This window comes from Lethenteron reissneri, chromosome 26 (assembly GCF_015708825.2).
Source record: "Lethenteron reissneri isolate LAM-NWPU_2019-01 chromosome 26, ASM1570882v1, whole genome shotgun sequence".
Lineage (NCBI taxonomy): Eukaryota > Metazoa > Chordata > Hyperoartia > Petromyzontiformes > Petromyzontidae > Lethenteron > Lethenteron reissneri.
The window spans coordinates 13653119-13724065 of NC_083804.1; the positions used below are offsets into that span (position 1 = coordinate 13653119).

Here is a 70947-nt window from a genome sequence, read left to right on the forward strand (position 1 = left end):
TCTGAAAGAACTTCCACACTACATTAAGGTTTCAGACGGGTTACCTTTATTGTAGTGCGTCAGTGTTATCCCCTTATATGCACGTGTATTCCAACAAAATTGGACACTCCAATTTCCTCCCGCATAAAAGTTCAAATCCTTCAACCTAAATTTGCGAAAATTGCAAAGGGAACCAGTAATTTTTTTCTATAAATATTGAAAATTATAAATAACATCAAATCACACTTTACTCAATTGCATAGTGCTGTTGCATTGTAACATTTACTTTCATATTTCAACGTTCAATATCAAAGTGCGCTGAGCCACACACCTGTAGAAGTCAAAGAATCAGTAATCATGGATTGGCATCACAAAGGATTACAGTCATAGTAATAAAAGTATTAAATCGTGGGTTTGAGTCAAGGGTCATGGGGGGGTTGGTGGAAATGAGGGTGGGCGATCGACGTGTTCCATCGCTCAGTCACAGGAACCATCGCTCCACCCATCCTTCCAGCGCTCGTCCACGCGGCTGCAGTCGAACTGGGGCTTTCCGAGTCTGCGGTTCACATCGTTGTGCAAGCCGCACATCCACTGTGAGAGACCGCGGCGGCTGCTCGTGTCCGGTGGCCGAATCTCAAGCCTGCGCAGCAGCAACACACAGATACACACATGATGAAAATGGAACACTTTTCATTCAAATATTAGGAAGCCACGCACTTTCAAATCTAGATTGAAAACGAATTTCTTAAGAACTGCTTTTTGTGTTTAGTTCGTTGTCCTTCCCCTGCACCTCCGATCAGCACAGGTTGGCTACTATGCTGCCAAATAAGTGCAGCATTGGCAAATGGTGGCTATTGGTAGTTGGTGGTGGTAGCGATGGCCATGATGAGCCATGCCTATAAATAAGATGCTTTGAGAGGAGGTAAGGTTTGTACGGACATCCCTGATGTGGGCAACAAGGAGGAATGGAAAAACACGCAACCAAAGGGAAGCACAGCTGAGCACAGGCAGATTTGTGGTGGTACGTGTAAATGGAGGTGGAGTGGTTCGTGTAGAGTGGGATTCATAGCACTTCAAACCCGGCATGGTCCAGCATGGTAAGGTCCAACAATCCTCATGACTGACACAACGTGGGAAAGGCTGTCACAGCCAGCAGTGTTTCTGCAGTACAGCCATTCATATTTCTTCCAGTTTTCTATTCCCAGCTTGATTAGCCCCATTTTTTAACCAAGTTAAACTTTAGCAGCCTTATAGTTTACTGCAGTATACTCAAGGCAACCAGTTTGTCAGCCTAAATACTCCCTCTTGTTTAGTCGTACGCCGTTTTTAACCACTTACCATCGCCTACACACAGCGCCTTCCCCCAATCCCCTGCAGTATAACAAAAAGAGGCTTAGCTTAACCCTCCCCCACGGCCCATCCTGGCTCCTCCCCCCCCCCCTTAACCTATAGTCTCGTGTCTCTTAGAGTTCTCCCCACTTGATACAGTAATTTTGCTGACGGTGCCACCTGAAGACGGAAGCTTGTGTTGCCTCCGAAACGTCGTGATTTAATTTACTTTTATTTAATTTTTTACCTACGTGACTTTACCGAAAAAACCAAAGAGTATGGACCCTTGCAGTCAAGACAACTTCAAATCTAGAATTAGAGCCAGCAGTGTATTACGGGCTGTTTATATAAACAAAGGTATACTGCTGTGGAGACACTACACATCAGCGACACAGGCAGGAATCAAAGATACACCGAGACATGAGGAAGCACAACAAGGTATTAGAGACACAGGCCCGATTGTGGCACAATCGCAATGAAGTAAAGGGCGACACAGACGGCACGTGTGGACACATGGAGGAGGCAACAGCCATCACACGCGGGTGCAAGGATGCACAATGACAACACACTGCGGCGCATGGAGACACGTGACATACAATCACACAGAAACACAGCAAGGCCCAGACAGACGCATTGATACACGTGGTGGCACAGGGAGAAGAGAGCACTTGAAGACACACGGAGCCACACGGCCTTGCAGGGAACCACAACAAAGACCCCACGGGGGATTCACCTTTCTCGCATGTCCGTGGCGCAATCCTCGCAAGGGTAGAAGCGTGAGAACAGCCGCACCATCTCCCCCATGTCGCGACGCTGCTGCGCACTCGGCTGCTCGGGGTAGTAGGCGGCCATGGTGTGCAGGAAGGTCCACGTGCTGCGGCCCAGCTCCTCCCGGTCCGCGGGGCACTCGACCGCCGTCGCGGCCGCTCTGCGCTGCTCTGCCTCCTCGGTCGCCACGCTGCCCGCTGCCGCCCCCTTCTGCTCGTATCGAGGAAAACGCGAGAAGAGCGAAGGTGACGAAACAAGCATGCAACGATGATCAGTCAGGATCAAGGTGTCATCATGGCCAAAGTCGTTGATACCTTCTGCCAGAAAAATACCGCAGCTGCTGCACAGTTTGACATGCGACCTTCCAGGATTTGCTGGAACAGTATCTCCACCATCTGCTCTTACATCTTCATCTTGGTCGCCAGACTCGTGGAGATCACTCCAATGCCCGTCTCGGTAACTGGCTTCCCAATCATCACGCACACATGTCCTACCCCAGTGTTAAATTTCGATTTAAAGCTTTCGTGACTGCAGGGATTCATCTTCTTGGTTCTTTCGGTAAAGTCACGTAGAAGAGAAATAATAAAATAATACAACTAAAACAATCAAATACAATTCTCACGACGTATCGGCCCCAACGCAAGCAGCCGTCCTCAGGTGAAGAACAGGGCTGTCGAAAAAACAGCGTCTGAATGGCCATTCAGACGCTGTCTTATTTATCTGTATTATTTATTATTTCTCTTCTACGTGACTTTACCGAAAGAACCAAGAAGATCCTACCCCAGTGTTCTTCATTGCAAGTTCCGCGGGCGACCGGTGGCCTCTGGTGGCCTTTAGTGCGGCCCCCGACATTAGACAAACGTGAAGGCGGTGTGGCGGCCCTCACACCGATGTCTTACCGGCGAATGTGCCCTCCCCCCTTCCCTCTGAAAATTAGTTAAGAATAGTGACCAACCCCTGTGTAACATTTTCAGCGCCTTGTCGGGCAGCGAAGGATAGCGACGGCGTGGGAAGGCCTTAACACAGCAGCGAATAGACCATGGTCGATGGTGTTCACAATCACCAACGAAATCCTAATGGGGCACAATCTGCTTAAAGTATAGTATACGACAATGACTCCTAACAGGGCTCCGTTTATTTATAAACAGTGAATTGGAATGATATATGATTAAATGTACGGAATTGTCAGATTAATCTCAATGAACGGTACTGTCAAATTGCCTACTTTGCAGCTTTAACCTTTGTTAAAGGATGTGATTATAATACTGCCATGGTTTAATGGATATGGAGGATGACAACAGATAAATAGAGCTTTATTTATCACGCAATGTTTTGTTTCCCTGATAGACTAGAGGCGGTGGGTCGTGCCTGGAAACCTCTGCAGCGAGAGATATACTGGATGTGCTTTGCCGGGTGCAGTAACGTGCTCCGCTTTGGTTACCTCGAAACAACGTGACCGAAATAAAACCCTCCTTATGATTGTTAAATGACGACCAGCGCAGTGGTTAACCAAGAGACAAGCTTATAATAGCCAATTTAAGAACACTATAAAATGGTTAAAGTATGTGTTTATACCGTAATGGTTAAACGAAGACCGCTGTAACACTGGTTAATGAAGTACATGATTATACCAGTTAAAGACCACTGCAAAATATCTAAAGGACATGCTTATAGTAGTTATATAAGGACCACGGTCACAATGTGTAAACGCCATGCTTATAATAACGGATCAATATAAACCACGGTAGCAATGGTTATATTACATTCTTATAATGGTCAAATAGAGACCACATTCACAACGGTTACTCAATTCACCCACGCACCTCCTTCCTCTGCGCCTTCATCCATGACGTGAAGTCTGTGCACGCCCGGCACGGCTTGGGAGCTCCTGGGGCCTTGGCCGCTGAGCTTGACCCCGGCAGTGACCCGGGCAGTGACCCGGACACTGACCCAGACCCCGGAATTGACCCCAATCCCGAACCCGGTGCCAGCGTGGTCTCCTTCTCACTGGGCGCAGCCATGACTGATGGCGTGGGGCAGCTTGGGAAATAAGAGGAGCCGCCCCGCCCCCACCCCCGCCGCCCCGCCCCCACCCCCGCCGCCCCGCCCCCACCCCCGCCCGCCCCGCCGCCCCGCCCCTACCCCCGCCGCCCCGCCGCCCCGCCCCCGCCCGCCCCGCCCCCCCCCCACCCCCAGCCCGCCGCCCCGCCCCCCCCACCCCCGCCGCCCCGCCCCCACCCCCGCCGCCCCGCCCCCAGCCCCGCCGCCCCGCCCCCCACCCCCACCCCCACCCCCGCCCCCGCCGATCCGCCCCTCACATAGTCTGTGACGTCATCACAATAATCGAAGTCACCTATCGGCCATCATGGGTGGGGGAATAAATAAAAAAATTGTATTAGGGGCCGTCCATAAATGACGTCACGCGATTTTGGACGATTTTTGACCGCCCCCCTCGTCACACGGCGTCACAAAAATTCAGACCCCCCCTCAAATCTGACGTCACAAAGCTTTGCCCCACCCCCCCCAAAAGCATATTTCCATTTTGAAAATAAAACATGCTTCAAATCGCTTTAAACTATTGTCATTGTAGTGTGTATTTAATGTGGCGCTGCACTCTGATGTTGTAGGAGAAAACATTTATTAAAAAGTCTATTTAATTAAGTAGAACGTGTTGTCTATATTTAAAGTTGCGCATTCTGATGTGACGTCACATTTCTCACCCCCCCCCCCCTCGTCACACATCGTCACAAATGTCTGACACCGCCCCCCCCCCCTCCAGGTGCGTGACGTCATTTATGGTCGGCCCCTTCCACAAAAACAAAAAGTGCCACGAACAAGGGCGGTTGCCCGAAACGTCGCCTATCAAATACATCCGTCCCCGCATTCCCGTCGATTTCAAGCCACAGCGATATTGACGAATGCGTCGAGCAGCGTCCCGCGAGAGAAGAATGAGGGCGTGGTGGTGGGGGGGGGGGCAACATTCGTTGGACGAGAGTCGTGCCAATGTGATGACGTCCAGCGAACGTTGATGGTGCGTGACATTCGTCGACGACGGGGGAAAGGGGGTCAGTGACCTTTCAACGAAGAAGATAGAGCCGTCTTCTTGGTTCTTTCGGTAAAGTCACGTAGAAGGAGAATAAAAAAAACATAATAAATAATAAAATAATTCTATTGGTGAAAATTATTTTATTATGATTTATTATTTTATTATTCTCCTTCTACGTGACTTTACCGAAAGAACCAAGAAGACGAATCCCTGCAGTCACGAAAGCTTTAAATCGAAATTTAAGATAGAGCCGTGTTTTGCAGTGACGTGCGGTGAGGTCAATGGCTGGGGAGGCACTGGCTCGTGTCAGAGCCAGATTCACACACTGAGGGGGGCGTGGCCTCGCTGAGGGGGCGTGGTCTCACGGAGGGGGCGTGGCCTCACTGAGGGGGGCGTGTTAGACACGTCCCCCTCAGTGAGGCAGATGTGATAGCTGCCTCCCCTAGTGCTTTTTAATTGCAGTTTCATGACGAGACCAGCGAGCCTAAATATCTTTATACACATACGTGAAATAAGTTACCTGGAGTATGGAAGGCGAGGACATGAAATGGAGGGGTCTACAAACATTACATTGGTGACACACAGAGAGATAGTAACAGGCACGCGCTTATTGCCCGCGCTCCATCCAGTTACTGAGGGGTTGCGCAATCAGAGGGGAGGCTGAGCTCGTCGCTGCCTCACCTCTCGTCTCTTCCTGTATTTGCAGCAGACCTCCGCAAATTTGCCGATTTTTACTATTAAAATGATTGGAATCGTACAGAAATTACATTTATAACACACATCAGTGGAAAAATCTTAATATTTTTTTTTTACTTTTCGTAACAGCTATTTTCATTGGAGGATGACAGGTGAGGCTCTGCCTCCCCTGCCTCCCCTGACTGCACGTCCCTGGTGTTTTTTTTTGTCTTTGACCAAAATAGTTCGAGAGCCGCATCACGCGCGCAGGGCTACTTGTACACAGAAGCAGCGGTTTTGCAGCAAAATGACAAACACGTCTGCCTTAATTAAACACACTTGGTGATGGAATAAACTGTGTACTTAATTGTGTTTTTCCCTCTGAGTAAAACATAGCCGTCAACCCCTTATTATTGCGCTACCTTATTACAGAACAATTCAGACCTTATTGGTCACCCCGTGCCCCTCATAAATCTCAACGCTCATCCTGCGAAGTCCCATCACAAGGGAGAAACGCAAACAAATAAGACAACATTTTTGTTGCCCGAATTTAAACGTCTGTATGCCGTGTGTACCTGAAAACTAAATTTCCCTTGTACAAGAATACGGGGTAAACCGTGAGGGTTGACGGGTATGGTAAACCCATACGGTTGTCACCAACATGGTAACATTGCATCTATAGGAAAGTAGAGTTCCATTTACGACGATCCCATTTACAACGGGGTTTCCAGGAATACATCGCTCGATTCTTTGTTTCTCAGTCTGCTTGTCCCGGTGAGGGTCTCGGCAATAGCGTGTTGAGTAGTGGCGGTCCACACCACCCTTTCCCTGGCGACAGCACTACATTACTATACACTACGCTACAATATACACTGTACACTACACTATACACAACAACAGCATGTTGAGTAGTGGTGGTCCAGACCTCCCTTTCCCTGGCGACAGACTCGAGCTCTACATTACTTTCCACTATACACAACACTATTATACACGACTACACTACACTATACACTACTACACTATAAATTACGAAACACTACTACACTATACACTACTACACTATGAACTACTATACACTACACTATTATACACAACTACACTATAATGTACACTACTACACTATAAATTACGAAACCATACTACACTATAAACTACTGCACACTACTACGCTATAAACTAATACACTATGAACTACTATACACTACACTATTATACACAACTTCACTATAAACCACTGTACACTACTACACTTGTGAACTACTATACACTACTACACTATAAACTACTATACACTATTACACTATGAACTACTGTACACTACTACACTATGAACTATTATACACTGATACACTACTATACACTATTGTACACTACTATGTGGTGCCACGACCGCGGAGCAACACCGCAAGCGCTGTGACTCCCTCCTGCCCCCCTCACTAAACACACCACATGCACACATGCACACACGTAGGGCCCCGGAGGGGGGGTTTCCTGGCACCATGGGTTTTCATCCGAAGGGCCCCTAGCGGGGATATCCCACAGTTTCCCAGTGCCAGGAGATTGGCCGTACCCCCAGGCCAAATTACATTGCGGCCCCCCTTAAATTGGCTAAGCATTATATGGGCGCACAGAAGCTCACCGGGCTAACCGCAATGAGACACTCACAGCACGGGGGAGGGGCCAGGGGGGGAAATGTTACGCGGGCAGCGCAGATGAGGAGGTGGGAGGGAAATTCCTAGACACACTGCAAATGTGTATTCCGCGGGACGGCCACCCCAATCAAACCGGTTGAGTCCAGGGTGGGGAGGATGGGTGCGTAGACAATGGATCGAGGCATAACGGAAAGTAACGCTCCAGGTAGGGGCGGGGCATCGGTTTAAAATCAAAAGGTAGGCGCCCGATTGCCCACGCAGGGTAACACCACGTGACCCTGGATCGTCGGATTCCGAGGGCATAAAAGGAGGGAGCGGAAAAACGTTAAGGAGTTCTCCTCCAGCCGTTCAGCCGTCCAGTCCGACTCCCAGCCGCTCGCAACATCCGAGAGACGCGAGTGCCGCTATGACTCGACCCCAGGCAGAGACCTCTCGGATCATCATCCCTCCGACTCCACCTCGCAGACACACCGTGAGTGTGTCTGCGAGGTGAGAAGTAGAGTGGGGGTACACCCAGAGATTGAATAGAGATAGGTTAGGCGTTGCTCGTAGAATATTTACTCCGGGCCGCACAGGGTTTTTCTTTAGACGAGCCATTCATAAACTTCAGTTCAAAGGATCGGTGTAGTGTGATTTCTGTGTGTGTGGGTGAACTTCGGCGTGGTGTCTGTGATTTTTGAGTGGCGGTACTGCGTGCGGGGGCAGGGTGTGAGGTGCGCGTAGATTACCATCTTTTTGACCGTCATTGTTTATGCGGGTTTTCGTTCGAGTGTGTACAAAACTCGCACTTGCTGTGCCGCGTGAGTGATAAAGGTGGGGGTCGGGGTGCGCTAAATCCACTCCCTGTCGTTTGCGCATAGATTACTATCTTTACCGACCTACGGGCAGTTTCGCATGTCTGCAGCGCCGCGTGAGTAATTGGGACGGAGGGTGAGGGCGATCCACCCACTCGCTGGCGTTCACGCGCATTTACACAGCGCGTTTACAGAGTAAATAAGTTATATTTAAAAATACTCTTTTTTAAACACGCTTTAATGAAATGTACTGTACGAGTACTGGCAGAACTCCACAACTCCAGGAAGTGGCCCCGAAGCTTGCCATAACGTAAGGGACTTTGGTGATTTACATGAGTTGAGGGTGGACAATTAGACCCAAGCCGAAACATAAGATATACAAAAGATTACTTAAAAATATTTTTTTAATGTTTAATGATAGAATATAGTATTGTCATCGGTATGACATATGTATACCAAGTTTGCAGTCGATACGACATTGGGAAGTGGGTTATAATTGAGTTACAAGATTTGAGGATACGACAACAGACAGAGTGAGTTAAATAAAAGCATGTAAAATAGCCTTACCCAGGGTCGTGCCGCAGGTCATCCCCTTTTTCGTGTAGCATTAGTAGTGGTACACCGCGGATTAAGGCTTATCCACGGGGGGGGTAGGTGTGCATGTTCAGTTGACAGCATTAGCATTGCGGGCACGCGGATTAGGGCTTAACCACCAGGAGGGGCGCTGGCATATTCATACGGCTATTTTTAGCAAAGAGCGCCTGCAGGGGCGCGCGCGTGCACGCAGCCACCTCCGCATGAGGGGTGGTGTACGTGGGGAGTGTGTGGGATAACTCCGGGCGGTGGTGAGCCAGCCACTAAGCCATGCCCCTCAGAGAGGGAGCTGGCGTGGGGGGGGGGGGGCTGATCACCCAATCGGCGGGCCCGGCGAGAGGCGGCCGAGGAGGGGGGAGTGGAGGAAGTGGACGTCGGCCCCCACAACTACACTATGAACTACTATACATGACTGTACACTACTGTACACTACTACACTATGAACTACTATACTATAAACTACTATACACTACTACACTATGAACTACTATACACTACTGTACACTACTACACTATGAACTACTATACACTACTGTACACTACTACACTATAAACTACTATACACTACTGTACACTACTACACTATGAACTACTATACACTACTTACACTACTACACTATAAACTACTATACACTACTGTACACTACTACACTATGAACTACTATACACTACTGTACACTACTAACTACTATACACTACTAGTACACTACTACACTATAAACTACTATACACTACTGTACACTACTACACTATGAACTACTATACACTACTACACTATAAACTACTATACACTACTGTACACAACTACACTATGAACTACTATACACTACTGTACACTACTACACTATGAACTACTATACACTACTACACTATAAACTACTATACACTACTGTACACTACTACACTATGAACTACTATACACTACTACACTATAAACTACTATACACTACTGTACACTACTACACTATGAACTACTATACACTACTACACTATGAACTACTATACACTACTGTACACTACTACAATATAAACTACTATACACTACTGTACACTACTACACTATAAACTACTATACACTACTGTACACTACTACACTATAAACTACTATACACTACTGTACACAACTACACTATGAACTACTATACACTACTGTACACTACTACACTATGAACTACTATACACTACTGTACACTACTACACTATGAACTACTATACACTACTACACTATAAACTACTATACACTACTGTACACTACTACAATATAAACTACTATACACTACTACAATATAAAACTACTGTACATTATACACTACTGTACACTACTACACTATAAACTACTATACACTACTATATACTACTATACACTACTATACACTACTTCACTATACACTACTATACTACACTATACACTACGACACTATGAACTACTATACACTACACTACTATGCACAGACTCGAGCTCTTCCTAGGTAATCCCCAGGTGTTCCCAGGCCAGCCGAGCGGCACGGCCCGCCAGCAGCATCAGCAGCAGCATCAGCAGCAGCATCAGCAGCAGCATCAGCAGCAGCATCAGCAGCAGCATCAGCAGCAGCATCAGCAGCAGCATCAGCAGCAGCATCAGCAGCAGCATCAGCAGCAGCATCAGCAGCAGCATCAGCAGCAGCATCAGCAGCAGCATCAGCAGCAGCATCAGCAGCAGCATCAGCGTGGTCCTGGGCCGGCCCCGCGGTCTTAGCCCAGTGGGACGTTGCTGCTGCTGCTGCTGCCCGGTAGGGGTCCAGGTGGAGTCTACCTGGGGGGGGGGGCATCCTTACCGGGTGCCAGAACCACCTCGAATGACCCCTCTCGATCCGGAGACCGCCTGTGCGACAACTTCAGAGCCGGGGGGGATCGGCAACCTTTCAAAGAAGAATAAGATAGAGCCGTAAAAAACTTTCTTTGGAGCTTTCGTGACTGCAGGAATGACTCTTTGGTTCTTTCGGTAAAGTCACGTAGAAAGAAAATAAATTAAATAATAGCATATGACGTTTCGATTGCAACACAAGCAATCGTCATCAGGTACAAACGAAAGAGAAAACAAACCCAGTCATTTAGAAATATAATGCAATACATCACAGAGAGTCGGCCAACACAACAGTCAACACCCCACCTGGTTGATTACGTTCTTCCAAAGATTTATACATTTGAGAGAGAGACAAAACACAGACACGGAGACACACAGACAGACACACAAGCAGAGAGAGAGAGAGAGAGATAACCGGCATAGCTTTAGAGTCGCATCGCACGCAGAGCTATTTGTATACGTGCGCAGCAGCAGGTGTACGACAAGGTGACGAACACATTCCGACTTGAATCGCACACAATAGGTGATGAAATAAACTGCGTCTACTTAGCAGGGGGGGGGGGGGTGGCGGGTGGAGAGAGATTTCTCGCTGAGTTATGTTTTAAACAATGCAGTTTGAGCAGTAGGTTTTTACCCTTTAAACTCGTACAAAAACTGACACCTTTATACAAGGCATCATGTTTGCAATAACCACAACACAAGCAGTCAAAATGCAAACAAAAAGAAATAACTCTGATAATGATATGCACTGTCCTTGAAGTTGAAGCTTTCTCGGGTGTGGACCAATGCACTTCAAGGACGGTGCATATCATTATCAGAGTTGTTTCATTTTGTTTGCATTTTGACTGCTTGTGTTGTGGTTATTGCAAACATGATGCCTCGTATAAAGGTGTCAGTTTTTGTATCAGTTTAAAGGTTAAAAACCTACTACTATATTTTGCCACTGGTAAAGGAGGTCTCATAACGTAAATGTAGTTTGACTGTAACATGTTGTTGTCGTCAAGACATTTCACAGTGACCCATTCCCTGCCATAAATAATACATCGTCTTTACGTCAAATTACATTTCAGATTCGTTTAAATGAAACGGCTGCTCGCAAGGAGCCGCAATGGGGCAGCCGAAGAGCCAACACGTGGCTCTGGAGCCGTGAGTTTGGGGTGGGGAACGTCCGCGAAATCATATGGGTCTGGCCCTGCCAAGGCAACAGCAGGCGGGACTCGAAATTCAATAAATCTGGGAGCAAACCTGGAAAAGCAGTTGCGAGTAGCAGCAACATCATCAATACCAACTAACATCATCACACGCCTCGCCAAAGAGAAGCCGTTCCAGCCATCGCATTAGGGGTGAGTTAATTAATTGTTTGACCAAATATAACGGGCTAACTTTTAAGTTGATCATTTTGTATGGCCCGCGAATGATGTTATAAATATCCAAATGGCCCTTGGCAGATAAAAGGTTACCCACCCCTGCTAGTTTAGAGGGTTTAAAGAACCAAATACAATTGTTTTTTTTTTTTTATAAACGGCTGCCCGCAAGGGGGCCGCCAAAGTTTGACAGGATGCCGACCACTGGCTGCGCCAACAACAATGTGGCCGTCAAATGAAATATATAATCGGTGACATTTCCCGTAAGGCCCCTCAAAGTCACTGTCCCAAAACGACAGGACATAGTTAACATTTTTTGCTCTCTCTTTTAAGGAAATATCAGTCGTCCAGTTGCGTCAAAAGCACCACCCCCTCTCCTCTCTCTCTCATCGTCGACGGGTGCGAGGGCGTGAAAGGCGTCTTCCCAGTTGGCCCGTCTGCCGTGACTTTGAAGATCTCAAGAAAGCGACGCGGTTCGTCTCCTCCGTGCCGCGGACACCGCAGAGCGAGATCCCAAACGCGCGTCCCATCGCCTCCCGTGTCAGCCGCAAGCCACCGGCCCAGCCGCTCGGAGCCATGGCGCTTCCCACCGAGAAAAGCGTCAAGATGCTGCTGACCAGGTGCGGGTACACCTACAAGGACGTGACGGCCAAAGACGCCGTGGACCTGATTGCCGCTTATAGGGATTTGAGAGCAGGTGTTGACACGTGCGTGTTTGATGATGGCAGCTCAAAGGAACTCGTGAACCTCAGTGGGACCATACCCGTGCATTACAAGGGGACTATCTACAACATCCCAGTGCAAGTCTGGCTGTTTCACACGCATCCGTACCAGCCTCCCTATTGCTTTGTGAAGCCCACGAGCAGCATGCTGATCAAGGAGGGCAAGCACGTGGGTAAAGATGGCCGCGTCTACCTGCCCTACCTGCACGAGTGGAAAGCTCACGCGTCGGATTTGCTGGGACTCGTTCATGTCATGCTCGCGGTGTTTGGAGAGCAGCCGCCTCTGTATTCTCGCCCTCGCTCGATCTCCTTGGTCATGGCACCCGTGGCTGGAATCTATCAAAACTACCCTTGGTACCCTGCCCCCAATCCACCCGTTGAAGAGCAGAAGAAGCCCGCGACTGCTGCTTATGGAATGACAACAAATTCATCCGCAGCTGGAAGCGACCCTTTTCACCCTGCCCCCAAACCACCCGTGGAAGAACGGACAGCTGACGCCCTGACCAACAAGAGGACCGAAGAGGAGCTCAGGCGCTTGCAGGATCGGCACACGTGCAAGGTGTGCATGGACAATGAAGTGTCCGTCGTCTTCGTGCCGTGCGGCCACTTGGTGGCATGCCAAGAATGCGCCTCCTCCCTGGCCAATTGCCCCATCTGCCGCGCGGCCGTGAGAGAGGCGGTTCGCACGTTTATGCCGTAGTGTGAAATGGCCCAATGAAGGACGCGAAACAACTTCCTCAACACGAAACGTGAATATACTGGTTTACTGTCTTGATGCAAATGATGTGATTTATGACAGCGCGTGCTGCAGTAATTGCACCATTAGCAATTTAAAACGTTACGTTGACAATCAGGGGATAAGGCTTACATATTGGCAACAATGAGGAAGTCATATAACCTCAGGATTTATGTAATAGATGATTATTGTCAACAAAACAACATGGGCAAAGAGTACCTTTAAAATGTTTCAGCTAGTCAACATATCTCAAACTGAAATGTGCCGATTTAGAGGAGCAATGTGCCTGTTATTATTGGCAGTATAAAGCGTAACGAAGTTAGTCATGGTTATGGGAATACAATGTTGAGTTTTGTGTGAAGCATTTTATTTGCAGGTGATTGCCATATATTCAGTTGTTTTATTAATATGGGAAGTATATACAAATGTGTATTGTATGCAATTGACAACCGTGGTTGATATAGGATAGGGGTATCTTGTCCATTTTAGATTTAAAAAACAAAATACTTGTTTAAAAGTCAAAGTGGTGACGAATACGTTTTTGTTCTGAATTCCTTGAATTGTTTGACTCCAACTAATGGCACAGAAACTTAGACGTTACAGTTGCTAAACTCTCGCTATGATGTCTGCTCGCAGCAGACATCGCAGCTATCGCGATTTTCACCTGAAGACGAACGCTTGTGTTGCGTTCGAAACGTCGTGATTTATTTGATTTTTACTCTTAGTTCTTTCGGTAAAGTCAAGTAGGTAAAAAATGAAATAAAAATTAATAAAAATAAAACAATAAAAATCACGACGTTCCGGAGGCAACACAAGTCTCCGTCATCAGGTGGGACCGTGTGTTGCCTCCGAAACGTCGTGATTTTTATTGTTTTATTTTTATTAATTTTAATTTCATTTTTTACCTACGTGACTTTACCGAAATAATTAAGAGTATGACTCCTTGCAGTCACGAAAGCTTCAAATCTAGAATTATTTGATTTTATTTCTACCTACGTGACTTTACCGAAAGAACCAAAGAGTATGGATTCCTGCAGTCACGAAAGCTTCAAATTAAGATTGAATTAAGATATTGTTTCTAAAAACCATATTTACCCGTAGCATATTTGTAATGCAAGGAGTGAGTTTATTCACGTTTGAATATAAGTTGTGCAATGCTTAATACGGAGGTCATGTGACACATGTGGCTAGCAGACTATAATGTGCATTACTTAGCCTTGTTTTTATCATGCAATCGATGGTGATTGCATTGGGTATGTGGCTGCTAAAGTAAGCTGATCATGTTAACGGTATGAAAATCTGATGAATCAACATTTAAAATTTCTTAACACGTGGGCTTTTACGACAAACATCCATAATAAAGGTTTTTTTATGTTAGATCGCGTAAATGTGTTGTTAAACCCGCCACCACCCGACACAGCCACAACTCTGGCTGTCGCCTGATGAGGCTGGTTGTAATTACAGGCGAAACGTCGTACTCGAAATATAAATGTTGTAAGTTTACTCTCCAACACACCAGTTTGGTGAACTAGTAACGAATTGGCATGTTTTGTTTCAGTGACAAACCTTAAAAATTGGCTGTGTCGGGTGGTGGCAGGGTTAACGACACCCCTTGTTTTACGTGATCTAACCCAAAAAAACTATTATGGATTCAAATACATTACTACACAAGTGCATATTTTAAAGGCGTTTCCTATATTTGTTTAATGTTCATGTAACTTCTAATTGAACGACTGTCAGTTTTAACATAATCTGCCCTAGCCAATTTTTTGCTATGGGTAATGTATTACTTAACATTAATTTGTGTTTGTGTAATCCAGTATTTTAAATGTATCATGGGACACGGTTGTTTTTGTACAGATTTCGATTTCCTTCATTGCTGTGCTGTTGTAATTTTGGTTACCCACGTGACTCAAATGAGACTATCCTGGTTTATTGAGTTAAACAGTGGTTAAACAAATAAACGTGTAACCTCACCTTCAAACCGTGGTTCAAATCGTTATACATCACATCAACTTCATGCCATTTGGTCAACAGTACACATGGAGTGACATAGAATCGGTCACGTAGCACCATAGCGCTGGCTGATGGCAGGGAAGGGGGTCTGCAGCTTTACAACAGCCCTGACTGACAGCAGGTCACGTGACAGACCAAAGAGGGATCGAGGGGAAAGGTTACGGAAGGGGCACATCGAGAACCCGCTAGTAGGTTCCAGAAGGGGGCGTGGCATTCGGGGCGGAGTCAGGACACGCCCCCCAGTATAAGAGGGGCCCCGGGAGGGGACCTCGGGGCTGTCGTGTGGAGTGGGATCTCCGTCATGCTGCTGAAGTCTTCACCATCGTCTCCGTCTTCACCGTCTCGGCGTCGTCAGTCAGGCAGTCTACCAGCTGTCCTGACTGGGAACTGTAGTTACTAAGTGTTACTGTCAGGCCGTGTTAATAAACAGAGTGCATCCTACTCTTAGTCTCTCTGAGTCAGTCACTACACATATATACACGTGGTCTGATACGTGACGAGCCATCTGATAGCGCCGGCATGGAGCGCCTTCAACCTAATCTGCGGATTAAATAACCGAACGCACAACGTGGGAAAACAGAACATGTATGTGCGTGACTGCAGCTACAAACAACCAAACTATGGGACCGTAGAACTCGTCACTGCCCCAACATATTAATATTCAATCCACCAACTCTCAGACACAGAATTTAAGCTGTCAAATCACTTAGAACCGACTAACAATGATCCACATTTGGGTTTGGCAGAATTAATCTATCATACAGTAAAACCTTGGATTACGAGTAACTTGGTCTGCGAGTGTTTTGCAAGACGAGCAAAACATTTTAAAATGAATTTGATAAACGAGCGAGGTCTTGCAATACGAGTAGTACGTGTATATGCTTCGTCTGCCGAGCGTCACGTGATCACAACTGATATACGAGTGCTTTGATATACGAGTGCATTGGATTACAAACACGTTTCCGGAACGAATTATGTTCGCAATCCAAGGTTTTTGTGGAGTTCCTCTTGGTCCCATAGATATAACTGCTCGACTCGAGCTATACGTCTTCTGCTACTTGCATTGTCATTGTGCTGTTCGCCTGTTGGCGTTCTCTGGTCTAACACCGGTGAGGCAAGGCCATAAAGAAGGCCGTCTCTGGTGCAGGTCAATCAGTTTCAAAGACAATGCGTGCATTACACTGGTCAACAACAACAAAATTCTGGCCTGGACATTTGCAGCTGTTTTAAACTAATTTCAGGGTGCTGATTCCAAATCTGATCTCAAATTTGCTCTATCACATCTCATTTTTATGCTATCGGCATACCCCATTTTCATTGATTTTACCCGAAATAAACTTTGTCACTTATGATTGCAAGTTGATGCGAGTCAGTGACTGCTTTAGTGTTAAAATACGGTGCTGTATTTTTAGGATAGTGTGTTTATAATATAATTTTATGTAGATATCCACATTTATTTAATGTTTTTCTTCTGCAGTTTTTATTGAAAATGCAATCTTTGATATCTCAAAAACCTGATGTGATAGACAAAAACTGATGCCAGATTTGGAATCAGCACCCCAAAATTACATTCACACCGTTGGAATACCTTATGCCAGAAAAAGTGTGTTGACCAGTGTTATCAGAGCATGTTTGTTTACATGTTTTCCACAAATATGTGTGGATAATGCAGATATTATGCGTTGAAAAACGCTTTATATTTGTGGTCTGAACATCTTAACGCGTCCTGTTTTATTGTCAGACTAGGGGGTAAGTCCTCTTCTTATTTTTCATAATTTGCTCTCGATTGGCCATCAACCTAACGGCCGCTCCCCGCTGCCCCCCTTCTCACCTTGCCCACATTTAGCCCCGCACCTATCGATATGACCAATACCAACATCCGCCGTTCGCCACTAAGTGACGGTGCCGTCACCACAGCGTCTGTGCCAGGCTAGGTGCACTCCTGCTGACAGGAGGTGTCGGGACAAACACCCAACAGGTGCCATGTAGTCCCCCCCCCCCCCCCACATGCTCTGCCAACTCACTATATCGACAAGACCAATACCCACCTCGACCACGCCTTCTTTCTCTCCCATTGACCCCGCCCTCTTATACATAACACCGCCCCCTCTATCGTCCCACCCCTCCCTACCAGTATAACCACGCCCCCTCTATAGCCCCACCCCTCCCTATTTGCATAACCACGCCCCCTCTATCGCCCCACCCCTCCCTATCTGCATAACCACGCCCCCCTCTACCGTCCCACCCCTCCCTATCTGCATAACCACGCTCCCTCTATCGCCCCGCCCCTCCCTATCTGCATAACCACGCCCCCTCTATCGCCCCGCCCCTCCCTATCTGCATAACCACGCCCCCTCTATCGCCCCACCCCTCCCTATTTGCATAACCACGCCCCCTCTATCGCCCCACCCCTCCCTATCTGCATAACCACGCCCCCCTCTACCGTCCCACCCCTCCCTATCTGCATAACCACGCCCCCTCTATCGCCCCGCCCCTCCCTATCTGCATAACCACGCCCCCTCTATCGCCCCGCCCCTCCCTATCTGCATAACCACGCCCCCTCTATCGCCCCACCCCTCCCTATCTGCATAACCACGCCCCCTCTATCGCCCCGCCCCTCCCTATCTGCATAACCACGCCCCCTCTATCACCCCGCCCCTCCCTATCTGCATAACCACGCCCCCTCTATCGCCCCGCCCCTCCCTATCTGCATAACCACGCCCCCTCTACCGTCCCACCCCTCCCTATCTGCATAACCACGCCCCCTCTATCGTCCCACCCCTCCCTATCTGCATAACCACGCCCCCTCTACCGTCCCACCCCTCCCTATCTGCATAACCACGCCCCCTCTATAGCCCCGCCCCCTCTATCGCCCCGCCCCCTCTATAGCCCCGCCCCCCCCGCTCTGCCCCGCCCACACCCCCCAAGGTCACGCGGTACCCGGTGGTGGCGATGGCGTTCGGCGGTGAGTTCCCTCACTCCGCCGTGTGTGTGGTGACGGTCGCGGGATCGTCGCGATTACAGCCCACGGTGTCACTCTCAAGCGGGCCGGCGTCGTGAATTCGTCAAGCGGCGAAGATAAAAACTTTAAAAGCAAATCGAAATTGCCCCGCGTTTTAAAGAGGCTTTGCGGCCCGGGTTTGAAACCGAAGAAACGCGCGTGTGGGTGGTGCGCTGCTGTGGTTTGCTGTGGCCGTTGTTGCGAATGATCGTAACGCTTCGTGTTGTTTATTGTTTACGCCTCAGATGTTTGTTGACGAGTCGTGTTTATTGAGCGGCTGTGGCTGCGTTGCTGCGGGCATAGTCGGGGGTGGAGGCGGCTACGACTGCGTAACCTTGCAACAATTCAAGTGACGCGCTCACCCCTGGCGCGATGACGACTGTGACAGTGCTGGTTGTTGCTGGCCGCAGCACCGGTTCCCAGTAGCGTTCGCCGCCGCTGATGTTAGCCGGGATCGAACCTTGGGGTTGCCTGGTTCGCGGCGAGCGCGTTTGCGCTATCCACACTGGTGGCATCGCTCTTTCTAAATCCTGACCGTCGGGTTTTTGTCCCCAATTCGTCATTATAACGATGACGCCAATGCGAAATGGAAATACGTTTACAACGAGAAGTGCATTTGTAGGCATAGACCAGGGGTCGGCAACCTACGGCTCTGGAGCCGCATGCGGCTCTTTACGGGCTGCTTCTTGACGATGAGTACGTATGTACAGTATGTACTCAGATGCATTGCGGCTCTTGAAATACTGAATTTTGTACCGAATTGGAAAGAAATGGCTCTTCTTGTTATTTTGGTTGCCGACCCCTGGCATAGACGGAGCAAAGGCAGAGCGTGTGCACGGACTTAACCGATCGTCTCGATGTGTTAACTACCTCGCCTGGTATACAGGAGGGCGGCGTGGGTTCGATCCCGACCCTGACCGCTTGCTGCTGCTGCTGTATATATGGAGTTTGCGTGTCTCTCTCTCTCTCTCCACATATCGAATCAACCGCACGCGTTTCTTGTATTTTGTTGAGATAAATTCCCGCAATAAGCCACTTGGTTGAGATATCATGTGTGGGCCAAGGTCGCTTCTGAAAATGAAAAGCTCTATAGCTCAGTGGGCCTTACCTGGTTAAGTAAAAAAAATTGTGTAGTTTGTAAAGTTATTTTTTAAAGGGGGGAGTCGGCAATACGATTGTGCCAACCCTTGAAGAGGGCACATCATTGGAAATTCACTGTTATAGCAGTGAATTATTTATTGGTCGATGCCACGAGTTTTTCCCAGCTCAGATGCCACTTGATTCTGCTCTGATTGTTAACAGTATCACACAGGGCTGTCAACACGGCAAGTGACTGGTGAATCAAAAGTGATGAATCCACACAGGGTTGGTGGGTGGACACGAATGAAGCAGACAGCAGCTCTACTGCTAACCCTAACTAGGCAAGCTCACCCTAGTCCTCGCCATAGCTACGGTAACCAGACCCTTGTCCAACCCAAACTTAGCTCTCATCCTGCCCCCTGCCCTTACCGCAAGTCAAATCCCGGCAGAGCCTTGTAAAAATCTTAACACGAGGGTCTTTGTTTTGCTGTCATTCCTCTGCATGGAGCGCAGCCTACCTCAAGCACCTGTGGAACAAGGAGCCAGTGATCATGGCGTCCTTGGGAATCGGCACGATCGGTAATTGTGGCGACGGCGGTTTTGTGTTGAAGCCTCGTGGCGGGATGGCATTGTGGGCCACGCTTTCACGACTTTGTCGGATTTGCACGGATGGTTTGATATCGGTGACAGCCTTGACGTTTTTTTGTTCTAAATGTAGCATTTTTTTTGTCCCTCCTAATTATAACGCCACTCGCATTGTCAGCACATTGAGCAACTTAACACCACGCGACCAGAACGGTCCCGGAGGATGACGTCAAGGAACCAATTCTGAAGTGACTCCAGAAGCCATTTCCCACACTGGGGGGGGGCGGGAGTCACCTTTTATTTGCCCCCTGCAAAGTGTTGATGACGTGTCAACAAAAGCAATCTCTTTCAAGCTGGCGAACTGGAAAAAGACCACATTGTCAAAAAACTCAATGTAATTGTTTACTTAACACAGCCATCGCGGTGATATGGCCGACACCATCAAGTGGCCTACACTTGAGAATCTGGTTAAATCAGGTGGTTGAAACGTGGGAGTTGAGCCTCAGGATCTCAGTGGTGCAAGCTTGGTGACGTGAGCCACTTGGCCAACTCAGCCTTTGTGGATAATTACCGTGTGCTATGCAGTTGCAATTTAATGACCCCAAGACCCTGTGACTGTACCATACGTGACGGGCACTGCAAGATCCGACCATGTCCGCCCGGTGCTCGCTGAACTGCATTGGCTTCCAGTTGCTGAACGAACACATTCAAAGGTCGCACTCATTACACACAAAGTGCTTGTCATAAATGGACCACAATACCTCGCTGAGCTCGTCAAGGAACATAAATCATCACGCAAACTCCGGTCATCCTCGCAGCGGCTTTTGGCTAACCATCGAACAAAGACAGTCACGGCATCGCACACTTTCAGATGCTAGATGTGAAGTTTTCGTGACTGCAAGGATTCATACTCTTAGGTTTTTTCGGTAAAGTCACGTAGAAAAAAAAAGAATAGAAACAAAATAATAAATCAGACTTTCGGAAGCTTGTGTTGCCTCCGAAACTTGATTTATTATTTTATTTCTTTTTTATATTCTTTATTTTTATTATTAATTTTTTTCCTACGTGACTTTACTGAAAAAACCTAAGAGTACTTTCAGATGCGCTTCTGCGGAACACTTGCAATAATCGGAAGTCACTGGAGCTATGTACTTTTAAATCCTGCACTTACGATTCACACGTGGTTGGCTACATTCGGTGCGAAAGAAGTTCAACATACAATGCTTACAAGAGTGTGCTGTTGTTACCCTATGTGACACATTAAGTATAACCTAGATAGATGGTTAGTATGCTAAAGTGGGATTCGACTCATAAAACCCTCAGTCTTCTGTCTCTGGCAACTGCTGTCACCAGTGGCTACCTGTGTGGGTTGGTGGTTTCGGGAAGGTGGCAAGAGGGGAGGATGGTTTAAGGGTATTTTTCATTTTACACGCTTTTATTTAACTCACTGTTGTCGCATCCTCAAATCTTGTAACTCAATTTTAACCCACTTCCCAATGTGATATCGACTGCAAACTTGGTATACTTATGTCATACTGATGACAATACTACATTCTATAAAAAATTGTATTTAAACATTCATTTTTATATGTTATGTTTCGGCTTGGGTCTAATTGTCCACGTTCAACTGACGTTGGCTGTAAATCATCACGGCCCCTTACGTTATGGCAAGCTTTGCGACCACTTCCTGAAGTCGTGGAGTTCTGCCGTTACAAGTAGGGTACATTTTATTAAAGCGTGTTTAAAAAAAAGTATTTTTAAATATTACTTATTTTTATTATTGCTCTCCCTGTCCCATCTGGTCTATCCGCCACCATCTGCCCCACAGCGCTGATTCTGCCATTCGTGAGCCCCCTCACCAAGTACTCGAGAAAGTTGAGCCTGGCGAGCCCGTACTACTATCCGGGTGAGTTACTCGATAAGTTCGGTTACGTTTTGGAAATTACTGTATTAAGTCTTCTGACTTTCACTTCACAACGTAAGCTGTGAGTCTGTGTGTTACACAAGCATGAACGGGTGTGAGCAAACAAGTTTAGTATTTTTTTTCCAAACGGGACACCCATATTCATTGACGTTACCGTCACTATCGCTGATTTCTCAAATATTTAAAACAAATATTTCACCAATGTCGCACGGCACCATTCAAAGCAGACACGTGCAAATGCCTTTAGATGTAATTCGACCCATGTCTGCTTGGGATTTATGAACCCGAATTAAAAAATTCAGGATTCAATTCAATAACCAATTATTTTGTCTCCAAACGACCTCGTTAAAAGTTACGAGCAGTTGCTCTCTCGTACTCATTCATAGAGTTGCTCTCTCCATGCATCTAAATGTAATAGCACTTCATCCTTTCGAATGTTATTTATAATCTAGTCGCACGATTCAACGTGCACGTTATGCGTGGTACGATATCGATTTGAATCGAAGTGTCGTCCTTGTGCTCGTTCCTACTCAGCTGATCTTGGCGTGAACGTTCAACTATTTCCAAATGCATCGCGCCCCCACCCCCCCCCCCCCCCTCGGCAGTGCCTGTGCGGGATGACGGCAACATGCCCGACGTGCCGCAACACCCATGCGAGAAAAAGGGCAACAGCCTTGAATGGCTCAAGAACTTCTAAGCAACGGCCGCCAACACGACGCTCAACGAATCTGGTGGCTTCCGAACGCGGGCGCACGCTCACTCCCCCACCACCACCGTCATCAGAGATGCGTTGCTTTGTTGGCACCACCAACAGTCGGAAAGGAAGTTATTTCGTCCCACCACCTCCAGTCGCATATTTCCTTGTATAATTTAAAATAGAGTTTTGCCGTCGCTGCGCGTACGGAATGTCACGCGGATCAATGCAAGTCGCGCGCGTAAATGGCTCGGCAAATAAAGAGTAACTTGAAGTTACCGTTAAAGAGTGTACGAGTTTTATTTGTCACTTATGAGTGAACAGCTGGAGACCGTGGCTCGGTTGGTTACATTCACACCCCCTGCCAACCCTGTGATTCCAATAAATTATTACAATGATACCAATTCAACAATTGATAATTCTCAATTTTACCATTTCATTTGTATGGCTTTACTTGCTTCCCTTAGTCTTATTGTAACATCACTAAATAATTTAAACTTGACACCAGTTCTCACACATTGATCCCATGCATTTTGAGGGTAAGAATATTTTATTGATGAAAGCATGTTGAGCTATAGGTGGGCGAGGCTCCGGCGCACACGATTAGCACAGTAAAGGGCAACACATTTAAAATAACCAGTAGGTGTAGAGCTTCCTTTTGTCAATCCACTGCTGGATGAGTGCCTCCCCATGCCATGCTGGTCATGGGGGGGTTCATACTTCCTGCTGGTCAGTGTAGTTTGAAGGCAGGGGGAGCAGATGGTGCAGGAGCATAGAGAAACAGCGCAACAATAAACAGACGTTGCCATCTGCTGTCCACCTTAAGCTCAGTACTAAACTAAACTTTCGGGGCACTACACTTTCTTCGTTTGCTTCTTTAGAGCCTTGGGCGATTGTCCTTTAGCAATGGTGCACGCGCGAGTCACCCTCCCCGCAACTTTCGTTTGCGGTTTTGCCTCAAAACCTGGAGCAGCAGAGTCCTCGTCACTAGTGGAGCATGGCTGTTCTTTCTCCTCATCTTCTTCACTCAACTCCGACTCCGATCCGGAATCCTCGCTGCTGGATTTTGGTGCAGGAGTTTCCTTGCCGCGTCGGGTCCTGGGCACCGCCGTGGATTTGTGCTCATCATCGTCCGACGATTCGGACTCTGACTCGAACCCGGACACGGAGCCGTCGCTGGCATCGGCGGTGGCGGCATTGCTGTTCGGAGCTCGAGCTCCGACTTTGTCTACCCTGAAGCTCGGCCGAGTGGCGTCCACCCCGTCCACCTCCATGGCATCCGTGCTCCTGCATAGACATTTCAGATGAATGTATGTTGTCAACGGTGTACAACCACAATTTACAGCCCTCTTGTCAATCCACTGCTTCAGAATCAGATTATTTATACTGGAGGAATCCGATGAGCTATAAAGCTCTTTTTCACAGATGTCCAGCTTGACGACGGCCCCTCCACAATGCCGTGCCGATCATGAGCGGTTTGACTGCTGGTTCTCGTGCAGGTTGGTGTAATGGGGGGAGCCCGGGACCGTGGAGCTATGTATGTTGAACTTCTTTCGCACCACCATACGTAGCCGTTACTAGTACAGCACACCGGTGTGTTGTACGTAGCCAACCATGCTAATCGGAGGTGCGGCGGAAGGACAACAAATTAAACACAAAGCAGTTCTAAAGAAATGAGTTTCCTATCTCGATTTAAAAGTGCATAGCTCCGGTGGCTTCGTGATATCGGAAGGAAGAGCATTCCAGAAGGCTGCAGAAGTGCATCTGACAGCGCGCAATGCAGTGACCATCTTTGTTCGATGGCCAGCCAAAAGCCGCTCCTGCGAGAATGACCGGAGTTTGCGCGATGGTTTAAGCTCCTTGACGAGATCGGCAGCACAAGGTATTGTTGTTCATTTGTTGCAAGCGCTTTCGTGTGTAAGGAGGGCAACCTTCAAATGTATTTGTGCGGCGAGTGGGGGAGGGGCGCTCACTTGAAGTCGGACACGAGCCGCATGCTCCTCCATGTGTAGTCCACAAACATGGCGGCCTGCAGGAGCCGCCCCATCCTCTGGAAGTGTCGCTCTGTCAAGAGAGGGGGCGCCTCCGATTAGTACACACGCAGCCGAACGGTGCGACTCACAATTAATTGCACAGCGCGCAGGCGTTCCCGCTGCCGACAAGAGGGCTGTGCCCGTTTCATTCCTTCAATCAGACTTTTTAGCCGGGTCCACTGCCCACTGAGATGAACCATCTTCACTTAAAGAGAAACCTGCGCCGAATAGAGAAATGTAGTGAAATATAAGACTGTCGATCTACAGCCATGCGCGGGATGAGGAATGTCTATTCAAGGTTCACTCATTCGCAATCCGTTCACCAACAAGAAACACTAACTGATCCAAGTTCACAGCATTCATTCGCAGTGCGACGTGCAGTTGGCAGTTCAACCAACGTATGGCTGCGCGAGAGTTAACAGGGGCGGACCACGGGTGCACCCCGGCCCCACTTCCCCGCCCACCACCACCGTACGCACCGCTGTAGGGCAGCAGCGCCTCAACGGCAGGCTGCATGTTGGTGAAGCGCAGGAGGTCGCCGGGCGGCACGTGCCGGAAGAGCGTGGCGAGCACGGCGTGCGCCTCGTGACAGCTGCGAGAGTTCGTGTTCCACGTCACGGCGAACTTGAGCAGCGACTCTGTGGCAACAAAGTTCCCCGCGACCCGCCGGCGTGAGACGACCGAGCGACCGAGGTGAGAGTGGCCAGTAGTCAACAGGGCAGGCCCCGGCCGTTGGTTTGGCCTTTGAGGAAGTCCACGTCAGAATCAGAATATTACTGGTAGGAACCCTCCTGGTTACACAGCCCACAGGGGATTATTGTGTCCATCCGTCCGTCGTGCAGGGAGGGGCTGGGGTGGGGAGGGGAGGGTGGGGCTGGGTGGGGAGGGGCTGGGTGGGAAGGGTGGGGAGGGGCTGGGTGGGGGGGGGTGGGAGGGGTGGGGCTGGGTGGGGAGGGGCTGGTCACCCCGTGGTGCCCTTATAAAACTCAACGTTTAACCTACTCACGCCGGCTTGTGCCCGCCCTCACAGTCGAGCATATTTGCGGAATACACCACGCCGCCGTTGACCCTGGCCATTGACCGAGCAACCCAACGTTCCTACCAGCTCCCTCCGCAGGAATGTGTTACTGCAGGAGGAATCCGATGAGCTATGAATCTCTTTTTCACAGGTGTCCACAGTATGTTGGAAGCTAAGCAGAAAAAATGTTGCCTGGTTACTGCTCAGGATGTGAGACTGCCATTCCGGGGAATACCAGGTGTCGCACGAACGGGGCTGCGAGGTGACCAAGAGATGGCGGCACAGCCAGCCGTGGATTCTTGAATCCATCGGTGCGAAGCTTTGAGTGTAACCCCCTCTGTACATTGGGATCTTTTCCGGTTTCCTCCCACACGAAGAAAAAAAAACTCATGATGGGAATCGACCAAAAATCCAAGGTAGCTACAGAACATTATTTGTTATGACAGCCATGTCGGACGCACAAAACCATCGGTGGACAGATCCTGGCATCCAAACTGGATTTTGGATTGCCCGTCTGTCCAGCATAGTCGATGGTCCGTCTGGGTCACCGGCCTTTGCACGAACGTAACTATCATGGCCAGCGATGACGCAAGAACGCCTCCCTACCGGCCGCCAGGCCCTCCTCCGTCCTCACCTTTCTGGTCCTGTCTCAGCTTGGCGATGGTGGCCTCCAGGTCCTCTCGTCCTCCTGTCTCATCCAGGATCGCTGTGCCATGACACAGGGAGTGGGGTTACTGCGTGCCGACCGACGGCGCAAAACCATGCAAAATGCGCCACGCGCAAGCCGAACGTGCGAGCTAAGGTGGAAATCTCATCTCACAATGTGGGTTCGATCCCGACCCTGACGCCTGCCGTATATTTGGAGTTTACGCGTCTCTCTCCCCGTGGTCGCGTGGATTTTTCTCCGGGTCCTCGGGTTTTTCCCTCCACATTTTAAATCAACATGGCTGCTATAAACTTCCACATGATAAGCCACTTCGTTGAGCGATCACTTGTGGCCAGGTTCTAAAAAAAGAGAGCTTCATAGCTCAGTGGGCCTGAACTGGTATAAAATGAAAAAGTTTAGTTCACAGTTTAGTCTCCCCACTCACCTTGGATGACGGTCAGTGTCGTGTGGGGCTGATCCAGGGAGATGGCGAGGCGGAGAGCCTTCAGGTATTTCTTTTCGTGCAGCAAGTTCGAAAGTTCCTGTCTCCTGCCAGACGACGCAGCAATCACGAGGGGAAGGAAATGAAACGAGCGCCGTAACTCCGCGGTCACCGACGGTTCGCGGGGGTTCAAATCCGGACCGCGGTTCGCAAAGACGTGCCCCCCCCCCACCACACCAAATATTTGCAACACCGGTCGCCAAATGCTCGCTTTCTTTGCACCAATTTGACTACACATTCGTAGCAAGAGCAGGGCAGGGCAGGGCCTCCGTTACCATGTACATCACCGACGGCTTCACTCCCCATTACGACCACCGCTGCCGCCGCCTGCACTTATGACCGGAATGGAACGCACTCGACTTTGTCGGAGGTAAGTATGTGTGTTGCACTTCTATTGCACCACCGTATCATAGCCGACCATGCCAATCGGAGGTGCGGGGGAAGGACAGCAAACTGAGCACAGAAGAAAGCAGTTCTAAAGAAATTAGTTTTCAATTTAGATTTAAAAGTCCACAGCTCCAGTGGCTTCATAATATCGGAAGAGCGTTCCAGACGGCCGCAGAATCGCATCGTGCGGGCGATGCAGTGACCGCCTTTGTTCGATAGCGAGCCAAAAGCCACTGTGAGGATCTCGGACGCAGAGGTCGCTAACCTGGTACCCGATACCCGTACCCTACCCGATACCCGGCCGGGTACGGGTAGCCGGATATCGGGTAGGGTACGGGTACCCGTTTGCGACCCTGGTGCGGCTGGGTACGGGTAAGGAATCAAAACCCGTTTGCGACCTCTGCTGCCCGAACCCGAACCGCGCTGCCGTTGATGTTGCGCGCTGCGATGGCGACGCTCACTTCAGCAGCTGCTCCTCCTCCTTCTTGCGCTCCTCCTCCTGCTCCTCCTGCGTCACGTCCTGCGGTGGAGATGGAAGGTTGAGTTGGCGAACTCGGCCGATCGATTGATAAATAAATAATAAATAGCGCAAGCATCGCGGTGTTTGACAAGAGGGCACGTGACAGGAGGCCCTCGGGACGTTTGATTCTGATCGCCACTCGAGGCTTGTGATAGGACACGCAAGAATCGCGTAGTGCGGATTGATGAATGCGATATTCGCATTTTTGCTGCATGCGACTGCTGCGCAGAAATCTTGCAGTTGCTGGAGGTTGCCATGCTTTCGTAGGTGCTGGGGAAGGACCGCAAACTAAACCCAAAATGCAGTTCTAAAGAAATAATTTAGATTTAAAAGTGCATCTCTCCTAGTGGCTTCCTAATATCAGAAGGAAGAGCGTTCCAGACGGCCGCAGAAGCGCGTATGAGAGCGCGCGATGCGGTGACCGTCTTTGTCCGATGGTTAGCCAAAAGCCGCTGCTGCTGCGGTGGTGGTGGGGGGGGGTTTGGTGGGGGGGGTTTGGTGGGGGGGGTTTGGTGGGGGGTGTTCGGAACAAGCGGTTCCGGCCGTCACTTGCCTTCCACAGCACGATGCAGGCGTCGCTCCCGCCGGTGAGCACGCGCTCGTCGTCGCGGCTGCCGTGGAGGCCCCAGACTTTCCCGTCGTGCGCGTCGAGCGTGCGCACGCACTCGTTGCTCTTGATCGTCCACAGCTTCACGAGGCCGTCCGAGCCGCTACGCGGGGCGGACGCGGGCGGTGGGAGAGATGGAAACGGGGGGGGGGGGGGTTAAAAAAAATGGAACAATAAACGTGAAGAATCAAAAGTGCGACGGAAATGTATTTGATCGCGCCAACGATTAAAGTCGCTGTCTGACCTCGTCAGGAGCTGCGTCCCTCGCGCCACGAACACGACCTTGAGCACCGACGCGTCGTGACCTTCAAACGTCTGCACGGAGAGAGAGAGAGGGAGACACACAGGCGGACACGGGGGAACAAGCGAACCAGACTTGTCATCACCGTCAGTGCCATCGTCACCAGTCATCATCACCATCGTTATCATCTTAAGCATTCAATCTCATGTGTAAAGAGCACACGGACACAACCGCGTCGACCGTGGCTGCTCCAATGGCAGCTGTTTTCACTCCCGAAAAGCTGCAACTGCTGCAGCAACTGCGGCAGCTGCTGACTGCAACTGCTGCATTGGTGGCTGCGTCAGCTGCTGCTGTGGCAGCTGCTACTTGCTGTGTCCAGTGGCCGTGTTAGCTGCCGTGTCAGTGATCGTGTCAGTTGCCGTGTCAGTTGCCGTGTCAGTTGCCGTGTCAGCGATCCTATCAGCAGCCGCCAGCGCGGTTAACCGCGGCAGTGTCAGCCTCTGCTGTGGCTCACCTTGAGGCAGGCGAAGTCGTGCAGCCCCCAGAGCCGCACGGAGCCGTCGGCAGAGGCGGAGGCGACGACCTGGTCCATGGGGGAGAAGGCGACGGCCCAGATGCCGCGTCGGTGGCCCCGCAGCACCGCCACGGGGCCAACGCCACCGCCCCCCCCCTCCTTCTTCTTCTTCGCCGCCAACGCCCACAGCCGCACCGTGTGGTCCTGGGAGCCGCTCGCCACCAGCCGGTCGTTGGGGGAGACCGCCACGCTGTTCACGTCCTGCACGCGTTTACAAACAACGGGCCCACGGTCTGTCCGCTGCTCGATGGAGGCATGCCCCCCACCCGCACACCCGCACGTGTGTGTGTGTTTGTGTGTGTGTGTATGTGCTAGTGACCAGTGTGTTTGTGTGTGTTTGTGTGCTGGTTACCAGTGGGGAGCGGTAGTGTAGCGGTTAGCGCGCTGCGCTACGAACCTGGCGACTCGGGTTCGATTCCCGCTCACGGCCAATACCAGTGATGATTATCTGAACCGGTCCAGGGCCTCCCCTAGGTCGACTCGGCCTCAAATGAGTACCTGGTGCGGTGTGTAAGCATAATCACTAGGGAGACAAAGGCGGCCGGGCATGGTGTTGGCCACCCACCCCCTCGTGTGTCGTGCCGGCCTTTATAGGTGCTCGCTAACAGCACTTTCCCCAACAGTCTGTTAAGGCTACACAGGGGATCTTTCTCTTTATCTTGCTGGTGACCAGTGTGTGTGTGCATGCGCGTGTGCTAGTGACCAGCGTGTGTGTGTGCGTGCGTGTGCGCTAGTGACCAGCATGTGTGTGTGTATGTGTGCCAGCAATGGTCTGGTGCGGCACGTGCGTGCGAGCGCATGTCCACCTTGTCAGTGCGCCTTCTCCGTGAAGCGGACAGGCGAGGGCGGTGGTGGTGGTGCCGCTGGCGGAGAGACCCTTGGGGAGGTCCCACAGCTTCAGGGTGCAGTCCTGGCTCCCGCTCACCAGGAAGCCATCCTTCAGCCTGCAGTACGACGAAGACAAACCCGACCCCCCCTGTAGCCTCAACAGACCGTTGGAGCAAGCGATTTTAGCGAGTAGCAGCCGCCTATGAAGGCCGACACGGCACACGAGGAGGTGGGTGGCCAACGCCACACCCAGCCGCCTTTGTCTCCCCGGTTGCTGATGCTGTTACACACGGCACCACGTACTCATGATAAAGCTGAGTCGACCTAGGACAGGCCCAGGGCAGGTTGAAATATTCGGCAGTGTTATTGGTCGTGAGCGGGAATCGAACTCGGGTCGCCGGGTTCGTAGTGCGCTAACCACTGTGCCCACTGTTTCCCAAAGACACACACCCACAGACACCCACGCAGATGCCCGCACAGACACACATTCATAGACATGCGCAGACACGCATGCAGATGCCCACTCAGACTGTGCATGCAGACACAGACACACACGCACAGACACGCACACGCATGGCGCGCGTCGCTCTCACCTGGACCAGGCGACGGCGCCGACCGCATGAGCGTGTCCCGTCGCCACGGCGACGCAGCGCACGCGCCCACTCGCCTCATCCATGCTCCACACGCGCACCGTGCGGTCCTGGTCACATCGGCCGGGTCACAGCAGGCGATCGCGTGGGTCACGGCGGCGGGGTACAGGTGGCAGCAGTGATCGTGGTGGTGGTGATCGAAGGGTGACGCTGTTGGTTGCGCAGGCGACGGCGGTTGTGGTGCGAGCGGCGGAGTGGGCGATGCTATCGACTCTGTCGGTGGTGGTGATTGTCGTGGTGCTTGTGGTGTTGGCTGCGGTGGAGGTTGTTGGTGGCGGTGGTGCTCGTGGCGGTGGTGAGCTCTCACCTTGGAGCTGCTGGCGAGCATCGTGCCCCTTCGCGATACGTCCAGCGCCAGCACCATGTCTGCACCGCAACACGCAACGACATACACAAAACACTTCAGCACAAAGATCTCCCCCCCCCCCCCCCCATGTAGCCTCATCACACACTGCACCAGGTACTCATTTGAGGCAGAGTCGACCTAGGGGAGGCCCAGGACTGGTTCAAATAATCATAACTGGTGTTGGCCGTGAGAGAGAATCGAACTCGGGTCGCCGGGTTCGTAGTGCGGCGTGCCGACCACTACGCCGCCGCTCACGCACGATCACGCAAGCAGACGCACGCTGACGCGCATGCACGCACTCACCCGTGTGCCCTTGCAGCAGCTGGCAGTGGGAGCTGTCGAGCTGGAAGATTTTGATCTCGGCGCTGTTGGTCGCCACCGCCACGTGGGAGTCCGTCTTGCCCAAGAACTTCACGTCCAGCACCTCGTCGTTGTAGCCCACGAACTGCGGCAGCGCGAAAAAACAAAAATCATGGGCGGAGGCGGGGAATGTTAATTGCAGAATCAGAATATTTATTGACACTGTAGGAGGAATCCGATGAGCTATAAAAGTTGTTTTTCACAGATGTCTAGTAGCGGGCAGGGTCAGAACGTTACAACAACAACCAACACAGAAAAAAGAGGTGAAAAGTGTAAGGGAACGATAAATCACTTAAATAAATATACAAATAAAACTATCTTACCAAAAAAAAGTCCACCGAGTTATTAACCTATTTTTCACAAGCGACATTGGCCATCACAAATAATAGCTCAACAAAGTGGCTTAATCTAAATAACCCAGACTCATTATGTCTCGTTAACCGCCACGACGACCCAATAGAAGAGACAACGCGAACGCCTTCCTCCAGGCACGGACCTGCTTTGCGACGGTCAGCCCTTCCAGCGCGTGCAGGATGATGTTGTGGCCGGAGGTGACGGCCGCGATTTGCCCGAGCGCCGGCACGAGATGAGCCTGCACGATCGCTCGCTCCGCGCCGTCGGCGCCGTCAGAGTCGCCGCCGCTGGGCCCGGTGCTCGCGGACGCTGCCGTGGCGTCGTCCCCTGGCGAGCCGGCCTCCGGCGGTGGCGCCGTGAAGACGCAGCGCGCATTCGCCGCGTCCCACACGCGCAAAGTGCCTGGAGATGGCACGGGAAAGCGAGTGCGCTTAAACTCTCGGGGATCCACGTGCAGGTGAAATGTATTCCTGTCGAGAAGCGCAGGAACCCTGTCGCCCCGTGACCCCTGTCGCCCCGTGACCCCTGTCGCCCCGTGACCCGTCGCCCCGTGACCCGTCGCCCCGTGACCCCTGTCGCCCCGTGACCCCTGTTGCCCAGTGACCCCTGTTGCCCCGTAAATATGACGCAAGCAATACAGACAAAACAGTATAAACGAGGCACAATAACGAGGCAAAAAAAAAAAACTCGTCTGTTCTGCCATAACACTCTAAGCGTCACGTCTCATTCGGGCCGCCATGTTGCCGCTCTCACCTTTGCTGCCCGCGGTGACGAAGTGGATGCCCTTCCCCTCCACTCCCAGTGCCGATAGATCGCCCTCCTCGGGCAGAACCACCAGGTCCTCCAGGGGCTGTGGGGTCACGAGATGGGGGAAAGCATTGGTGAAGGAGTAACACAGGTTGTGTCGGTCACATGGTGACGGGCAGGTCACATGGTGTCGCGCAGGTCACATGGTGTCGCGCAGGTCACATGGTGTCGCACAGGTCACATGGTGTCGCACAGGTCACATGGTGTCGCGCAGGTCACATGGTGTAGTGCAGGTCACATGGTGTCGTACAGGTCACATTGCCGTGGCGCTCACCTCGTACACGGGCACCGTCTTCCGCACGACGCCAGCCTCCAGCTCCCAGAGCAGCACGACGCTGTCCCTCCCCGCACTGGCGCGACACAACACGGAACGGTTATCCCCACGCACATCACAACCAAACACGACCGTTATGAAAGCCACCATGGCCGTTATGAAGCCCTCGATAGCAACAGATGGACCACGACGTAAGTCTCAGTGGTGCTGGCGATGTGTCTCCGGCATGGCCATTATCAACCTCTGACAATAGACACAGGCTCAACTCCAGAGCTTAAACCACAGATCTCACTATCGCTAGTCCAGTGTCTGTGACACGGCCATTGTGAACCCGTGGGTACCTGAGCAGCGTGCGCCCGTCGCAGGCGAAGCGCAGGGCGGTGACGGCACTGTAGTGGCCGTCGAGGGTGGCGCTGCAGGCGCCACTCTGCAGGTCCCACACGCGGATCTTGCAGTCGGAGGCAGCGGAGAGAACGCGAGGGCACGACGTGTCCGGGTGGAACGCCACCACGCTACGGAACGCACGCACACGGGTACAAAGGCAAAGATCACCCGTATAGCCTTTAACAGACTGTTTGGGGCAAGTGCTGTTATCGAGTAATACCAATGAAGGCTGGCACGGCACACGAAGGGGGTGGGTGGCCAGCACCACAAACACACACAAATACACACAAATACACACGGGCACACACAAAGACACACATACACACAAATATAGACAAGGGCACACAGACGCACGCGCGCCTGAGTCCGAAGGCTCCGACCGCGCCACTCACCTGACGACGCCCGACGAGCCGCGGAAGTTGTGTGTACAGTACTGCTTGACGATGTCCCACACCTTGATGGTGGCATCGCTGCTCCCTGCGCCAACGACAAAAGCGTCACACACGGGCACGGGCGGGGGGTCACCGCGCTAGAGGCCGCCAGCGCGATTAGCTCCACAGGGAGCGGGAGGAACCCGGCTCGGACAGAGCGCGAAGAGCGTGGAACAACGGCTCGGGATAATCCCGCAGCGTAGCTTCAAGTTTGAGAACTCAAAAGAGAAGCGGGGACCGGTCTCGTAAGCAAGAGTGACCGTAGCGCGCGGTGGAGGGGGGATGATTGCGATTTATCCCAATTGAGCGATTTGCAGGTGATTTTCAAATCTTGACCCTTGACGCCGGGCACACAGCGGCCCTACCCTTTTTCGCATGACGCCAAGGAATATTTAACGTCCACTGTGATGCAGAAAGCGGTATTGACCGGGGCGGCCGTTTGGATCGAACAGTGACCCTCTGCAACAACAAGCGGTGAACGCGCTCTACCTCTGGGCCACGTCCCCATGAATAAAGGCAGGGGCAGTCTTGACACGTATTGGCCTAGATCGGTCAAGTGCACAGTACCGGTTGGAATGAAGGGGGTGAGAATGAAGGGGATGGACCAAACCAAGTGGTGACGGGGGGATGATAGGGTAAGGCCACATGGCCAGGGTGGATCATACCAAGTGGTGAGAGTGTGTGGGGGGGGGGATTGCCCAGTCCACATGGTCATGGTGGTTCAAACCAAGTGGTGAGTGTGTGGGGGGGGGGGGGATTGCCCAGTCCACATGGCCAGGGTGGTGCCCACCGGTGGCCAGCAGCGTGGAGGTGGCGTCGAAGGCCATGCTGACGATGGGGGCCACGTGGACAGCCTTCCACGTGCGCTGGCACACCGCGTCGCGCCATGCCCACTGCCGCAGCAACATCGCCCGGCTCGCCGTTACCATCACCTGCCAAGGTAAGGGGTGGGGGGATATCCGAGATGGTACCCGTGGGAAAAAGTGTCCACCCGGTTGCACAATCAACCAGTGAAGCTCGATACAGCCACTCACAGAACACACATCACTAACAATACTACAGGAAGGCTGAAGATGACACAGTAAGTCCTCGTTTAACATGGTAGATGCTTTCTTGAAAAATGCCGGATTAGGTGAAAAACAATTTCCCCCAAAATAATGTAACGATAAAGTTTGGCGAAATACGATGCACCACGCGTACAAGGCGAGATGGTGGGACGAATAGCTAAGGGTACGCCGCCACTGCGTCATTGTATCATTCCGCGTACTGCATCGCGATACCGCTCGGCTGCGCAGCTCAAGAAAAGAAATCGGCGTCGATGGGTCAGAAGCCGCGTTATAACGATGCGCGTTCCGTGTGGTAACGGTGCGCATCCCGCGTTATAACGGTCTGCGCTCCGTAATGGAAGAACCGTGTTATACTGAAAACGCGTTATTAGTGTGAACATCGCGCGCTAAACAAGAACATATCATACTAACAGAGTTCCAGACAAACTCATGAATCCCCAACTCTAATCAATACAGATAAGACTCACCGAACCCATTACTAACGGAACTCATATAACCCCCTTCCCCCTCCCGCCAGACACTCCACGCACCTCATCGTCCGGGCTCAACACGAAGCACGTGACGTCCTCCTCATCCTCCTGCCGGGCGACAACGAGCAAATCATCATTGTTGGAGCGAGCGCCACGATGGGCGGTTGGGCGAGAAACAAAAATAAGAGGAGAGTGCGCGTCCATACAAAAGACAAAGACCCCCTCCCCCCGTACAGCCTTAACAGACTGTTGGGGCAAGTGCTGTTAGCGAGTAGCACCTATGAAGGCCGCCACGGCACACAAGGGGGGTGAGGTGGCCAGCACCAGGCCCGACCTTCCTTTGTCTCCTTAGTGAGGCTGAGTCGACCTGGAGGAGGCCCAGGACTGGTTCAGATAGTCGGTGAGGGTGTGTGGTGTCCACGGGGTGGGTGTGTGGTGTCCACGGGGTGTGTGTGTGGTGTGCGTGTGGTGTGCATGTGGGGTGTGCATGGGGTGTGTGTGTGGTGTCTGCATGGTGTACTCGGGATGTGGTGGTGAACCCCCTCACCTGGGCGATGGTGTGCATCACTTTGCCCGTGCTCATGTCCAGCACCTGCACCTTGGTGCCGCAGGTGCATAGCAGGCGCTGTCCATCGCTGCTGAACTGAGCACAAGGGGACACGTGGACACGCGTTTATGCACTGACATGGGGACACACGGACGCAGGGACACGGGGGCACATGGACGCAGAGACACGGGGGCACATAGATGCAGAGACACGAGATGCAGGCACGGGACACGTTGACGCGTGTTTACACACTGACACGGGGAGACATGGACGCAGAGACACAAGACGCAGGGACAAACGAACGTGGGACGCAGAGACATAGGGCACGGAGATAAGGGAAGGGACGCGGGGACACGTGAAATTTACTTGGGTTAAAGGGCGCAATTATTACTATTTACACAGTGGACACACACATATACATACACCGATACAGTATTACTGGACATGCAAACACAGGAAATACACGCGCAAAGGACAGACGGACATGCGTACATGTAACACACACCATCATACGCATAAACAGGCATAAACTCGTCAAGGAGAATAAACCATCACGCGAACTCTGGTCATCCTCGCAGTGGCTTTTGGCTAACCATCGAACAAAGACGGCCACCGTGTCGCGCGCTTTCAGATGCGCTTCTGCGGCCGTCTGCAGCACTCTTCCTTCTGGTATTAGCAAGCCACTGGGAGCTGTTCACTTTTAATTCAACATCTCGATTGAAAGCTCACTTCATGGGAACCTCCTTTGACAGTAGCAAAATATGATAATTGTTTTTTTTACCCTTTTATCTGGCAACAAAACGGACACCTTTTTTTGTTGGCAGATAAAAGGGTAAAAAAACAATTATCATATTTTGCTACTAGCAAAGGAGGTTCCAATGGTGTAAATGCTTACCCCGGGCTCTCATACTCCGATGGTGCATTGTCTTTGAGTTCTGCGCCTTTTGGCGTCATCTGGTCCAACACCATGTGAGACTAGGTTCTAAGAAAAGCTGTCTCGGGTGTGGACCAATCAATTTCAAGGACAGTGCATATCATTATCAGAGTTGTGTTTTTTGTTTGCATTTCGACCGCAGGTATTGTGGTCAATGCAAACATGACTCCTTGTAAAAAAAAGGTGTCAGTTTTGTTGCCAGATAAAATGGTAAAAAAACAATTAGCATGAACGCTCACTTCTTTGGAACTGCTGTTTGCGTTTCGTTTGTTGTCCTTCCCCCACGCCTCCGAATGGCACCGGTTGGCTAAGTACGGCGCGAAAGAAGTTCAACATCCATACATACACACAGAGATGCCCTGTGTAGGCAGATGGGACATCTATTTGCGAGCACTAATCATGATGGGGGGGTAGTGATTTGAAAACACGATGTAACACAATTTTTGTTCCTGGGTACCAAGTGTTATTTTTTTATTGCTTATGCCTCAAACAGTATAGAAAATGGCTATTATTCCCCACAAACTTTGCTTTTGTGACCAGGACTTTGTGTGAAGGAATGACACAAATGCACACGTTTTCGCATTAAAAATAGGTACATTTAGAAATATCACTGTCCTGGTCACAAAAGCCAATTTTCTGGGGAATAATTACCATTTTCTGTACTTTTAAAGGCATAAGCAATTAGGAAATAACAGTTAATAACCAGGAACGACAACAAATTTTGTATTTGTTACACAGTGAAAAATCACTGTCCCTGACCGCCTTTGTCTCCCCAATGGTGATGTTTACACACGGAACTCACTTGCACTTTGCCTCCAGTGTAAAAGGGCTCGAACTTGTAGGAGACTGTGTAACTGCAACGAGAATCGACGCAACTTGGGTCACACATTTGACACGTTCTGATATTCGCATGACGAAGCACGGTTGAGCACACACACACGTGCCCGACACGGTGTAGGAGCACAGTGTGGTTCTTCTTACCCAGAGATGCCCTCTCTAGGGGTGCGAGGCATGGCCAGATCTTTTGTGAAGGTCAATAATCGAAGCACAAATGAAGCACGGGGCACGCGAGTTTACAACTTACTCTGTTTCATATTCTTTGTTTTTTTCGGTAAAGTCACATAGGAAAAAAATTAAAATAAATTAAATCACGACGTTTCGGAGGCAACACAAGCTTCCGTCAATTCAATTGATGCAATTCAATTTTCTGTCTTCAATTCAATTGAATCGATTCAATTGAAGACGGAAGCTTGTGTTGCATTCGAAACGTCGTGATTTAATTTATTAAAATTTTTTACCAAAAAAAACAAAGCGTATGAATCCCTGCAGTCACGAAAACTTCAAATCTAGAATTACTTTGTTTCGTCAAACCCTGTGTGTGTGTTTATTGGCGTTGAATTATTTTTCTTGAACGATTGCGAACCGAAGGGGGTGCAAAAGGCTGCAGAAAAGTTTAAGAACCACTGGTCTCGCAGTGGCTTGTTGACAAAGGGCCCGTAAATACAAACTTGTGTGTCGTGTCCTCCTGGATAATCGATTGTTTACCTCTCGTCCCATATTTTAAATGAAAAGTTACGGGTTTCGGGGGTGTCTTACGTCTTGTAATCCCGATTAAGCAATAAACAGCCGAGTACATCTTAGTTATGCAATGTACAAGATATAAAAAAAGAGATTAAAGGCGTACAGCGAATGTCTTGACACTTTTCGCAAATGCCGTGGAGAAGTCAAAACGTTTGGGGCAGGAAAAAAACTGCGAATAGAAGCTGGGATCAGATTTTTTTTTTAATGTTTATATTATAACGATTGTCAGCCCTGATAAAATCCACTGCTGGATGGAGGCCTCCCCAAGCCACCACCACCGCCTAGAACACGGAACGGATTTCATCGCTCCATCTCCTCCACGGTCGAAAAGCTCGGGACGCCGGAGTGATGCTACAAAAAGAGACAAAGATCCCCCGTGTAGCTTTAACAGACTGTTGGGGCAAGTGCTGTTACGGATTAATGCCGGCACGGTACGCAATGGGGGGGGGGAGGGTGGGTGAGTGGCCAGCACCACACCCGGCCCCCTTTGTCTCCCTCGTGGACAATGTTTACACATTGTAGTACACCAGGTACCCATTTGCGGGTGAGTCGGCATCGAGAAGGCCCACGCCCGGCTCAGATCATCGTTGCCCGGTTCGTAGGGCAGCGCGCGAACCACTGCACCACCGATCCCCAGAGTAAACGATACTACGACTACGACACAATACCCAACATGTTAAATTCTACAGACAGCAGAAAAACTCGACCACTGAGGCTCGGGGAACGAGCCCCTTCCCTAAGGGTGATGACCACAGCCTCCGATAGAACCTCTCCCGCTCGCGAACACTCAACGCCTCTGCCCCCCACCACTTCTCCCCACACACACACACGCACTTGTCTTTGAGCTGCATGGGTCTCTCCTCGGCCATGGCGAGCGGCGCAGAAACGCGGGCCCCGTGGCCGGCTTGCGGAGACGGTGGGGGGGTGGGGGGGGAGAGATGTCAACGCGTCTGTGCGGCGTAGCAATCTGCACGGGGACTCGGTTCCCTCCACGTGTTTGTCGAGCCGCGCGGTGCGGCGTGGGAGTGACGCGGCGTGCCACGTGCGCGCACGGTGCGCGCTGACATCTTGGTAAGGGAGGGAGGAGGGAGGGATGGGAACGCCCCCTCGGGTGGGGGCCTCCCCCCGCCTGCCCGAACTCCCTCCTACCTGATTCTACAGTTGAAGCTTTCGTGACTGCAAGGATTCATATTCTTAGGTTTTTTTTGGTAAAGTCACGTAATTTTTTTTAAAAATAAAATTAAAAAATAAAAGCTATCGTGCTGTGACTATTCCACCTGAAGACGGAAGCTTGTGTTGCCTCCGAAACGTCGTGATTTTTTTTATTTTACTTTTATTAATTAAAAAAAAAATTACCTACGTGACTTTACCGAAAATACCTAAGAATATGAATATCCCTCCTACCTGCCTGACCCTACCTGCCTGACCCCACCCGCCTGACCCCATCCGCCTGCTTGATGCTGCTGATGCCCAAATTCGTGGATAGATGGAACCCCAGGAGGGGGTCGTGTGCGTTGCACACGTAGCGGAGGCTTTCGCGAGAAATATATCCATAATGAAGAGGGGAGGGGGGTGGTGTTAGATCGAGTAAATATCTAAATGCATGGCTGTCTCAAAGCGTGCGGGTTTAACCCCGTATTGTTGTACGGGGTAAATTTTACTTTTTAGGTCCATACGGCGTTCAGCCGTATCGATATGGGCACACAAACACTGGTTTTGTGTCTATTTGTGGTTATCCCTTGTGATGGGACTTTGTAGGATGAACGTTGAATATTTATAAGGGGCACGGGGTGACCAATAAGGTCTGAATTGGTCTCTAATAAGGCGAGGGCACTGATGAGGGGTTGACGGGTGCGTAAATGTGTCGTTAAACCCGCCGCCACCCGACACGGCCAATGGAGTGTGTCGCGTGAACAAACTCGAGTGCAATTCGTTCCTAGCAGAGGTGGGACAAAGTCATTGTTATGCAAGTCCAAGTCGAGTCTGAAGTCATCAAATTCATGACTCGAGTCTGACTCGAGTCCAAGTCACATGACTCGAGTCCACACCTCAGAGGTGGGACAAAGTCATTGTTATGCAAGTCCAAGTCGAGTCTCAAGTCATCAAATTCATGACTCGAGTCTGACTCGAGTCCAAGTCACATGACTCGAGTCCACACCTCTGGTTCCTAGGTTCGGCAACAATCACCACCAGCTGTGTTGGAGAGTAAACACCACCGCCACCACCGCCACAACAACAAACTAAATTTACAATTTCACGATAAACCCCCCCCCCCCCCACATAGTGTGCTGGTCTTTAAAGGTGCATTGTAAATGTTTGATACTCCTGCTGTTATGGAGTGACTCGTGCTGCCAGCTATGGCTGCAAAGTTTGGTCGTACATGTTATGTATATCGTTTATTGTTAGATTTGAATCACAGTTTCTATGATCACTGTAACATTGTTTTATAGCTTTAGTGATTTCGAAAACGTTTTGGTTTAGCCATGTTTGTTTGTTGTAGTACAGAGTTAAACTGATAACTTTAATTTAAATTGCCTTATGATTGTTATTGTTTGACTTGCATCCCACTGGGATTTTTGCACACAGCGTTGAATTTCGGTGTTTTTTCTGGAAGACTTTGCTGTTTTTTCCTGGATGTTTCTGTTTGTGTGTAGTCACTTTAAGATGTTTCTTGTTCGTGTTTTTGTTTTTCTGCGGTTGCACCCGATTCAAGAGCCGCATGGCTCATAGGGCTACGCCTAATAATTAATAAATAAACTGAAACTGAACTGAACACACAGAAGCGAATGGTCGCGTCCCCCTGAGCAACATGGCCACCGGCTCGTCGCGTCGCGGAAGGGGAGGAGTTAAAGACGTCGTTCCAGGACGTATCCTGCCACCCGATTGGCTGCGTTCAGTGAGAAGTGGGTGGGGGGGGGTGATGCGATCCAATGAGCGTGCGGATTTTTGGACGATACCACTCTCCGTTCACTCAAATTAAAAAAAATATTAAATTAGTTTATAATGTAATGAAGGTGAAATTTTTTTTTCTTTTTTTCAATTTTTACCTACGCTTAGACATTGACAACTATTGCAAAAAAATTCTAATTTTTCTGCAAAAATAAAAATTGTTGATGGATTGATTCTTCTTATATTTAAAGACGTACACATTGGAAAGCGCTCAAACTGTTATTTTTTATTAGAAAGAACAAAAATGTATTAACTTTACGAGCGGAAGCTCTCCTATCTTTTACCGTTTTAGAATTGTTCAGATTTTAACATCATAAAATGCGTATTTTTTCGTAAAAACCCCACTTGAATCCGAAATATCTGAAAAAAATAAAAGATAGACCAGTGGTTCTCGCTTTTATTGTATTTGTTGTTTAAGACTGTCAAACGAAAAAACTCAGTCATATTTTGAATGGTTTCTGAATGACATGTCGCACAAACAAGTTCATGGGGCACTTAAAATCGAGATTTGGGGGCCTTAAAATAAAACATCTCAGATTTTTTTTTATCTGTCCTATTGTTTGTGTCCTACAAGCTACCTCTGTACTAAATTTTTGCTTTTTACCTTGTCGGGAAGTGCCCTAAAAGATTTTGAGACATACAGCTAAAGGTCTTTATTTATATAAACAATGTTCTATTTCATTTTACCAGTTAAGGCCACTGGAACGATGTAGCTCTTTTTCAGAAGCGACCTGGCCAAACGCGATAAAAGCTCAACGAAGTTGACATTTATAGCAGCCAACTCACTCTAAACGCGTCATGTTGATTCTAAACGTGGAGGGGAAAAGCGGAGGATCCGGAGGAAAAATCCACGCGACCACGGGGAGAGAGACACGCAAACTCCAAATATAGAGCAGGCGTCAGGATCGAACCCACGACCTCCTTTAGACCAGGTGAGGTCGTTAAGTTTACGTGTATTGATCTGGAAAGCCAATACGGTCGATGGACCAATTCTTTTTAAATTATCTTCTTGGTTCTTTCGGTAAAGTCACGTAGAAGGGAAATAATAAAATAATAAAAATATAAAACAATTCTCACGACGTTTCGACTGCAACACAAGCAATTTTATTGTTTTATATTTTTGTTATTTTATTGTTTCCGTTCTACGTGACATTACCGAAAGAACCAAGAATATGAATCCCTGCAGTCAGGAAAGCTTTAAATCGTTTTTAATTGTTTAACGTGGAGACAGAGTGCTGCTTAACCAAGATGCTGCACAACAACGCAAAATGATTGCATACAATCATAAAAATACAATATTCAGGCATACCCCGCTTTACGTCGGAGATACACTTTCCCCTGCAGGGGGCAGAATAGACTTAACATATAATATCACTGTGTTACAATGTTGTTCTTCCTGGGTAGTAAGTGTTATTTCCTAATTGCTTATGCCTCAAAAGTACAGAAAATAACTATTATTCCCCATAAACTTTGCTTTTGTGACCAGGATATTGATATTTTGAAATTTACCTATTTTCCAAAACATTCCAGATAGATTCAGTGCTGAGTAAACTTGGAGTAACTTCTAGAACATTCTAGAACTTTCCAGTAATATAAATAGTAGTATAAATACAGGGCCCTTAAGCCCACCAGTTCAGTTTAGTTCCAGCTGCCTAAGTGGATACATATCTGCATTTTCCTGAGATGGTATCAAGAGGCTGCAAGCATTCGGCAGATGCATTTTGGTATGTCTGTGGCCAATTTATCAAGACAAGAGCGAAAAAGTACTCTGTGGAAGCATCTGCTAAGATGTGTGAGGCCTACAAGGCATATTTCGGCATGCCTCTTGGGGATCAAGACAAACCCTGGGCACCTCATTTCACCTGCGAGCAATGCAAAAATAACTCTGGAAGGTAAGATGGACAATTGTTTCTCGAAATTTTACATTATAAAATTTGTTACAATTTTTTTAATTATAAAAGTTTTATTTTTTTTCTTCCAATTTTCATTGTTATTGAAAAAATATATAATACTAGCCTTTTGCCCGTCCAAGGACGAGTGTATTGCAGTAAATCTGAAACTTGCAAGCAAAAAGCAGACCGCGACGTGATATTGCATCAATGCGTGTGCAATTTGTAAGGGCGCGGTGACACAGACCTATTTCATTTAAAGGTTATAATCCCTCCTTGTTCATCATGACGTTCTCTTTACTTTGATGTCTCAACAGCTTTACGGAGATCGCGTGACGTGAGGGTTCTGCCTTTGTAGTGAGGGTTGTATGTTGACAACGAGGAGGGGGGAGGAGGCGCCTCGGCCCCCCATGTGGAGTGACGTCAGCCGCTAATTATTATGAAATGGGGGGGGTCCATTTGGAGGACGTCACGTTATAATGATTATTAATGAGGGGGGCTGGTCGACGTGGAGTGACAAAAATGCTGCGAGAATCTCTTACACATGAGTCACGGGTGAAATACATTTATTTTTGTAGGATGGTACAGAGGGGAAAAGAGAGCCATGAAGTTCGCTATCCCAAAAATTTGGTGGGAACCCACTGACCACTCAAGCAACTGATACTTCTGCATGGTGGACCCTTCCAAACGTCGGACTGGCAAGAATGCACCTGCTATCACGTATCCGGACCTTCCTTCATTCATCACCACGGTGCCACACTGCTATGAGCTCCCCGTACCCACTCCTCCGGAGAGAGAGCAGCCGTCTTTAGAAGAGAGCAGAAAGTCAGAGAGCGAGGAAGACGTTGTAGATCCAGATGACAATTTGGAGCTGAGAGAAACCCATACTACCCCAATCAAAAAGACCTCAATGACTTGATGAGACATCTTGGTCTCACCAAGTCCAATGCCGAGCTTTTGACGTCTAGGCTCAAGCAGTGGAACTTGTTGGATGAAAGTGTGGAAGTCGCAGATCAGAGGAAGCGTCACCAACCTTTTTGCAGCTTCTTCACCCGTCAAGATGGGCTCTGCTTCTGCCACAATGTGACCAGTCTGTTTGAGGCAATCGGAATCGCCTGTAACCAGAATGAGTGGCGCGTCTTCATTGACAGCTCATCCAGGAGCCTCAAAGCCGTGCTGCTCCATAATGGTAACAAGTATCCGTCTCTTTCAATGGCTCACTCGGTGCACCTCAGAGAGGATTATAACAGCTTCAAGACCTTGCTGGACGCCTTGAACTATGATGAGTACGGCTGGGAGGTCATCGGAGACTTCAAAATGGTGGCATTCCTGATGGGTCTCCAAGGCGGTTTTACCAAGTTCCCCTGCTATCTTTGCCTTTGGGACGGCAGGGACACCAAAGTGCACTACCATAGGCGGGACTGGCCACAGCGGACCGAGTTCTCTGTGGGGAGGAACAACGTCAAGTGGGAGCCACTGGTGGACCCCCGGAAGGTGCTAATGCCGCCACTGCACATCAAATTGGGCCTTATGAAACAATTTGTCAGAACTGTAGATAAGGAGTCAGCAGCCTTCAAGTACCTTCAAGACTTCTTCCCTAAGCTGTCTGAGGCAAAGGTCAAAGCCAGTGTCTTAATCGGACCAAAGATAAAGAAGATCCTGGAGTGCAATGATTTCCCCAAGAAGCTCACTAGTAAGGAGAAAGCGGCTTGGAACAGCTTTGTCGCAGTGGTTCGTGGCTTCCTGGGCAATCACAAGGTCGAAAATTATGTGGAGCTGGTTGAGACTGGTGAAGAACTACGGCACAATGGGCTGTAGGATGTCCCTCAAAGTCCATATCCTTGATGCTCATCTTGATAAATTCAAGGAGAACATGGGAGTGTACTCGGAGGAGCAAGGCGAGCGCTTCCATCAGGATAGACTGGACTTTGAACGCCGCTACCAAGGACAGTATAACGAGAACATGAAATGGAGACTACATTTGGGGGCTGATTCGTGAAAGTGATTTACAGTGTTATCGTAAATCTCGAAAAACTACTCACTTCTAAATCTTTTGTAGTAAATTTTGTATTACTTTAGTATAAATACATGTTAATTTTGATGCATATATATTGTTTTTGTCTGACTTTACGTGAACGGAAAGACACAAATTCGCCCGTTTTCTCATTGAAAATAGGTAGCTTTCAAAATTTTACTGTCCTGGTCACAAAAGCAAAGTTTGTGGGGAATAATAGCCATTTTCTTTACTTTTTAGGCATAAGCAATTACGCAATAACACTTACTACCCAGGAACAAAAATTGTGTTACAGTGTAATTATGCTTTCATAATTTTTTATTTTTGAAAGCTCTCTGTCAACCCAGTGTTGGATAAAGGGTATTAATACTGAAATAACAATACTCCTGTAATAATGATTGTGAAATTATAGTTCGTCACTTTACTTAAATACCTCTGGATAATATTGGTCTGGAAATCCAGCAGATCGATAGGTTAAAACATGCTCATGTATATGTGTATACACCCTCTGCAAATGTATTTAAAACAAACATTACGTGGTGTTGTTAGCGAGCACCTGTGAAGTCACCCGGGTTTCAAGCCCATTGCTGTACTGTACTTGCTTTCACAATGACCCTCATCCAGAAGTGGTTTAAAAAGGGCTGTACAATTAATCCCAAGGGGAAAAAAAACTTTAAAAAAATTTAAACAAAAAATAACAGCCTGACCATTGAAGTTTTTGGAATTGCTCAGAGGGATGCGTGCAAAATTGGCGGGGCAAGTTTGAATTTTGGGAGAATTGAAAAAATTCGTCACGGGGTTTAAATAAACGTTAACCACACCGTCGTCTAAAGGAAACACACAAAACAAATTCTGACCACCCCGGCCTCTCTTAAACACATACGCACACACAAACCCTAGAACATAAATCCTGACAACCCCTGACTTGCAAGAACAGTGTGGGGTCCGTAAAATATATCGCCAGCCATCTCCACGCATTCGCTTCGCAGACTTGAAACCGACAAAACGGCGATGGATAAACGCATCCATAATCATACGCTGAATTCCGCCCTGTGTCTCCACATATAAATGGGCTTCTATTGAAATCCAACCGGTATGTTTGTTGGCTTCCAAGGGAAATATTTATCAAGCTGCGTTTAAGTGATGAGTTTGTGTACGGTAAAGGCGTCCGTGTCAGTGTTGTTCATTGCAAGTCCATGGGGCAACTAGAAACCTTGACGTGCAGCTCCCCGACAATACAACACATCAATACACAAATTGTGAAAACACCCACCACCACCATCACCATCGTGCTGTCAAACCCAACAATGGCTTCCTCAAATGTGCGGCGGCTCTCACACTGACGATGACTGTTCGGCGGAAGTGGCCCAACTCTCTTAAAATTGGTGAGGAGCACCGATTTATATGATGCCCAATTCAGATCTTCCTGGTGATGGAGGATGATCTGTAAGAGATGGTGGCTATCGAGAGGTACGAATATAGAGGGAGAGAGGGGGAGATAAATAAGAAGAGACCATTTGGAGAGATAGAGAGACGTGTAAGGGAGTGAGTTCTATGAGGAGTGGGTCAGTGGTTAGCAAGGGCATTGGTGCAAACATTTAAATGGGGCCCCATATCCAAGTTCCCACCTTCGTGGTCCAACGCGTGGGCCCTTGTGCCCAATGCAGTTACACCGCCTGCACACTCGACGACAGCGATGGGGACAGAGAGAGAGAGAGGGGCGAGAGGAGAGACTTGGGGAGAGATGGACAGAGATGATGGAGAACGAGGCGAGGGGAGAGAGGGGAGGAGAGCGAAGGTTAGACGGGGTCAGTATTTTCTCCACGGCCTCCACTCGACGCTCAATGGGGATGAAAGCGAGACGAGAGGCGAAGCTTTGATCCAACCGACACGAGTGGTGGGGTAGGGGCTGCGTGAGAGGGGTGGGGAGTGGGGGGTGGGCTGGCAGTGGTGGTGGTGGTTGAGGCGATGGTGGTAATCGTGGCGTTGGATGTGGTGGAGGTGATTGAGGAGGATGCGGTGCAAGGTGGTGGGAGTGCTGGCCTTCATAGGTGCTCGCTAACAGCACTCGCCCCAACAGTCTGTTAAGACCACACTGAGGGATTATTTCTAACATATTAGTGGTGGTATTAGTGGTGGTGATGATTGTTATTGGTGTGATAGTCGGGAGTTTTGAGTATTGATTGTGTGGTTGGCGGTTATTATATAGTTGCGATGGTTGGTGGTGGTGATGCTGTAATTGCGACGGCGATGATAGTAACGGCAGTGATGGCAATGATGGTTATTGTGGTGGTGGTGACGACAAGATGGTATTTACAATGCCCCCAGTGGGATTTGAACTCAAACCCTCTCAACCCACAGCCTCGCTGCAGCTCTCTCTCTGTACATAAACAGTTCGGCAGACATCGCATCTTAAGAAACAAGCAAAGATGCTCATTGTTGACACAGATTGCAAAATATTACAACGCAGCAGACACCGGCCAGCTCTAGTACACCTTTGTACATCTCTCGTGAAAGTAATGAGCGCCCATTCCTAAAGAAACACTTTGAAGTGCTCGAGTGAAGCCTTTTGGATAAATGTGTTGTTTATGTCTGGTGGACTCTCCCCGACCCACATTGCCGTGAGTTCGAGCCTCCACACAGCAGCACCAACAAGGTGGTGAAGGAGACTTCAGTCAAAAAAAATTCGTTCCTTTTTTCTCTCTCAACTCGTTGAGAAGATCAAGAGAGAGCATTTGTTTTCATTTCAAATGTGAAATATGCAAGAAATGTGGGTCTTTTTTTTGCAATGCAAGAATAACTATTTCGCACGTCTTGATATTTGACGTGAAGGGTCATGTTTTGTTTTCTTCAACTGTATTTTGTTTGCGCTCCTGCTCTAGTTTTTGTTTCGTTCTTGCCCTTGCAGATCTTTGGTTGATACGATGTTCAATGCCCGAGATCCACCAGCTGATGGCGTGAGATTGACGAGTGCAAGCGTGAGATTGACGTGTGGCAGGGTGAGACATGGAGGCACCATCCTCACCATCACCATTAGCAGCGTCATCATCAAATATAAATACGAGCGTCGATTTTATTACATTGTCCCAAATAGATAATGTTGAGGCTATACAGGGAATTGTTGTGGGTCTTTGTGCAAGTGGGTCTATCTTATTCTGTACTCTTTTTAAGTTCTCAGTTTCCAGAACACACAATTCGGAAGAAGCCCTTTCAATAACTAAATTTAGGCAGCCTGTGTTTACAAATCGATAATGCTCTCCCCCCTCTCCAATACTCGATAAGTGTGGCTGTGGCTAAGATGTATGTATATGGCTGTTTTTTCAGAAGCGACCTGGACACAAATGATAACTCGATGATGTGGCCCATCACGAGGAAATGAATAGCAGCCAATTACTCTGAGCGCACGTTGATTCTAAATGTGGTGGGGGAAACCGGAGGACCCGGGGGAAAATCCACACAAACCACGGGGAAACGCGAAAACTCCAAATATACAAGCGTCAGGGTCGAGATCGAACCCACGTCCTCCTGTATACTAGGCGAGGTAGTTATGTCTCGCCCTAAAACACATTTTGTGGGCTGTTTAGAAGTCCGTAGACCTCCTGTGGCCTCATGAAATTGTTACGAGGGATACCCAGCCTGCAGGCCTGAGGTTCCTCACATTATCGACCTTACACTACCAAATATACATCGTAGCCTTAACAGACTGTTGGAGCCAAGTGCCACGGCACACAATGGGGTGGGTGGCCACCACGTCCGACCGCCTTTGTTTCCCCAGTGGCGTCACTGATGTTGGCCGCGAGCGGGAATCAAACTCGGGGTTGGTGGGTTCGTGGCACGGCGCGCTAACCCGCCACTGTGACCAGCACCGTCACGGGCAGCCCTCAATGCGACCGGCACGAATCAGCTCCACCATCAGAAGTAGTGCCAGCTCCGTGGCTTTAACACGGCCATGACAAAGCCCCCAAAAGGAGCAGAGACACCGGCCCCGAGCGATTAATTCACCACCCCCAACCTCCAGGCCACATCAATTTTACTAAACCTTAACCTATGTCACCACCTGGCCTTCAGATTAACCCTCCGAGCTTCCAGCTGGGCCCCCCCCCCCCCCGTGCTCCGATGGGCCTGCCGAGGAATGTTCTGCGCGCTCCCCGCCACCGTGCGAGTATCTGTGTGGGCGCGCGTGCCTGCGTGCGTGCGACCACGTGCGCGCGTGTTTTCGTCTCCGTGGGTGGTGCCGCCGGTGCGAAGGGACCCCCCATCACACACACCCCCCCGCTCGCCTTCAAACGCCGCCCCATCATCGGCTTCTTCCGTCATCACTTCATCATCATAAATCACCGTTCGCTGGCGGCGGCATCGGCACCGAGCGTCAGACAGCGTCGCGGTTATTTACCAGGAGCGTCTCTCATCCGTGTCATCGGCGGCAACGTCGTCACCGAATCTCAACTCCCGTCACTGTCGTCGTCCCCATTGCCGCTGCGCGTTTGTAGCGAACGCACCATCAGTTTCAGTTATTAGGTATATCCCTGTGAGCCATTCGGCTCTTGAATCGGGTGCAACCGCAACAAACAAAAAAACGAACAAGAAAACATCTTAAAGTGACCATCAAGTCACCGTCGGCTCACGGCGCGAACTCTCTGCAGCTCGACTCACAGCCTCCTCCTCCTCCTCCATACAGCAAAGACCCCGGGAGCACGGGACCCTGTCCGTCTGGAACGCGGGCATCATCAGCGTCCCGCTGCCGCCGCCGCACATTCGCAGCAGCACCACCACGAGCAGCAGCAGCGGCAACGTTCGATGTTCGAGTTTTGAAGAGGCGCCCGAAGGCACCACCTCGCTCGCCTGGCGCTCGAGACAAACCGACCATGGCACCGCACTTCAGTTACGGCCATATGTCCCTGAAATATTTTACCCGTGTCACGAGTTGCATGATCTCATCTCAACAAGTTACATGTCCATTGTGCGGTAGAGGTCGCAATCGGGTACCCGATAGCCGTACCCTACCCGATACCCGGCTACCCGTACACGGCCGGGTACGGGTACCCGTTTGCGACCCTGGTGCGGCCGGGTACGGGTACGGGTAAGGAATCAAAACCCGTTTGCGACCTCTGTTGTGCGGGGAGTATGCGCTCCCCCTGTTCTGCATCGGTTTTCTCCGATGGCATGGAACACGATACGATGCAAATGGAATTGGCCAAACATCGCAATGGTGAAAGATTCCCTGCACATTACTCAATTGGGATTGCACAACTTGACAAAAATTTTCTCTCATATTTCGAACCTCGGTAGGATCCTCCAGAAGAAGTGAGGTTTCCCTGGTAAACAAGCGTAATAATAAATAACAATTTCGATCACCATCTAAAAAGTAAACTTTTTTTATTTTTACCAGGCAAGGCCCTACTGAGCTATGTAGCTCTTTTTCAGAAGCGACCTGGCCACAAATGATAGCTCCACGAAGTGGCTTTTCAGATGGAAATTTATAGCAGCCAAATATGCTATACGCATGTTTCTAAATGTGGAGGGAAAAACCGGAGGATCTGGAGAAAAGTCCACGCGACCACGGGGAGAACGTGCAAACTCCAAATATACAGGGATCGAACCCTCGACCTCGTGTATACCAGGCGAGGTAGTTAACATCTCGTCACCGTGGTGACCACCACCTTCATCATCACTACCATCACCATGTCATACATATGACCAGATTAGAGCCAATGTAGATGACAGTGTCACTACGATTGGATTCAGAGGCGATGGAAAGGTGTCGTAAATAATGCTCCTGAGAAACGAAGTGGACTGTCAGCCCGAGCATTAAAATATCTCAACTCAGCCCACCGATCGCTCGGCGAAGCGAGGCACCTCAGCACAACACAGGTCCTAACACCGCTCAAACCACGTTTGCTCACCGCTCCTCCGCAAGCCGGACATCACCACAGAGGCACGGCCGCCACCAGAACGTGTCCTTTATTACAAACATCGACAAACAATTCGGATTTCCAGTGCGGGAAGAAAAGTACGCAACAGACCTCGGTCGTTACGCTCGCGTTTAAGAGTGCATCGTTCGCGTTTTGTTTTTAAGCGAGACGACCCGCAGTGCAATTTACACGGCGGTTCGGCAAACACCCGTCGCGCGAAAACTCTGTGACGATTCCCCAAACGGCGTTCCTTTTAAAACACCGACTTGGCGGAGGTCTGCTCACCTCTTTCCTGCGCAGAAACACGACAACACAGGCAAAATCACAAGCGAGTATTATTCACATTGTTTTTTTTGCATCACGCGGAGTTTTTTTTGGTTTTCTTTGGGCGACCAGCATCGGCAGTCAACAATTCGGGAAGCCACAGGGATGTTTGAGAAAATTACGTCGAGGCTGGAATGGTTGGCGGTGCTGGCAGCGGTTTTGGCGGCAGTGGTGGGGATGGAGAGGGAAGAGGGGAAAGCACGCGGAGAAGGCACTGCCAGGAAAAGCTGGTGCACACGCACTCCAAACTCTCCCGTCTCGTGCGCCCTTGGCCCCGGATCAAAGCCTCTCGCACCCGAGCGCGGAGGGGAAGGTGAATTATTTTGACAAAGAACGAGCGCTCATTCCAACGCGGCCCCCAAGTCGCTAGCTTCGTCCACATCCATCCCCGGCGGCTGGGAGATGCGTAGAGGTGTTGGGAGGGTGGGTGGGGCAGTGGGTGGGAGGGTGGGGGAGGTGTGGGACAAGAGGAGGAGGAGGGGGGAAGGGGGCTCTTCGTCTATCCCTCAAGTGGCTCTCTCACCTGGCAGCTTTAGCCACTTGGGAACGGTGGCAGTTGGCCTGGAGGCTTCGTGGCTCGGCCCGGCCACGGGTTCTGGGTCTGGGTCATCATCGCAGGCCTCGCAGGAGTCGGGAATTGGATACATGACGGCCGCTGAGGCCGCTGCGCCGGGGACTGGAGTCTTGGGAAGGACACTATGGGCACGCACGCACAAACACACATGGATGTTTCCATAACTTCTGCACCAATACTGGGGGCAAGGGGTTTTGTCCAATAGTAGACATCTGTGAAAAAGAGCTGTAGCGCTAATCAAATTCCTCCAGTATAAATATTATTCTGTTACTTTTGAATGTTGTCTTCCTTGTCGCCCAACCATGCAGTAGGCACTGGGCCATGCGTAAAGTAAAGGCTCCTACTGGTATCAGTGACAAAGTTGCCAACGAGCAGTTTCCCGAGTGGACCATGGCAACGACGACGAAGACAATGACGATGATAAAGTTCACAAATGACACAAATGAACGGCGCGCCAGTTGCCTTCTTTACGGATCTTTCTGAGCATTCACCTCAAACCGTTCACTTACCGCGCCGTGTGACCAGCGACTCGCCACATCACGATCACTACTTACACGTGGACGTCCATAGAGGCAAGTATCACGGAATTGCGGGATGAGCCCCAATAATCGGGCCTCTCGCGGACACAAGATGAGACCATGGAATGAACTACGTACGATAATGTCCCAACTCGTAGGACAATCGAATCGGAACCATGGACATTAGCGACGCTGCCTCAGTGGCTCCAACGCGAGTTGGTTAGCATCAGTGCCTCAACTACAAACTCTTTCCTACCCATCCGCCCCCCCCACCTCACCTAGCCCCCCAGTCACTGGGCCACCTCTGGGGTGTAATTTGTTCATCAAGCCGGGTGTAAACAAAACGCCAGCGGCTTCGAGCGATATCCCTGGCCCGCTCTGGGTGCGGCATTTATCGTAAGATCGCTTCTCCGTTTTCCCACTTCGCATTCTTGGAAGTAGTTTTTCATCGCGCTCGCAAAATCTGTCCAAGCCTCAACGGTGGCCACGAGCCAGGTCGAGTGAAGCAAAGCCCCCCCCGGCCCACCCCCCCCGCCACTCCACTACCGACAGGCAAGGGGTGGAGGTGCAAGGTGGGGGTAGGCCAAGAGCTGAAAACCATTTTTTTTAAATGCTCACAGGCGCAGGAATGCGTTCGAGGTCGTTGCTCATCGAGGAGATGGGAGCGGCGAAATCGGCTCGTGCGCAGACGCCGCCCTCCGCGCATTGGTTACATCTAATCACCGTGACGGTCACGATGGATTGAGACGCATTCATCAAGCAGTGGATTGATCATGCCTGATGATGATAACTCAAACGTCTCAACTATTTGCATTAATGCAAAGGAGCTCCGTTTGTACACAGTAGGACGTTCAAATACCTTTCTGTGAATACCCGAAGGTCAATCGTGTAACACCGTAAGAGGCATTTGCACGCATGTGAGCATACGGCCCACTTCAAGCCTGCCAATGATCTCGATACAGCACTTACTCTGTTAATTTTACACGTCTTGTCAAATACAGCATTCTGTGATTTGAAAACAAGAGCTTGCAGACGACCTGTAGTTCTGAAATATTGGCACTGCTTCAGCGAGCACTCGTCATCATCGTCGTCGTCAGCCATGATCAACCCACTGCTGGATGAAGGCCTCCCACCCCCCCACCCCCCACCCAAACCACCGCCACCACCTCTCACACCCCACGATGTAACGATCCAGCCAGCTCCTGCGCGTGAACCGATCTCACCGCTCCATCTCCTCGTGTGCGTTCCGTTCTCTGGTTTGCCACTCTTGAGCACTAAGACTGCCAGGGCGTGTGGATAGAAAAGGTCGCTTTGAAGGGATGGGACCTCAGCAGCAGTTCCGCGATATCTCCTTCCACGGGCCGTTGTCTAACATGAGGTCACGCTGCCTTGTGAGAGTCACCGATTGGAAAAGACGACCGCAGAATTGGATTGATGAGCCACATTAGTGTTTGGGTTGGACGACGTGGCAATTTTATGACAAAGGCTTTGGTCGTTAACCTGACACTCGACAAGACTGTCACATTTACAAACACATTATTTTTATGTTTAAACTGATTTTTTTCACCAATTTCTGACCAATAGAGCTCCTGACCCAGCGGGCTTTCTCGACTCTTCACAACTGAATCCGACACCGTTTGACGAAGTTTTTCTCAAGCCGCTTTGCGCTTCCATCAGGTCGTGAACTCGGATATCGTCTGGCGTGTGCTGCATCAGCTCACTGCGCTTGGGATATAACTGCAAAATTGGCTATAGAACGTGTTCAGTAATTGCCAACAACTGCAGAATCCCGTGCTTTTGGCTGACAATCTCACCTGCAGAGGATGGCATCAGCATGGACCTGTGGTTCCGTGGCCTCTAGGATAGCCAGCTTGAGGTAGTGATCTGTGGCAACAGCAGCACACACAGGCGACAGCCTCCAAGAGCTGCACCGGGCACGGGACAGCGCAAGCGAGAACCGCTCCATCTAACAGTAGCAGCAGCAGCATGTATCCCGACATAGCCACCTTCTATGGAACACACAGCGCAACAATCCAACTGCTGCAGCAAAGACGCGACAAAATTTTCAACAACAGTTGGGTACGTGCCAAAGCACCCGTGTGTGTGTGTGTGTGTGTCACTCGCCACTCACCTCTCTTCACCGTGCAGCCAAAATGAACGAGGGAGGTGGGAAAGAGGTTTGCCTGCGCGAGAGTTCAAGAGGACCCTTCAAGCAACATGCGGATATATTTATTCAGTCGCTCAGTCACCTAGCACAACTTTATTCGCGTGGCACATTTCACTCGCGCATACCAGATCACACTCACTCTCTTCAAGGTCCTGCATGGACTAGCCTCCCACCCCCACATACACCGGGGCTATGCACTTGATTGAAAACTAATTTCTTAAAGAACTGCTTTTTATCATGTAGTTTGTTGTCCTTCCCCCACACCTCCTAATGGTTTGCACGGTTGGCTACGTACAGTGTGAAAGAAGTTCAGCATACATATTTATTGTGTGAATCGAAACTGAAAGAGTGATATATGTTTTAAAATGTCAGCATACGTGTTAAAATGTCAGCATACGCGTTTTGCTAAGCGTGTGGCAGGTGACATCCAGGGCACCCTTCCAAAATGAGATGTTCCATTTCGAGTAATAATCATCATCATTATAATTATTAACAAAAACACTCAACATATCCGTCAATAACATTCCTTAAAAGAAACAAAATACACTGAGACAACGATTGGGGCAATGGCCGTTCTTATAATGGCAATGGGCCATTTTCCAAAACGTTGCCTATTTTATATTTTTTAGTATCAGGCTAGAGTGTTATTTACAATTGTGTTGAGTTGTGTGTTACTTGTGGTTGTGCACCACTGCCAACCGACAAGAGCTTCACCAAATAACTTGCGTACGGTACGTACGCACCACCAACATCATCATCAGAAGCTTGTCGCGTTCATCCAGGTGAAATATTTTAACCAATAAGCCAGTGAATTTTAAAAGGCGAAGCCGACAAGAGCCGAACAACGACGCTCAAGCAAATGCAAACAAATTGAAGCTGGAGGCGTTTTCATTTTTCACGTTCTCGCATCTGTCCGGGCGAGCGGGGGCTAAAGAGATTCTGGGCTCCGGCAGTAAACACAGCACACGCGCCAAACCTCGCCCCGCGCTTTATTATTACGGCGAAGAGCCGCCAAAATAATCGATTTAAGCACGTTCCAGCGCGACCGTTTCTGCTCCTGCTGCTGCTGCCGCTGCCACTGAATAAAGCTACCGGCAAGTCCTGCGCAGTGGACACTTGATTCGAAAACCACACGCGCGCATATTTGCAAACTCGAGAGAAAGAAAAAAGTCTAAGAAAACAAAGGAGTCTTCAAAACTGTTTGCCGCAGGATAAGTTATGGACGAAAAATTACGGACGTGAAAACGGTTAAGGTTTTTTTTTTCTTCCTCTCTCTCTCTCTGTCTCCCTCCTCTCTCTTCCCGGGAGAGTGATTTTCGCTCTCCTCCACGCCCCCCTTTGAAGCCCGTGAGGAGCTATTCCTAGGCCGGGCTGTTTAGCTCGTTAGCGAGAAAACGGGGGAACGCATTGTTCCCCTTGTGCACTCCACACCACACCCCCCACCCAAAGGTTTTGGGTCCACTTTGAACGCAGTTCATCCATTTATTTAACAGCGAGCTTGAAAAATCATAAACATTTGATCATGTTGGTAATGCAGGTGGAATTTGTAAAAGTTAACATTCCTGTAAATTACAGAATATGGTACAATTCAATGTTTGTACGTATGTTGAACTTCTTTGGCACCATACGTAGCCCACTAATGGGCGATGCGGAGCGAGATTCCGTTGTCAGCCCATGTCAATATTGACTGCGCAAGAACAAAAGCCTTACAACATTAAAATTGGGGTTTTCACCTAACTTTTGCAAAGTTGCAGCTGTGAGAAATAAAAAATAAAAAGTAGCAGTTTGACAGCCAGGTGACGAACATTTCTCTCTAGCAGAGCACTCGTGAAAATACGCCACCCAAGTGTGCGGATGAAACTATTTAAACTTTTTATCTTCGCAGCTAAGCCCCACCGAGCTGTGTAGCTCCTTTTTCAGAAGAGACATGGCGACAAATGGCGGCTCGACTAAGTGGCTCATCGCGTGGGAATTCATTTGAGCCAAATACTCTACGAATGCACGTCGATTCTAAATGCGGAAGGAAAAACTGGAGGACCCGGAGAAAAAATAACTCGCGACCACGGGGAGAATATGCAAACTCAAAATATACAGCAGGCGTCAGGGTCGGGATCGAACGCACAACCTCCTGTATACCAGGCAAGGGAGTTAACATTGCACCACCCTGGCGCCCCACTGATAAAGTCACTTGCAGGGATTTCAGAAGTAGTTCTGTGATATCTCCTTTCCAAAAGGACTCTACGTCGATAGCCGAGTTGGAACAAAATTTGGGAAAAAAAGACAACAGTTAAGAAGAAGTCAAAAAAATGTATGAATAAGCACGGATTATGTAATGCTTTCCAATATGCGTCCATCTTCGGAAGTATTGATTTAGCAGTACGGAAGCTGATGATGGCTTTGGGGGCCAAACTTTACATATTTGTGAAGATACATTTTTGCTCTGGTGTGTGTCTCAAGGTTTTGGGCAACCCCTTTGATAAATTTGGCTCCGTTTTTAAGAGCGCAAGTCCCCAATAGGAACACAACTTTATACAACAGTATGTTGGTTAACACCGGTTTACCTTTACGATAGTTATAGTGCCCCCTCTGTTATGGATGGAGAGATAGACAGAGGAATGGTCAGACGGATGGACGGATGGTCAGACAGGCGGTTGGACAGATGGATGAACAAATAGACAAGATGGAGAAAGACCGATGGACGGACGGTTGGAGACAGACCGACAAACGGATAGACAGATGGATGAACAGACAGACGGATAGATAGACGGATGTGCTTCTGCGGTTGTCTGGAACGCTCTTCCTTTCGATATTAGGAAGCCACTGGAGGAGCTATGCACTTGTAGAGGAATAAAATGGGGACGTGACGTCATGTGTGCCGTCCAGTGCGATGACGAAAGCGGGGTCACTGTGGGAACGGGTAGAGTAGGAATGGTGAAGAGGGAATCAGGGGTAGAGAGGGATCGAGTCCTGAGTCTGGGGAGAAGCCGGTGGTAGCCATAGAGGTGCTTCTCTCTCCAGTCGGTGTAGTCGGAAGAGTCCCCGATCCGACACGAGAGAGACTGGAGCTAGCCGGGCAGGGACCAGGACTCAGTGTAGGACCTCTAGCCCCTGGGAGTTGTGTACCCTTGTGTGCTATTGTTAACCAGTAATAAACCTTTGGCGGAAGCCCATAATTTACCTTCGTCTCCGAGTGCGTCCGTGGGAACTTCTCTACACACTTTTAAATAATCTAGATTGAAAACTAATCTCTTTACAACTGATTTTCGTCTGTATACGGATGGATGAACAGACAAGACAGATGGACAAGACAGTCGCGTGAAGGGTTACGAGTGCACGGCCGTGCTCACCTTGAAGAGAGTCTGTGTGGGAGCATCCAGCACTCGCTTCGGAGGGGCAGTGTCTGCGCAGCGGGGGGACGCAGGGAGGTTCGGGGAGGGACAGACACGGCGTGCGTTCAAAACCACGTCCTCAAGTCACGGACGCATTGGATGAGACAAATGGTTCTTGATTCTGTATCAGATGAGACAAGGGTCAAAGGTTAACGATCAGTAAATATCGGCACAGGGGAGGTGGCTGGGAGTGGCTAATTGCCCAATCACCCCCTTCGTGTGATGTACCGTCCCTCAATAGGTGCTCACGAACATCATTTGCACCGGCGACTCTGCATTGTGCACGGGGGATCTGCGTCTTTTGTTGCGAACCGGTGAATCGCAAGGGGCTCGGGTAAGGCACTCTGAGAGCCGTGTGGTTGTTGTGCGTTCCACACTCACACAGGTAGAAGGGCGGGGCTGGCTCCTCAAGGCACGACCTCACCAACTCCACCAGCGCACACACTGCCAAGTCACAGGCAACAGGTCATGTACATTTCCCGATTCCAATTAATAAAACGTCCACAATTCGATTAAGCCCTACTCGTTAAAAAAAAGAAAAAGGTAGATGAATCAACGTGGTGGTAGCTGTGAGCGTTGTGGCTCATCGTTAAATTCTGTGCTGTGATCATCATCATCACCACCAGAATTGTAATCAACACTAAAAGATTTCATTGAACAGGTAAAGCCCACCGAGCTGTTCGTTATTTTTCAGAGATCTTCTTCTTCTTTCGTATGCATTAATAACAGCAGATTCAAGATGCAATTTTAGATTTGTTATCCACTACATAGACTCAACACTGCCCATAGACTCAACACTGCCCATAGACTCAACACTGCCCATAGACTCAACACTGCTGCCCGTAGACTCAACACTGCCCATAGACTCAACACTGTTCATAGACTCAACACTGTTCATAGACTCAACACTGCCCATAGACTCAACACTGCACCATAGACTAAACGCTGCCCATAGACTCAACACTGCCCAATAGACTAAACGCTGCCCATAGACTCAACAATGCCCATAGACTCAACACTGCTGCCTGTAGACTCAACACTGCCCAATAGACTCAACACTGCCCGGTACATTAAGCAGACCTCCCTCCTTAACTTCCTTTCGTTCCTCCCTGAAAGCCTCACCTCTTCTCCATCGCCCATTCTGCTCCCATTCCCTCCCCTCCACTCCTTCCTGTCCCTCCCCTGCGCTGTCGGGAACCCCCATGTTCCCTCTGTTACGGTCACTCATTCCTGAGCCATCACACTGCCCCTGCCATCTCAATTCACTCTATTTTTGGTGACCGCTTTTGAACCACCACGTTATAGACAGCCCTGTGCTAAGGCGCTCTCCAAGTATAAAATATGATGAGAGGTGGGATCGCGCTTAGGGAGGCCTTCACTCAGCTGATGATGCGGATGATGACCTGAAATTGCCGTGGGCTGGGGCAGCTCTTACCTGGTTCATTTGGCCTGAAGACCGCTTGCAGGATGTTTCGGTCGGGGAACTGCACTCGGATAACGACCTAACGTGGTGGGACAGAGACGGCAGCTGATCAAACGGGCCCTGTTCCCAGGACGGTCTAACACGGAGAGCCTGCTCCACACAGCCATCTCTGCAGAGCATTGGAACCTCCTTTGCCAGTAGCAAAATATGATCATTGCTTTTTTACCCTTTTATCTGGCAACAAAACTGACACCTTTTTTTTACAAGGAGTCATGTTTGCATTGACCACAATACCTGCGGTCGGAATGCAAACAAAAAACACAACTCTGATAATGTATACACTGTCCTTGAGAAATTGATTGGTCCACACCCGAGACAGCTTTTCTTAGAGCCTAGTCTCACATGGTGTTGGACCAGATGACGCCAAAAGGCGCACAACTCAAGGACAATGCACCATCAGAGTATGAGAGCTCGGGGTAAGCATTTACACCATTGGAACCTCCTTTGCCAGTAGCAAAATATGATAATTGTTTTTTTACAGTGCATACATTATCAGAGTTGTGTTTTTTGTTTGCATTCCGACCGCAGGAATTGTGGTCAATGCAAACATGTCTCCTTGTAAAAAAGGTGTCAGTTTTGTTGCCAGATAAAAGGGTAAAAACAATTATCATCTCTGCAGAGCTTCAGGAAAAACGCTGGCAACGCGATGAGTACCCGGTGCGGTGTGTAAACTTCGCCACTGGGGGAGACAAAGGCGACCGGGCGTGGTGCTGGCGACCCACCCCCTCGTGTGCCGTGCTGGCCTTCAAAGCTGATCGCTAAAAGCACTTGCCCCAACAGTATGTTAAGGCTATACGGGGGATATTTGTCTTTTAATCTCATGTACTTCATTAGTCGTGCATGTTAGTTTGTTGTCCTTCCCCCACACCTCCAATTAGCACGGTTGGGTTTGTACGGTGCAAAAGAAGCTCAACACACACACATACGAGGTGAGGGCGACGAGGGAATGCCTTCACCCACCTGCGGGTAGCGTTTCATCTTTTCCAGCTCCTGCGACTCTCTGAGTGCCTGGGTGGTAAGGGGAGCTTCCTCCATCTTGATCCTGATGATGCAGACAGCACACAAAGACAAAGATCCCCCAGCATAGCCTTAACAAACTGTTTGGGCAAGTGCTGTTAGGGAGCACCTATGAAGGTCGGCACGGCACACGAGGGGGTGGGTGGCCAACACCACGCCCGGCCGCCTTTGTCTCCCCAGTGTTGTTTACACACCAGCAGGTACTTATGGATGGCTGAGTGGACCTATGGGAGGCCTAGGACCGGTACAAAAATATTCACCACTGTTATTAGTCCTGAGCGGAAATCGAACGTGAGGTTGCCGTGTTAGTAGCACGGTGCACTAACCACTACACTACCACTCCCCACAACACAGACAAGACAAAAGATCCCCCATAACAGAATGTTGGGGCAAGTGCTGTTAGCGAGCACCTATGAAGGTCGGCACAGCAATCGAAGGGGTTGGTGCCCAGCACCACGTCTGGCCGCCTTTGTTTCCGCAGTGCTGATGTTTATACACCGCACCCAGGTACTCATTTGAGGCTAAGTTGACCTAGGGGAGGCCCAGTACCGGTTCAGATAAATGCCACCGGTGTTGGCCGTGAGCGGGAATCAAACTCGGGTCGCCGGGTTCGTAGCGCAGCGGCGCTAACCACTACGCTACCATTCCCCATCTTACACAAAAACACGCACGCACACACCCGACTCATCTCACACCTCTCCCTCTTCAGCTGCTCCATCCTCCTGCGCACGTCATCCACCGTCACCTCGAAAAACTCGTCAGGCAGCTCGTCCCCAGTGGCTGCGCCGCCAGCGTGAGAGACGTCGAGCGACGGGTTGAAGACCAGCACCTGGCGCTCACAGGGCTGCGTCGAGGGGCAGGGGAGAAGGGTCGGAATGGGAGGCGAGGATTGGATGCGCAGGCATTACAGTGTTAGAGCTGTACAGTTGAATAATTGAAATGTAATTCGATCTACTAGTGGGCGAGTTGGTTAGTCGATTTGGACTTCGGAGCTTCGTTGTCGGCGGTCCATCGGCCTGGAACTCACCGACCCACACTCACTCACTCGCGTACTCACCCACCCACTCACCTACACACTCACTCACTCGCGTACTCACCCACCCACTCACCTACACACTCGCTCACTCGCGTACTCACCCACCCACTCACCTACATACTCGCTCACTCGCTCACTCACCCACTCACTCACCTACACACTCGCTCACACGCGTACTCACCCACCCACTCACCTACAGACTCAACTCACTCGCGTACTCACCCACCCACTCACCTACAGACTCACTCACTCGCGTACTCACCCACCCACTCACCTACACACTCACTCACTCGCGTACTCACCCACCCACTCACCTACACACTTACTCACTCGCGTACTCACCCACCCACTCACCTACACACTCACACACTCGCCCACTCACTCACCTACACACTCACTCGCGTACTCACCCACCCACTCACCTACACACTCACTCACTCGCGTACTCACCCACCCACTCACCTACTGAGCAGTCCATTTCCCTGGAACTCACCCACTGACCCACCCACTCACCTACTGAGCAGTCCATTTCCCTGGAACTCACTTACCCACTAACCCACCCACTCACCTACTCAGTGGTCCATCAGCCTGGACCCCACCGCCGCTGCACAACGTTCGAGACTCTTCACAGACATTTAACCAGTTCGGTAGACAGAACTATTGAATACAGCTTACAATGAATTAAAAATATTGCGCACTCGTGATGACCTGGGTTATAAAAGTTGCGCATTTATAAATGAACTTACTCAATTCTCGGATGGGTCGGAGACCGCGGTTCTATTCCTGATATAGGTATCCAATCTCCTGATAGAGGCATCCAATCTTACAGTCAGGGCATTGTTTGCATAATCGTAAAAATCGTAAAAAAATAAAGTCAATATGTCTCTGCTTAAATGAACATGGGGTGGCGTTCATCTGTTGGAAATTCCACCATTGGCGGGTGCCAGTCTATATCACAGTCCAACCATAGCTGAGTTTCCACAATGTACTCATTTTGGTGACCCCAAGGCTGAGTTGTCCTACCACCTCGGATTTCAACTCTACGTGATTTTAGAATTGCGAGTCAAGCTCTGAGATGACAGCACCGCTCGGTCGAATGACGCCAACTTATATTTAAGATCTGACTTGTCTCCCAGTCAAATCAAAGAACTCCCTCCGTAACATCACTTTGGAGACGAGGGTTGGTGGGATCACGTAGAGGATGAATAAAGCTCCCAAAATCCACTCTGCTGCAAAGCAACCAGGCGATGGCAGTACAGCAAGTGGGATTTGCAAGCCCACGCACACAGTCCCGTGAGTGTGTGGGTTTTGTCCGGGTGCTCCGAATTCCTGCCAAACGTAACCCTTTAAAAATGCAACTGTCCAAACCTTCCAATGTATCAGCATCCTTCTGAAAGAGCGACCCTTGGTGGATAAACAATTGACATTATTATTACGGTATCATCGCGGCTGCAATCAAAACACCGTCACCATCACTGCCAAATCAACTCCGGCCGCCCGACATGCGACGCAAACCGAGTCGATCGCATCTGACCACACGGCCGCTGGCGAGATGTGAACGTCACCCACCCGTGCAAGCTCCTCCGATGAAAAGTCCTGGCTCGCTTGCGACAGCCCGGCCGGCTGGACCTACGCAGAGCACAGGCAGGGGATGGGGGAGTTTAGCCAGAGCCGCGGTGCCACCGACACTAACGTTTAAACACATTCCTGCGGAGGGAGCTGGTAGGAACGTTGGGTTACTCGGTCAATGGCCAGGGTCAACGGCGGCGTGGTGTATTCTCCAAATATGCCCGACTGAGGGCGGGCACAAGCCGGTGTGAGTAGGTTAAACGTTGAGTTTTATAAGGACACCACAGGGTGACCAGCCCCTAACCACCCAGCCCCACCCCTCCCACCCCCCACCCAGCCCCTCCCCACCCAGCCCCTACACACCCTCCCCACCCAGCCCCTCCCCACCCTCCCCTCCCCACCCAGCCCCTCTCCTCCCCCCCCACCCAACCCCTCCCTGCACGACGGACGGACACAATAATCCCCTGTGGGCTGGTGTAACCAGGAGGTTCTTACCAGTATCAATCCCTCTGTAGATAATCTGCTTAGAACCACTCGACTAAATCGAATAGCACGAAGGTGGATGGGGAAGAAAAAGTTTCGCCTTTGGGTGGCAGGATATCAGGCGGCTGCTATTTATATTTTTTTATTGGGCCGTGAAAACAGTAGTAGAGGAAAGAATGTTTCGTCGCTTGATTGACTTTATTGACTAATCGTGCCCCCCGGCTCTGGATTTAGCGAGTTGTCTGTGGGGTGAGTTTGCCAAGTGTCAAACCCAGTGAGTCCACGTTCGGCACGGGAGGCGACGCTGTGGGTGAAAAGTTGCGGCCTGCTTTGGTTGCAATGAGCAAACTTATCTGGTGACAGTTGGCACCGTACTCTCAGCGACGGCGATTTATCTCCATGGCCATAAAAAAAACATTGATCAAATTAATTGGACGACACCTAATTGTCGATCCCTTATAACTCCTACAACCATTGATACAGCATTAAGGCGGAACAAAAAGCGAAAAGTACGGCAAAAAGTCGGTTGGAGAGAGATGCATGTGTGGAATTATATTAAGAAGCAGGAAGAGGAACACAGATCAGAGAAGGTATGCAGCTTATAGACAATTCAATAGATTAAGAAAACCAGGGATCCAAAGGACACGTTGCTAAAATGTATGTATGTTGAACTTCTTTCACACTGTATGTAGCCAACGGTCAAGGATAGTGAGCGGCAGCCAAGGGATTGAGCATGCCCAAGAGAACGCCCGACCGAGGAGATGGAGCGATGAAATCGGATTTGCGTGGAGAGCAGGTGCTGGGTGGGTCGTTTCATCGACGAACGCGGCGGCGGCGTGAGGCCTTCATCCAGCAGTGGATTAACCTTCACTGCTGAAGACGACGAAAATTGGTAAACCGTTACAATCCTGAGTTATTTGCAGCCGTAGTTTCGGCTCTGGTTCAACTTAAACGGCCTCTGTTGTTAAACTCTGAACGCCTCCGCCGCCGCCGCCGTTCGGGCCACACAGGAATGCGGCTGCTGGCGCCCATTCACAGACGGATGCGCGATGAGCTGACGCGAAACGACGGCTGCGACCCGCCACCCCCTCGTTACGCCCCATCAGAGCAGCTCGTTAGTGTGCCTGCTTTAACAAACACCCTGCCTCTTTTCTGCTACCCCCCATGCCCCCCCCCCACCTACCCAGAGGTCTAACTGGGGGTCCCCGAAAAAGTTAACGTGGGCTCCGAGGCTCACGAGTCTCTGCTCTAAGCATAGCCCAACAAAACCGCGGTGCTATCTAATCCCAGGTCTCCCTTTCAAAAGAGAGTCCCCCAACGTGTTGGTGAGCTCTAAGCCGATTATAATAAAAGGGCACCTAATCTGTCTTAACACAAACCCACTCGTCGTGTCCGTCGTTACAAACTGGATGCTTGACCCGATCACTCACTGCCAAGCCACGTAAGGATGCATCATCATCATCTTCTCAATCACTCAGATACCTGCTCAATCGCCTGCTCACTGGCCCAAAAGGCAGAGATCCTCTGTGTCGCCTTAACAGATGTTTGGGGCAAGTGCTGTTAGCGAGTAGCACCTATGAAGGCTGGTATAGCACACGAGAGGGTGGGTGGCCAGCCAGCACCACGCCTGGCCAGATTTGTCTCCCGAGTAGCGATGTTTACATACCGCACCAGGTGCTCATTTGAGGTCAAATCGACCTACGGGAGGGCCCAGGACTGGTTCAATCTTGCCCACTCACCCACCCACGCAACACACTCACTCGCTCACCCACCCACCCGCCTGTCAGGACCAATTAACAAGACGCTGAGCAATACGTCAGCTGACGCCAATTACAGGCTTCCTTTGTCTCTATTTTTTTTCCCCGTCGCCAAATGGAATTCTCCGCATAGCGACGACGAGGCATGCAGGTGCTTGGCTTTTAGATTCTTCTATCTCTGCCGAGCGCAAAAACTCGGCCTCATTTGTGTAGGCAGCAAAGAGGGCCCAGCCACTGGCAATTGAAAGCACAGGGGCATTGACATTTTAATGGAGCAGATCGGTTACTTAATACCGTGCCTTGGTACTCAATCTACCTATGGAAATTCTTCTCTAGTTTTCCACCACTGCACAGCAGCTGGGGGCCAGACACCCGTCAGGGGACAATGAGCTTTGTAGCTCATCGGGTTCTTCGAGCTGAAATCGAATGTCTACATCTGTAATTGCGTCCTTGCATCCCGTCCATCCGTCCGAGGATTCTTCACGCCGTTACGAACCAAAAACTACAAAGCCCCTTTCAAAACAAGGCATTGTGTTACACTGCGAATAAACAAAGTAAATAAATGCCATATATTTTCCATCCACCAACGCATTAAGGTCTCCCCACGGCATGTCGGTAACTGTGGTTTTGTTTAGCATACTTCACCACTCTGGTCATTTCGGCGCCATGATGGTGAGATGTTAACTACATCGCCTGGTATGCAGGATGGCATGGGTTCGATCTCGACCCTGACCCCCTGTATATTTGGAGTTTGTGTGTTCTCTCTCTCTCTCCCTCCCCGTGGGCGCATGGCTTTTTCTCCAGGTCCTCCGGCTTTCCCTCCACATTTAAACACATTCCTGCGGAGGGAGCTGGTAGGAACGTTGGGTTGCTCGGTCAATGGCCAGGGTCAACGGCGGCGTGGTGTATTCCGCAAATATGCCCGACTGTGAGGGCGGGCACAAGCCGGCGTGAGTAGGTTAAACGTTGAGTTTTATAAGGGCACCACGGGGTGACCAGCCCCTCCCTACCCAGCCCCTCCCCACCCAGCCCCTCACCACCCAGCCCCTCCCCACCCAGCCCCTTCTCACCCTCCCCACCCAGCCCCACCCTCCCCACCCAGCCCTCCCCACCCAATCCCTCCCTGCACGACGGACGGACGGACACAATAATCCCATGTGGGCTGGTGTAACCAGGAGGTTCCACCCAGTAAAACATGCGTTTAGAGTATTTGGCTGATATAAATTTCCAGATGGTAAGCCACTTCATTGGGCTATCATTTGTGGCCAGGTTGATTTTAAAAAAGAGCTCTCTAGCTCAGCGGGCCTTACCTGCTAAAATAAGACATTGTTTAATAGTTTAAAAGTGGTGGAGGGGGGCGGGCAGGAGTCAATTTTATATCACTGGCCACGGTCAGCCATGACCGGTCATCGAACTCGGGTCACTGGGTTTCCTGCTTACGCTCAGCGCATACGTGCGAGAAAGCATGCTCGTGCGGGCGTAAGCAAACGCATCGAAGAAATGTGGTCATTCGTGCGCCCGCGCGCGCATGCCGCTTTTCTCCCTCCGCGCGCTTGTACGCTTTTTTTTGCACGACCGATTTTCTGCCCGTCGAATGGGCGGCACCAACCTTGAGAGGAGACCGGAACGTGGAAGCAGATCGGCCGCGCGGCCGTGTCTAGCGAACATGTCGAGCTGGGCGAAAATGATCGCAAAATCGCGGATTCAAGGCGGGACGGAGCAGCCCTCCAGTTTCTCGTTCGCGCTCCCGCTGACGACGGAAGGAGGACCCTCCACTCGGGGAAGCTCTTAAGAGCCCCTCCAGAGGGTAGTTTGCCTTCTCTACTGCTTCTTGGAAGTGGTGGGAGTACCCACGCTTTACCCAGCCACACGCGACCCGCGAGTCGACCGACTTGTCGTGCGTGTAAGAATTGGTCATTGCTGTTATTTTGAATTGAAACTGTGAGTCGCGCGCCCAGCACAACAGTCGGTTCCAGGTGAGCCCCTACAGCCGCTAGAGCGAACCAAGTCCACGCAACTCGCCTGGCTCACCGTATCCACCTCCTGCTCCTCCCCGCGGTCGACGCGGTATTTCTTGGCCTGTGTCGGGCCCGTGGCCGCCCTAGCCTGGGCAGAGGCCGACGTAGAAGGGACCACCCGGTGTTGAGCGGCGACGACGCCACCACCACCACCGGCGGCTCCTCCGTCCGACCCCCCCAGCCGCTGACCGCCGCCGCCAAATGGTACGAACGGGGCGACAGGCGTCCTGTTGCCGCCATCGTCATTGTCGTTGCCAACGTTGTTGTTTTTCTGCGTGGATGTGCCGGGGCGTGGAGACCCCCCTCCTCGTGGCTCCGGCTGGAGGTCGCCGGGGTCGCCAGGGTCGGCAAGGAGCTGAGAGGGACCCTCGCCGTCGCTCGGTCTGCCCCCTCTTGACGAGGAGGTCAGCTCCCTCTTGACGAGGAACCTGCGCGGAACAACGGCGTGGTGTCGTGACCTTGCGTGACCTCATGCGGCCCGGCTAACGACATAGCAGCTGATATAGCTCTGGTGGGGAGGGGGGGGACTTAAAGGGAGTTCTAGCGGTGAAGCAGTATTCATGAATGCGTGGGCACTGTGCCCTGCTATTTAAACATGCCCTATCCCCTAAAATCTAGCCATAACTACCTAACAATAAGCCTGACCCGAGCATAACTCTTAACCCTCCACCAACTCTATCAAGACTCATAACCATAGCCCTCATAAAAGCACCAACACCTATCCATAATCAAAACCCCAACCACAAACCCCCCACTATAACCCTAACACAAATCAAAACCCTAACTGCTAGCCATGACTCCGACCAAACTAACCTAATCCTTACCAAAACCCTAACCATAATTCCCAACTCACCGCTAGGTTAATGCTTACCTGATGATGGCGCTGCCGCCCGTTATACCCAGACTTTTAAGCGTGGTCTTTTTCAGAACCTCTTCTCCAACATACTGGAGGTAATAAAATCACAACGCACACCCACACATGGGTACCGCATTGTTATACACACAATTAGAAAGTGTTTCAAGCCAGGGTGATTTATAAACATCCATATTATTTTAGGGAGGTCAAAAGCAGTCCCGCCACACGTTGAAACTGGATTCGGCCATGGCAATGTGAATTTTCCACCGCTGGTACCAATCGATAAGGGAGCCATCCAATGCTCTTTTGGGGCACGGTGACAGTTTTGGTTTTAATACGTCATCTTCTTGTGCTTCATCAATTCGTTCACTTGCCACATTTTTTTAATATTCCTAAACTCGTGCAAACCATTAAAGAAGGTTCCATCGCAAGACCAAGTGGATCCTCAAAGAAAGCCCGACGTTCGATTTCGCAATACAAAAGACTCACCCACGGCATCATCCACAGAATAACGAACCATTGCGATTTCCAAAACAAAGAAAATCAAGGGAGGCACGGAAGCAATGCACCGAACATGGACTACATCCATTTCCCCGGCAAACTAATCTGGACATATCGTCCCTGAGCCAAGGGGGTTGATTGATGGGTACCACCTGGGGTGGCAAATTCTACGCAAATCCACCTTGGGGAGTGTCCACCATTGGCAAAACTCTTCGTATAAATACCGTCTTTTTTATGGACGCCTTTATTTTGCACGTGTTTCACATCACACCGGTTTATTGCGCGAAACAATATTCTCTATCGAGCACACTATGGTGCCATTTGATGACATTCGTCTCGTAAAAAGCATTTGGTGAGGTATCCTAGCTAAGTTAGGATACCTCACAAAATGGACAATTGAGTTAAAATATTGATGTTCATTATTCGTACATTGATTTCTCAGAACCATGTTGGGTCAGGCAAGTGGGGGGGGGACAGGGGGAGTAGTGGGTACTCGGTTGAAACTAAATGCAACAAGGGGTGGGGGCGGGGGGTAACACGGTAGCCAAACAAAGGTAAAGAACCACTGAGTAAGATGACAAGGCTGAGAAAACCCCACCCAGTGAAGCCTTCCCCCTGTAGCATCAGCTCTCATCACGCACCTCGTCATGGGTGAACACACAGGCAGGGGTCGAACCTTCACCTTGCTGCTCAACAACCAACCTGGAAAACAGAAGAAAAAAAACAAGAAACATCAACACGCATTCGGAGCCAAAGTGTCCCCACACTCAATACGAGTGTGGAGTTGGCTTATCTAGCAGATGAGAGCTGTACGTATATTGAGTCTTATACAGCAGTCCCTGGGTTCAACAGTGACATCGGTTCACGGTTTTTCGGTTAAAGTTTTGCCTCCCATACATAGTATCCCATGGTTTCGACTCGCGTAAAAAATGTAGATTAACGGCGTGTTTACGTTACGCACGTGGACGCCAATTTCGGCCAATCTGAGTGCTTGTAATTGGGGCTGAGCCATGCCCTCAGCCAATTAGCGACGCCCATTTGTCAACGTTTAGACCTCGACTGGCTTTGCTTACATGATACGTCTTCTGTTTGGTTTCAAACTATGTTTTTAGGATCAAAAATGTCAACTTCCGACCGTCTTGGAACGGATTATTGCTTTTAACATGCAATTCCTATAATCGATTAACAGTTAATCCGGCTAACAGTAGATTTCGTCCAATGGATTAAAAGCGTCAACCGAGGAAGACTACTCCCTATTGAAATACGACGTTTGATTTATACGGCAGCTAAATGAGAACGCATCTCAGGGCGCTGTACGGAAACAGTAGGAGTGTTTACTTTATAGAGAGAGGCAGTCCTGGTCACAGGCAGAAGAGAAGAGGAATGTCTTTAGCTCGACTTGAACAGGGGACAGGGAGCCAACAGCACGGACAGCGGGGAAGAGAGTAAGTTCCACAATATGAGGGCAGCAGATGAGAATTAGCGACCTCCCACTGAGAAAAGATTGCCTGGAGGCATTTTGCAGAAAGCCTTGGTTGCTGGAGTGAGACAGGAGAGCGTGCGGAGGGGAGTTGGCTGAGATGAGAGGGGAGAGATGGAAAGAGTTTGTCTGGAGGGGAGGAGATAGGTGAGTGGGGGAGAGATAGGTCAGTGTGTGGAGGGGAGTGGAGAGGTGAGAGGTAGGAGAGTGTGTGGAGATGAGTAGAGAGAAATGAGGGGGGAGCGGTACGCAGGGATGAGTCAACGGAGGATCTCTGAAGATGGTGTTTGTGGAATATACTGGGAGCGAGTGGAGTGATACTGAGGGCGATACTTGTTCTCATTTCACGAGTGCAATTGAGGAGTCTGGCCCTTTCCTCTGCTTCGCAGACTCGGCACCTGCTCTGCGGGAAGTTCGTGACAACGTCCCACAGGGTGGCGCTCGTCATGAAGCCATGCTGCATTCTCGTCCCGTCCGGCGCCTGCAGAGCAATGCGCACCTGGGGGAAACAAAGAGAAAGATCCCCTGTGTAGCCTGGTAAGACGATCGGAGCAAGTGCTGTTAGCGTGTAGCACCTATGAAGGCCGGCACGGCACGAGGCGGTGGGTGGTTAGCACCACACCTGGCCGCCTTTGTCTCCCTAGTGAC

The 70947-nt window shown here is 50.0% G+C and overlaps 5 protein-coding genes across 5 annotated transcripts in view; 2 read left to right on the top strand and 3 right to left on the bottom strand.

Annotated features, from left to right (window-relative positions):
- Positions 1-242: 242 nt before the first annotated feature.
- GFER (growth factor, augmenter of liver regeneration) lies at positions 243-4124 on the bottom strand. Its single transcript, XM_061560909.1, has 3 exons — positions 3900-4124; positions 2042-2286; positions 243-619 (listed from the first exon to the last, which is right to left on the bottom strand). The coding sequence occupies exons 1-3, from the start codon at positions 4095-4097 to the stop codon at positions 457-459; spliced, it is 606 nt and encodes a 201-aa protein (XP_061416893.1). The 5' UTR covers positions 4098-4124; the 3' UTR covers positions 243-456.
- Positions 4125-12417: 8293 nt separating this feature from the next.
- Positions 12418-14277, top strand: LOC133348046 (tumor susceptibility gene 101 protein-like). The gene has a single exon (XM_061560878.1). The coding sequence runs from the start codon at positions 12621-12623 to the stop codon at positions 13464-13466; it is 846 nt and encodes a 281-aa protein (XP_061416862.1). The 5' UTR covers positions 12418-12620; the 3' UTR covers positions 13467-14277.
- A 4121-nt stretch (positions 14278-18398) lies between these two features.
- Positions 18399-23088, top strand: NDUFA3 (NADH:ubiquinone oxidoreductase subunit A3). Its single transcript, XM_061560928.1, has 4 exons — positions 18399-18483; positions 20113-20178; positions 22013-22090; positions 22714-23088. Exons 1-4 carry the CDS (start codon positions 18471-18473, stop codon positions 22803-22805), a joined length of 249 nt encoding a protein of 82 aa, XP_061416912.1. The 5' UTR covers positions 18399-18470; the 3' UTR covers positions 22806-23088.
- A 133-nt stretch (positions 23089-23221) lies between these two features.
- On the bottom strand, positions 23222-39347 carry TBL3 (transducin beta like 3). Its single transcript, XM_061560932.1, is given in 25 exon segments — positions 23222-24089; positions 24776-24866; positions 25315-25473; positions 26488-26559; positions 26945-27048; positions 27850-27908; positions 28462-28618; positions 28760-28830; positions 29271-29531; positions 30137-30142; positions 30144-30164; positions 30166-30274; positions 30752-30858; positions 31116-31174; positions 31458-31599; positions 32011-32270; positions 32622-32718; positions 32950-33025; positions 33291-33461; positions 33726-33810; positions 34555-34696; positions 35362-35409; positions 35849-35944; positions 37585-37636; positions 39198-39347. Coding segments are annotated over 25 exon segments (2913 nt in total). The 5' UTR covers positions 39233-39347; the 3' UTR covers positions 23222-23656.
- Positions 39348-51151: 11804 nt separating this feature from the next.
- Positions 51152-70947, bottom strand: part of ASPSCR1 (ASPSCR1 tether for SLC2A4, UBX domain containing) — a 26340-nt gene continuing 6544 nt past the window's right edge. The window contains exons 4-17 of the mRNA XM_061560804.1: positions 70698-70798; positions 69461-69521; positions 68334-68407; positions 67467-67890; positions 63205-63264; positions 61295-61443; positions 60543-60624; positions 59535-59601; positions 58481-58543; positions 58058-58110; positions 54675-54726; positions 54358-54427; positions 51975-52147; positions 51152-51419 (exon numbers count right to left, since the gene is read on the bottom strand). Of these exons, the coding sequence (XP_061416788.1) occupies positions 51409-51419; positions 51975-52147; positions 54358-54427; positions 54675-54726; positions 58058-58110; positions 58481-58543; positions 59535-59601; positions 60543-60624; positions 61295-61443; positions 63205-63264; positions 67467-67890; positions 68334-68407; positions 69461-69521; positions 70698-70798 (1440 nt within the window). The 3' untranslated portion in view covers positions 51152-51408. The remainder of the gene's footprint in view (positions 51420-51974; positions 52148-54357; positions 54428-54674; positions 54727-58057; positions 58111-58480; positions 58544-59534; positions 59602-60542; positions 60625-61294; positions 61444-63204; positions 63265-67466; positions 67891-68333; positions 68408-69460; positions 69522-70697; positions 70799-70947) is intronic.

Coding starts and splice junctions, on each gene's coding strand:
- GFER (XM_061560909.1), bottom strand. CDS start 4,097: ATGGCTGCGCCCAGTGAGAAGGAGACCACGCTGGCACCGGGTTCGGGA. Junction 2,287..3,899: donor TGAAGGCGCAGAGGAAGGAG/GTGCGTGGGTGA, acceptor CGATACGAGCAG/AAGGGGGCGGCAGCGGGCAG. Junction 620..2,041: donor GCCACGGACATGCGAGAAAG/GTGAATCCCCCG, acceptor GCTGCTGCGCAG/GCTTGAGATTCGGCCACCGG.
- NDUFA3 (XM_061560928.1), top strand. Junction 20,179..22,012: donor CTTGGGAATCGGCACGATCG/GTAATTGTGGCG, acceptor TCTGCCCCACAG/CGCTGATTCTGCCATTCGTG. Junction 22,091..22,713: donor GAGCCCGTACTACTATCCGG/GTGAGTTACTCG, acceptor CCCCCTCGGCAG/TGCCTGTGCGGGATGACGGC.
- LOC133348046 (XM_061560878.1), top strand. CDS start 12,621: ATGGCGCTTCCCACCGAGAAAAGCGTCAAGATGCTGCTGACCAGGTGC.